This window comes from Cibotium barometz, chromosome 1 (genome assembly GCF_041138505.1).
Source record: "Cibotium barometz isolate CiBa-2024 chromosome 1, ASM4113850v1, whole genome shotgun sequence".
Lineage (NCBI taxonomy): Eukaryota > Viridiplantae > Streptophyta > Polypodiopsida > Cyatheales > Cibotiaceae > Cibotium > Cibotium barometz.
The window spans coordinates 4,937,186-5,009,274 of NC_141046.1; the positions used below are offsets into that span (position 1 = coordinate 4,937,186).

Here is a 72,089-nt window from a genome sequence, read left to right on the forward strand (position 1 = left end):
AGCAAAAGGGATACAGGTGTTATAACCCTGCTACACGTGAGTTGAGGGTAAGCAGGGATGTTGTCTTTGATGAGATGAGCAGTTGGTATGCTGCTGAAAAAGAAGCTATTGGGGCTGATGTGAGTGGAAGTGTGGTTGCACAGAATGCAGGTCAGCAATCACAGTCTTTGAGTGGACCAGGAGAGTCCTCATCTAGTGGGTCTATTGATAGACCATGGAGTGGCAGGCTGCGTCATAATACCAGCCCTGCAAATGTGATTAGTACATCACGTAAAGGAAAAGAGAAAGTGGTTGAGCCCCTTGGTATGCCTGACATTTCTGCAGGGCATTCTCATGTTGATGGAGAGTCTAGTGGCTCAGATATGAGTCTTGATGAGGAGCTTGGGATCCCAGCTATGAGAACACCTGGTGTAAAGAAGGCTATGGAAGCCATGAATGAGAAGCTGCGAAGATCAGGGAGAGTGAAGAACCCTGTGCAGAGATTTACATATGATGGTTATGTGGCACATCATTATGCATATATGGCAAAAGTTGTGCAGGTCGTAGAGCCCACATGCATTGATGAGGCTGTTGGAAATGTGTGTTGGGAGAAAGCTATGGATGAGGAGATGGATGCACTATATGGAAATGAAACTTGGGATTTAGTGCAATTGCCTGAAGGCAAGAAAGCCATTGGATGCAAGTGGGTGTACAAAGTTAAACATAACAGTGATGGAAGCATAAACAGGTACAAGGCTAGATTGGTAGCCAAAGGATATGCGCAGACATATGGGATTGATTATGAGGAAACTTTCAGCCCAGTTGCCAAGATGGCAACAGTGAGAGTTGTGATAGCAGTGGCTGCGTCAAAGCAATGGTCTTTACATCAGATGGATGTAAAGAATGCATTCTTGCATGGGGATTTGCAAGAAGAGGTGTATATGTTGCAGCCACCTGGTTATGAGGATGTGAGTCACCCCGAGCATGTTTGCAGGTTGAAGAAAGCCTTGTATGGCTTAAAGCAAGCACCAAGAGCATGGTCTGACAAGATTTCTGAATATCTTGTCACTATTGGCTTTCATGTAGCCAATGCAGATTTCTCATTGTACGTGAGACATGGTGATAGAGGGGTTGCGCTTGTTGTCATCTATGTAGATGACTTGATCATTACGGGGGACCATGATGCAGAGATCTTTGATGTAAAGATCTTGCTTAGACAGAAGTTTGAGATGAAGGATCTGGGGGAGCTCAGATATTTCTTGGGCATTGAGGTGATTAGGTCACCACATGGTATTGGATTACTGCAGCGACAGTATGGCTTGGACATGTTGTCCAAGTATGGTATGACAGGCTGTAAGCCTATTTCTGTGCCATTGGATCAGAATGGCAAGTTGAGTGCAGATTCAGGAGAGATCTTGGAGGATCCTACTATGTACAGGAGCATAGTAGGAAGTTTGATCTATATGACGATCACCAGACCAGATTTGAGCTATGCTGTTGGGTTGGTGAGTCAGTTTATGCAGGTTCCACGGAAACCGCATTTGGATGCTGTCAGACGCATACTGAGGTATGTGAAGTCTACTTTACATTGTGGACTATTCTATGAGACTGGGACAGAGATATGTACATGGGTACACAGATGCTGATTGGGCTGGTAGTATCTCAGATAGGAGATCTACTAGTGGCTTCATGTTTTCTTTGGGGAGTGCTGCTGTGACTTGGAGCAGCAAGAAGCAACCTACGGTTGCTCTATCGAGTACAGAGGCCGAGTACAGAGGAGCTGCTATGGCAGCATGTGAGGTAGCTTGGTTGAGAAAGCTACTTGCAGATTTGGGTCTATCAGTGGATAGACAAGTTGTCATTTTCTGTGACAACATTAGCAGTATACAGTTGGCCAGGAACCCAGTCTTTCATGCTCGTACGAAGCACATAGAGGTCCACTACCACTTCGTCAGAGAGAAGGTCTTGGCAGGAGACCTTGACCTTGTTTATATCAGCACAGAGGATCAGGTAGCTGACATCTTCACCAAAGCATTGGGTACAGAGAAGCTCCGCAGATTCAGGGCTTCGCTTGGTGTACATGAGATGGAGTTGAGCTCGAGGGGGAGTGTTGAGATATCGAGCTCTAGTGAGGCGGTGGACACTGATGACCCGCCTGGGGGATAGGCCCCACACTTACACCACTGGCATGGTTGGTGAGATCTTGGGTGATATGCGGCCAGTGGGATGACAGGCTATGTGATAGCCATTCTAGAGACTGGCATAGTTATAGCGCCAGCTCATTTAGTCGGGTTCACACTATAGAGAGCCTGTGTATGTATTGGTTGAGTACCTTTCATATTATGTGTACTCTTATCTTTGTATATGGTGTGTTGAGTGTTGAGTAGAGAAGAAGAAGATTTTCAGCCTCTTACCTTGTGTGTTCTCTATTAGGGTTTTGTGAGTGTGTGTGTGTGCTTGCAAGAGCTCAAGCTCTCTTCCCCCCTGCATCTTTTCACTCGAGACATGCGAAGTCGTGGTTGTTGTAAATGTTCTTACGTCTTCGGGTTGTGGCAATTCTAACATATTATCTTCATATTCGATTTCCAATTTGCAGCATGCATCAAGAGTAGCTGGCCGGTCTAGTACCAGGTAATCATGCATTTTATGGTCTCTAACCCCTCTCTGGAAACAAGGCAACAATTGAGCAGTCAACCTTTCCCAAAGTTTGCACCTTGAATTTAAGTGCTTCAGACGAGAGACGTAGTCTCTCATCGACTCATCTTCCATTTGTTTGATGTTATGTGGTTGTGCCACACAGGGCTCCATCTGTCGCCACCATTGCAGGCAAAACTGGGCACAAAAACATTCTTTAACCTTGTGAATTTTACCTTATCCTCAGGCTTAAGGGTTTGGAACCACTGATGAGCTTTTCCCAGCAAGAAGGAATGTATCATGGTCACATCACTGACTGGTCCGCAGGTTTCATATGTGGATTCAAAAATCTCTACATGTTGGATAGGATCCCCGTCCCCAGAGAACTTTTGGACAAATATGGGGTTTCATCTAGGAAGGTCGGGGTTCTAGAGTAGAGCTTAGTTCCCTGACCATCCCCCGACCCATCTCTGCTGCCATATTTAACAAATCTGCACTGCATTAAGATCCATGGTTGGATCATTTCTAGGCCTCTGGGGAATCGCTCCTCCCCCCTTCCTAGACCCCGTCCCCTACCTGTATTGGCTCTTCTAGGTATCTTAGGTTCATGGACTGGTCCATGAACCTGAGATACCAAGGTACCACAACTGGATTGGTCTAGTTGTGGTACCTTGGTGGAATTTCCCATTAGTCGCCTCTGTGCGTCTTTGTGTAATTAAGAGTTCCATGTCTTGTAAAAATGTAGGGTTATTGATCATTAGCTCAATATCCTTCTTGGTTTAGAGACGGTCCTCTACTTCTACAGCCAATTTAGCTAGATTACCCTCTTCTTCTCTGGTTGTAAACCCTTCCTCCATTCTGGATTCCTCGTTTGATGGGTTCCAAGCTTGGAATTTCTCCCTCACTTCTACTTGTAGCAATTTCAGGTTCTTTTCCTCGTGATTGGAGTGGGTTAACACTTCCCGTCTCCTTTCTCTCAGCTCTTGCCCTACGAGTATCAAGCTCTTGTTTCCTTAAGCTCAATTCTCGGAGTTATCATTTTACCTCACTTCGTTGGAGGTCTAATTCCACTTCCTCGGTGGTGGGAAAGAATATTTGACCCATCCTAGCTGCACTTCCCACATCTCGTCTAATTTGAGGGGTGCCAGTATTTGACAGCCTAGAATTCAACGCTTGAAATGGCACTTCTTGTCTTGGACCGAGTCCAGCGCTAGTTGATGGACCCATGCCCGCAGATTGCACTTCTTCATCATAACTAGTTTCGAGACCAAAAAATCCTTGGGCAATATCAATGATCCCACTGGACTTGGTTGGGGAGTGTGGCTTATCTTCTTCCCCAAACCCAGCCTATCTCACCCTCTCTTCCATGGATTCTTCACTACTAGTTTCAGCGATGGTCAGGTTTCTCAAAACACTCAAGTGTGTGCTTGTAGAATGTCCTGATCCCACACTTCTTTGGCAGGAAGTTCCTGGGTGATTTAATGTACTATCGTCAGGCGTAAGATTGTCTCCAATGAGTTTTCCATAACTTAAGTGCATGTATGTATGATTTGATAAGCTATTAATCAACCCAAATTGATTTAATTTCTGATTTTGTTGCTCTGTTCCAGAGGCGTGAAATAGTAGAGAATGTTTCACATCGTGAAACTGCAGGAAATGGTTCACATCGTGAATGGTTTTCTTGCGCTTTCACACGTGCTCAAAAGTTTTCCTCCTTAGGGTTAAATTCCTTCCTTTAGTCAAATTCCCTTTCGTAGCAACCTCTATAGCCTTGGTATTGTCAATCCGTTGGTTTGGCCTACACGAATGTCGTGAAACAGTAAGTGTTTCATGCCATGAATCGCTTCAAAAATGGCTCACGCCGAAAGGTTTACTGCACTTTCACGTACTCAAAATTTTGGCGGATTGCACCGTGTCAGAGATGTCAGAATAAGGGTTTCTATTTTTGGAATGTAATCCCATGATTTCAATGATAATTTTGGCACTGATTACGTGAGTGATTTGCGGCGTGAAACTGCAGAGAAATGGTTCACGACATGAACAACTTTTTCTACACTTTCACATGGAATTTCTCGCGTCGGCAATCTGTGGTTTTGGGTGTATAATACTTATCTAAATGATGAAAATTTGATTGTGCCACTCCTAAGAATTGAAATGCAAGTTTCTGGCTCAATCAATGGTCCTTTATGTTTTTGATTTTTATGAATAAAATTTTAAAAAAAAGAAAACAACACACAACCTGCTCCTTCACGTTGGTGTTTTTAGTGATGCTAACTTCAAAATTATCAAAAGTAACCATTCAATGATGGTAGGTGCTAAACCTACCAACTCCAACATTACCTGCCAACAATGGCTAAGGATGTGCTGAACCCTAAATCTAACATTACATAGTGTGGCCACCAATTCTAACATTACAATGCTATGTTACATGTTGGCCCACCACCAACGATGATTGGTGCTAGTTAAACTCCAATGTTACATGTTGGTTGCTATGCTGTTGAACCTACCAACTTGCATTGCTTTTGCCAAGGTTTCTTACAAGCTTAGTAGGTTGGTCCATCTAATGTGATGGCCAAAGTGTGCGAAAGCTTATCATATGGACACTCTCTTTTCCTCTGTCTGTATTTCTATATCTCTCTCTCACACTTTGTCATGTATACATCAGTTCTTCTCTCTCTAATGCACTAAGACAATGAAAAATATAACTTCATTTCTCAAAGTATTGGGCCTAATTTTTTACATATATGTAGACCAACCATCCTAACAAAGGTCTTGCAATGTCGTGTGGGAGCTCCAAAGCAAGTTATAGAGATACTAGTGTTTTATAATGGGGATCTTCCCTTAGAATTCCTATCAACATTAGGTCAGGTACCTCATTGGATGCAATGGAAGCACGGTATGATGATCACCTACTATGGGCAAAAGACACAACTATAAATGTGTCTTTTAATGGCACCATGAGGATAAATTATTATGTTGGGGAGCTCCAATGCTTGAGTGATACTTGTCCACACATTGTTGGAATAGGGAGGAGGGACGGTGATGCTCTAACCTCTCCGGGGAAACACCTTTGTTTCTTCCATACTCTTTGAGTTTCAGCTCCCATTGCATAGTATTCATTATTGCCTTTGCATTCTGGTAGTGAATTGTGTGGAAAATGAAGGGATAAGGTGTGTGTGGTCGAGAAAAAAGATATGGTTTTGAAGCTGTGAATGTTGTGGTGCAGTAGTTTAGGAAAGGATTCATTGGTTGAGAATTAGTATATGATGTTCAATCATAATTGGTAGGTAATGTTGGAGTTGGTAGGTTCATCACCTTCCATCATTGAAGTTCATCTAGCATGGTTGAGAATGAGCACATAATGTTGGAGTTGGTAGGTTCAGTGCTGACTCATATGATTGTTGCAAAGAATTGCTTTTTGCTTTTTTTAACAAAAAAAATAAGTGAGGGCTGGAGTTGCTAGTTCAACGTTGGGCTCATACCATTATTTGAAAGTATTGCTTTTTGCTTCTTCTTCTTCTTTTTAATAGTGAAAGAGGGCAATAACATCGGCGCTATTGTTATCCATCCCCCCTTTTTTACTAGAAAAACCTTACATGCTCTCTAGGGTTTAACGTTGGCTCATACGATTATTTTTTAAGCATTGCTTTTTGCTTTCTTAAAAAACATGAAGGAGGGCAATAGCAATGGTGCTATTTCTATCCCTCCCCCTTTTTAGTCATATGATTATTTCAAAGCATTGCTTTTTTCTTTTTTTTAAAAGAAATAAGTGAAGGTTAGAGTTGCTAGGTTCAGCATTGGCTCATACGATTATTTTAAAGCATTTCTTTTTGTTTTTTTAAATAAAAAAGTGGAGGAGGGTAATAGTGCCAGCGCTATAGCTTTCCCTCCCCCCTTTTTTACTAAAAAAAACTTTGCACACTCCTCAGGTTCAATGATTGCTCATACGATTATTTTTAAGCATTGCTTTTTGCTTCTTCTTTTTTAATGGAGGAGGAAAATGGCGTCAGCACTATTACTATCCCTCTCCCCTTGTTTACTAAAAAATCGCACACACTCCTCTCTCTCTCTCTCTCTCTCTCTCTCCCCTCCCTCTTTCTCCTCCTCCTCCTCGTTCCTTACACTCTCTCCCTCTATCCCCTCTCCCCCTTCTCTCTCTCTCTCTCTCTCTCTCTCTCTCTCTCTCTCTCTCTCTCTCTCTCTCTCTCTCTCTCTCTCTCTCTTCCTTCCTTACCCTCTCTCCCTAACTCTATGAGGATTTGTGATGTACTATCATGAATTCGCTTAGCACAAATTTGATTACATCATTGATGAAGTGGATCCCTCTATCGCTCGTCGCTAGTTTGAGTGGACACCCAAACCTAGTAATTATATTTTCATAAAGGAATTTGGCTATTGCCCTAGCATCAAACTGTGTGGTATCATGGGCTTCAACCCATTTAGTACATTATTTTGTGGCCACAACAATGATAAATCACACTTGAGTCCCTCTAGATATTAGACTAAACAGTCCAACAGGGCTTGCTCAAGGATATTGATATATTCAAATTCTTGAGGACAATACCTCATGATCCCATTTTGGCCTACTTGTACAATAATTGCCCCGTAATTAGTTGGTAAAGGAGCTATCTTTTTTATAAGGCATCATGTTATATCTCAATTGAGGGGTCTCTTCTGAGGAAAACCACTAACCAGATAATGGGCCATCTCTTTGGCACCTCGGGGCATTAGGTAGTTCATCCTCCACTCTGCCCACGAAGGTTCTTCATTGGGGATGCACAATAAGTGATCGACATGCAAATGCTACAAGCCTTTCTGTATGACTATCATGAAATTAAACTCAAGAAGGATCAGCAACCATTGGGTTATCCTTCACGAAGCACAAGGCCTATTGATGACCAAATAGAGAAGTGCTTGATGGTCTACAAAAAATATGAATTTGTTTGCCAATAGATAATGGAAGTACTTCTTTATAGCATAGACCATTGAAAGTCCTTCCCTTTATGTGGTGGTGTAATTTTGTTTAGCATCATTCAATTGGCTAGCAAAGCTAACAAGGAACTCGATGTTATGCTCGCATGATTATGCCAAAATGTAGCCGATTGTGAAAGTCAAGGCATCTACATGAAAAATAATATCCCAGTTATTAGGAGATCTTAGGATTTTCTAAGGTTTTCTTGAGAGTTTCATAGGCTTTTTGACAGTCATCCATCCACTCAAAGATGAAAAGTAGCCTATATCAGGGTCTTACTATGTTGGTGTATAGGATTATATATCTTCTATAGTATTTAACATGTCCCATGAAATGATGCACACCTTTAAAGTTAGTGGGCAGTGGAAGATTAAGAATCAACTTCACCTTGTTGTGTCATCAATATAGATGCTATGTTTAGAAATAATGTGGCCAAGTATTACTCCATGCCTCACCCAGATCGACATAAGATGATAAGTAGCCTATACAAGGATCTTGCTACATACATGATTATAAATCTTCTATAGTATTTGACATGTCCCATGTAATATTGGACACCCTAGAAGTTAGTGGGTGGTGGAAGCTTTAGAATCAGCTTCACCTTGCTATCATTAGTAGAGATTCCATGTTTAGAAACAATGTGGCCATGTATTACTCCATGCTTGAGAATTGACATTTGAGTGGGTTAAGGAAAATTATATACAATAATCGGCAACTTTCCAATATCTTCCTCAAGCACCAAAGATGTATTTTCCATTTGGAATTGACGCAAAGGTCATCCAATGAAAAACTTAAGGAACTCCCTGATGTTATGAGACTGACAGGTAACACTAAAAGGTAAAACTAGGAAAGATTAGTTATATGTAAAAGGTTGCATATAAATAAGGTTCAAGGGATTTCAAATAGGAAATACCTAAGAAATGGTTAATATGAATTAAAGTTAAAGTAAAAAGAGATGTAGATGGTGCACAATGGAAGCCCAAGGGACACAGGGGTAGTTAAAGAGGCATTGGACAAGGAAAAGGCTATGTCTAGCCAATGAAAGGTCAAGGGGCTGAATTTGGAAGGTCGTGCACCACTTAGGCCTATATAACCATGAGGTAAGGGAATATTTGGGATATGGTTGGGTGGAGAATCAAAGTTCTATTCTTACAAGTCCTCAAGCTATTGATGCAAGGAGCATTACATTGGTATCAGAGCTAAGTACTTTTTTTTTCCATGTTTCCATTGAGCTACTCATTGCTAATTCTAATATGTACTCCTTAATCTCTTCTCTATTCATTTTCATAAGTTAATCCTTAATCTCTTCTCTATTCATTTCCATAATCAAATTTTCAGATTTCAGAGCAAACTTGGTTTGTATACATCTCAGTAGGTTTCTTGCATATTGGTGTCACATTTTCATAGAGCAGATGGCCAAATAAACCTACAGGAGCTCAAGATGATTTTAAACAAGATCTCAAGGACTTGTCAAAATGCAGATAGGTAGAAATGCAGAAAGGCAACAACAACAAGACCTTTTGTCTCAAATAAGGGTGGTGGATGATTTTAAACAAGATCTCAAGGACTTGTCAAAATGCAGACAGGCAGAAATGTTGACCAAGAACTAGAAAGGAAACTAGAATAGAGGGTAGGGCAACAAAAGGTCTTGTTGTTGTTGCCTTTCCACCACCCTTAGGTTCCTATTCCGTGTGTTATAGTAACACATCTCTACAGAGTGATTGTCCCTTCCATAGATGGTGCACACTTGTCATGTGCCTTTTAATTAGCACTCTTCTTTCGTGTACCCTTGATTATTGCACCTCGTGCACTAGACATCTGGTCTGAGTCTGGATCTTGCATGTCCTCCGGCAATCCTGGCTAGGGTGGCCCTTAGTTCTTCCTAAACTTTCTCTGCCTGCTTCCTGCCTTTCTTTTTCTAGGGCTTCTACTCTTCGGGCATCCGACTCCTGACTCTGAGGTATCTTCTCCGAAATTCGATTCTAAGGTTTCTTGCTCTTGTCCTTCTTTTTCTTCTTCTTGAAGTCTTTGCTTGTTTGCTTTAAGACTCCTTCATCTCTTGTAGCTCCTGCCACCACTTGTTCGAAGGTCAAAGATTCCAGGCTATATGAGGATACTACTTTCTAGAGCTTCTCCCTCAGTCCTCTCACAAACCACTCGCTTAGTGTGGCTGGAGTGGGATGGTTAGCTGGTCTAGGTGCATCAGCATTGCTTTGAATTTGGTCGCATAGTTCTCTGTTGGGCCTCTTTTTATGTGTCATCCTTTGCAGCTTTTCTAATACCTCTGTTATAGTCTTGTCTTTCCTGAATCTTTTCAAGAAATCCTTCTTCATCTCTTCAAATATCTGGAAGTGTTCCATACCGTACTAGTAGGCATACTAGCTAGTGGCTTTGCCACCCAATGTTGTGGCAAAATATTCTTTCTTTGCCCCAAAACGGAGCTCTGTTTGCCTAGAACGTGGTTTCAAAAGTGAAGATGTGGGCATCTGGATTCTCCTCACTCTTGCCTTTGAATTTCGAGTACTTGAGGGACATCCAGCCCGCCCCACAACTACCAGTTCTTCCCCTTCCTAAGCTTCCTGCCTGCTCTTGTTTGGTGGTTCCTGTGAGACGAACTTCTTCCTGATTCCTTGGTGGTTCCGAAATCAGTCTCACCCTACTATGGAATCCCATCTAGTTCCTAATTTTCTTCTTCCTGATTCCTTGGTGGTTCCGAAATTAGTCTCTCCTACTATGGAATCCCATCTAGTTCTTAATTTTCTTCTTCATGATTCCTTATTTGTTTTGGAATCACTCTTTCTAGCTATTATGGACTCCCGTTTGCTAATCTTCTTGGTCGACACGGTGGGACGGTGCAGTGGTACTTCCTTTTCTATAGCTTCAAGTTGTCTACGACGGTACCACATTTCCCTATTTGAGCTTCCTTTATTATAATCATTGTGCTATTATAATTCTCTAGTTAGCATTCCTAACACTAGTTAGTGTGTGCCTTCTTTATGGGCTTCTTTTGCCTTTTAAGCTTTTCATGCAAACCAATGCTCTGTTGATACTATAAGTAAAACGTGGCAAGAGGGTGCGGTTGAGCTCCTTTTAAGAAAACACACATACACAAGAGTAAACAAGTACACAAGAGAGATGGATGGCTGAATTTTCTTATATTCTCTTATCTTCTCTACAACCATAACATAAAGATAGGAGTACATACTATAAGGAAAAGTACAAAGGCCGATCCATACTTTGAACCCAACTACATGAGCTGAAATTATAATTATGCCATAGGTGGGTGCAAGATAAGGTGGACCACTTTTTTAAGAGAATGCAGGGGGGACAGGGAGAGCTTGAGTTCCTTGTAAGCAAACACACACACACACACACACACAAGAGAGAGATGGATGGCTAAATTTTCTTATATCTTCTTCTCTTCTCTACAACCATATAACTAAAAAGATAAGAGTACATACTATAAGGGAAAGTACTATCCTACAATAACATACAATGGTCAATCCATAGTGTGAACTCGACTGTATGAGATAGTGCTATAACTATGCCATAACTCTAGTACTCCAAAGAGGCTATCACACAGCTTGTCATCCACTGGGTGGCATATCAACCATAATCTAACCAACCATGCCAGTGGCATAAGTGTAGAAGCTATCACCCAACCAGGTCATTAATGTCAACGACACTAGTTGAGCTTCATACCTCAACACTCCCCTCCAATTCAACTCCACACACTGCACTCTAAGTAATCTCTCAAACCTGTGGAGCTTCTCTATGTCCAATGCCTTTGCGAAGATGACAGCCACCTGATACTCTATGCTAACATGTACCAAATCTACATCACCTACTATAGAACCTTCTCCCTCACAAAGTGATAAACCTCAATGTGCTTAGTTCTAGCATGGTATACCGGGTTATTAGCCAATTATATGCTACTCAGGTTGTCATAATAAATGACAATTGCCTTATCCCACGAGCTCACCCATATCACCAAGTAGCTTCTGAAACCAAGCTCCCTCACAAGCTTCCATAGGAGCACCCCTGTACTCTGCCTCTATACTCGACAAGATAGTTGTTGGCTATTTATTATTGCTCCAACTCATACCAGCACTCCTAAATGAAAACATAAAGTCACTGGTAGACCTCATGTCTGTGACACTACCAACCCACTCAACATCTATATATCTATGTAGTTGTATCTTTGTACCAGCCTCAACGAAAAGTCCATAATCAAATGTGGACTTTATGTACCTGAGAATCCATCTAGCCACATCCAAGTATGGCTTCTTAGGGGCTTGCATAAATTGACTCACAAGTCCAACAACATAGCTCAAGTCTAGCCTAGTAATGGTCATATAGATCAACCTACCCACTCTACATCAAAAGCTCACCTTGTATTTGTGAAAAGCTTTGTGTTTTGCTCCAACGGCACTGAAATAGGCTTACAGCTTGTCATACCATACTTAGACAACATGTCCAAGCCATACTACCTTTGTAATAACAAAATGCCATGAGGTGATCTCACCACCTCTATGCCCAAGAAATACCACAACTCACCCGAATCCTTCATCTCAAATTTCTACTGCAAAAGCCTCCTGACATCATGTATGTCAGCATCACTATCACCAGTGATAATGAAGTCATCCACATAAATGACTAATAGCATATATCTGTCTTTTTCACATAAAGTGAAAAGATATTTGAAATTCAATGGTAAAAACATACTCCTTGATCTTGTTTGATCATGCTTTGGGTACGTGCTTCAAGCCATACAAGGCTTTGGTTAATCTACACACAAAATCTGGTTACGCATCACTCTCATAACCTGGTGGTTGCATCATGTATACTTCTTCTTACAAATCACCATGCAAGTAGGCATTCTTTACATCTATCTGATGTAAAGACCAACCCTTTGCTACAGTCATATCATTGACAGCTCTCACGGTTACCATTCTTGCAACCGGGCTGAATGTCTTCTTATAGTCAATGCCATAGGTCTGCGCATAGCCCTTAGCAACCAATTTGGCTTTATACCCGCTCACTATACAATCTGCGTTATGCTTAATCTTATACACCCACTTACATTTAGTTTCTTTCTTTTCCTTAGGAAAAGGCACTAACTCACATGTTACATTTGCATCCAATGCTACCATATCCTTATTCATGGCATCTTCCCATTTTTTATTTCCAAGTGTCTAGTCAAAACAAGTGGGCTTCAACTTTTGTATTGCTTTAACCATGTAAGCATAATGATGGGATGTATATCTATCATATCTCAACCTATCAACAAAGTACCTAATCCTTGTACACCTACACCTAGATCTTTGCCAGGTGTCCTCAAAATAGCCCTAGTTCTCCTTACACGTGAAGTAACCATAAACAAAATCCAAGCTCCACATCAAGGCTCTGCTCAATGCCACTAGAGTCACCATCCACATGAGTGACTTGGTAACAAATCAGGCACAAAAGTTTGATCTGCCTTATCCTTCCCTTTGCGTGATACATGTGTACCTACATTTGTCCTCAACCTTCCTGACCATGTACTAACACTAGATCCACTACCAGAGGACTCTCTAGGCCCACTAAGCACCACTCTACATATAGTGCACCATCAGTACTTCTTACATATGCATCTTATGTTGCCTTTATTGTTGGTGCATACCAGCTACTCATCTCATCAAAGACAACATCTCTACTTATTCGCATCTCATGAGTGGTAGGGTTATAACACCTATAACCTTTCTACTCCAAAGCATAACAAATGAAGATGTATTTCTCTGCCTTTAGATCCAACTTTGTTCTCATTTCATCGAGAACATGCACATGTGTAATACACCCAAACACTTTCAAGTGAGACACATTCGGTTTTATGCCTATAAATTTCTATTTAAGTATCATACCATGAACAGCTACAGTGGGGGTCATGTTCATAATGTACATAGTTGCTACTACTTCTGCCCCAAATTAATGTGGCATATTCTTTTCAGAAATCAAGGCATGTGCCATTTCTACAATGTGCCTATTTTTTCTTTTTGCAATACCATTCTATTGTAGAGTGTACCTACATGTAAACTATCTCTTGATTCCCTGTTTTCTCTAGAAATCACTATACTCATTGGAGAAATATTCTTCCCCGCCGCCATCTGATCTCAGGCATTTTATTTGTATGCCTTTTTTCTTTTTTCTTCTCAACCAAGACTTTAAATCTCTGAAAGTACTTAAATACCTCATTTTTCTCCTTCATGAAATAAACCCACACTTTCCTAGTGTGATCATTAATGAATGCAACATAATACCTGCACTGCAATTGTTGCAGTCTTGCTCGGTCCCCATACATCTGAATGTGTAACATCTAATGGCCTTACACTAACATGCATTTCATGTGGGAAAGCATGTTTGGCCTACTTACCAAGTTGGCATGCTTCACATATTTTATGCATACCATCAACCTTAAACTTTGGGAAACCAATTTCCTTAGCATTGTGTTGGTCTAGAACATATGCACCAGGTTCTACCAACATATGTAACTACTAGAGTGTTAACATTCTATATATGTCCTATCATTGTGTCAGTGACACTGATTGAAAGCTAATACATGACTTTCCTTGCACCTTGGTTCCAATCATTGAATGACTTTATATATGCTGGAGTGTCATTCTCTTCAGACAAATCTAGAGGCTCCTCATTGTCTCCTTCGACATTGTCCCAAAATCCTTTACCCATAAAGAAATTGATCATTCTAAACTTCAAGGCATGAAAGTTGTTCGTGTCCAGTTTCTCATTGATAATCTAATTGATTCCGTTAGACATGTTTGCCTAAAAACAGTCAAAAACCTGCAAACAGATCATTTCTGTATGCAACCTGTAACACAACAGTATCTTCTGTGACTGTTGGCAGCGGTACTTTAGCACAACCTCTATGTCACCAGATGTGACCAGAGTACATGTGCATACACCCAAGATCAATACCAAGATCAATAATACATGTTTAAATACTATCTGCACTCCCAAAATACACTACTACACTACTACAATAAAAAGATTTTGACCACCATAGATAGTTCTCAACTAAAACTTTCCGAAACGGTCAAAACACCTTACACAATGACCGAACAGAGACTGAAACATGCACAAAATACAAATCTAGCCACAAAATGTTAGTACACAGTATTGAGCGCCTTCCAGGCACCTCCAAGTCTGCAAAGATAGCTCCTCAATTGGAGATGCATAGCTCATTGATAGACATGCTTTTCTTCTCCAAAATATGTAGCTCTTGTTTTAGCTACAATTATCTTGCCTTTGTGTTGGTCTGGAACATCTATACCAGTTTCTGTCATGCAACTAATAGAGTGTTGGCATTCTATATGTGTCCTATCATTGTGTTAGTGACACTCATTGAAAGCCAACACATGGCTTTCCTTGCACCCTAGTTTCAGTCCTTTTATTTTTTTATATCTACTGGTGTGGCATTCTCTTCAAATGTTTGAGGAGGCACCTCATTGTCTCCTTTGATATAGTCCCAAAATCTTTCACCCATCAAGAAATTGGTTGTTCTGAACTTCCAAGCATGGAAATTGTTCTTGTCTAGTTTCTCATTGACAATCTGATTAAGTCCATAAGACATGTTTGCCTATACAACAATTAAAAATCTACAAACAAATAATTTCTATATGCAAACTGTAACACAACAATATCTTCTGTGACTGTTGCAACGGTACTTCAGCACAATTTGTATGTCACCAGATGTGACCAAAGTACATATACATACATACACCCAAGATCAACAATACATGTGGAAACACTGTCTACACTCCCAAGATGCATTATTGCACCAATAACCAGATTTCGACTAGAGACAGTTCTCTACCGGAACTTCTTGAAACTATCAAAAACACCTTGCAATGACCGAATGGAGACCAAAATGCGCCTAACATGCAAATCTAGCTACAAAACTTTAGTACAAAAAAGTACTAAGCACCTTGTAAGCACTTCTAAACCTACGAAGACGCTCCTCAATCTGAGATATGTAGCTCCCAGAGCTACGCAAGGAGTGTCGTACCTATACAAGAAGGGGAGGAGATAATAAGGCTCTTACCCATGTACCGCTTCCTTGCTTACTTATTCTTGCCTCTTGCTTGCCTCCTTATCTTCTCACACGAGGAGGTCTGATACCATAAAGAGAATATGGGGGAAAGGGAGAGCTTGAGTTCCTTTGCAAGAGCACACACATACACAAGAGAGCAAGACACAAGAGAGAGACAGATTGATTTTTTTTCTATCTTCTTCTCTTCTCTACAACCATATAACTAAAAGGATAAGAGTAAATACTATAAGGGAAAGTACTCTCTTACAATAACATACAATGGTCGGTCCATAGTGTGAACTCGACTATATGAGCTTACGCTAAAACTATGCCATAACTCTAGTACTCCAAAGTGGCTGCCAGACAGCCTATCATCAACCACTGGCAGCATATCAACTATAATCTCACTAACTATGCCAATGGCATAAGTGCGAAAGCTATCACCCAGGCGGGTCATCAATGTTTGCATCACTAGTTGAGCTCAATATCTCAACTATTTTTCTACCCAAGACATCACCACTAATGGTACTTTTGCACATATGTTTTCAATTACAAACATGATCCCAATGTGGAGTTTCCTATCATGCTATATATCATTGAATAGAGCTTGAAGAGGAGATTTTAGATATATAATCTTTGATAACTTTTGATTTGTTTTGAAAAAAATTTACAACACGTCCATTTTACCCCTTCTAGTGGTCCTCTAGTAAAAAAGTGGTCCAACTTATCATGTACCCACCCCATACCTCTAGTAAATCAAAATAACTTTCACACTGCCTGGAGACTATTGACGACATATCACCCATAATCTCACCAACCATGCCAGTGGTGTAAGTGCAAAGTTATTATCCTTGTATGTCACCCATATCTGCACTAGTTGAGCTTGATATCTCAACACACCAAGTCTTCAAGAGGTGGCCTTATCCATTTTCACTTTCATCAAGGTTGACCCAAATATGATGCCATACCATTAACAACAAAGGAAGAACGTGACAAATAGACTACTAGCACACTCATATCAAGAAGTTGCATTAGTGGTCTTATAACAAGACCTAATGACACTTGTTTTAGCATAGGCTAAGATAAACTGTTATCTTGAACACCAAGCCCCCAAGAGGTGGCCTTATAGAGGAAGAACATGACAGACATGCTATTAGCACACCCACATTGAGAAGTTATATTTGTGGCTCTGCAATAAGCTCTCCACTGTCAAACCTATTAAAAGACTAAGGTCATGTAAAAGGGTAGGATAAGGGTGTGTGTGTAAATGGACTTATGGTCCACTAGCTCACCTATTTAAAGGTGAAGCTAGAAGGCATTAGTGTGTGCGCAAAGGCCAAGTTGTATTCATAAGCAACTTAATAAACAAGATGTGTTCTTGTATTTTGTGAGTCTCTCTCCTCCACATATCTTGATCTAGCATGAGCACCACGTTTTCTTAACATGGTATCAGAGCTTGGGTAGGTTAGGTCACATTTTGGTTGGTGTAGACTGAGTTATCCACATTTCACTTTTTGTGGAGAAGAACCCCCAGCCAGTGGAGGCCTTCCAGCTGCTTGTGGAGAATATATCTTGTCTTGAGTCCAACTAAGAAGTTGTAGAAGACCCCCGGGCGTTCATCTTCGTACTGCCAATTGCTGGTTTTCTTCTCTCTGTCGTGCCATTGCACCCTGAGCAGGCCGGCGCACTTTTTCTGCATCGCTGCTGTTGTACAGCTTATTCGCCATGTGTAGGCGATTGTGGGCAATCTGAGCTTGGGGCTTTTAAAGCCCATGACCTAAGGGCCTACTACCTGAAGTTTTAGCCCCAATGGCTGTGTGTAACGACTGTGGGAGGCAAAAGACTAGGCAACTATACTGATTTTCTCCATGAAAGCTTGCTCAAGATCTTGATAATAGTGTTCATAAACACTAATAGTGTTGATTAACACTAATGATGCTACTAATCCAACAAAGGGGAGCCATTTCATAGTGTTTCTAAACACTAAGTGTGTTCTTAAACACTAATGGTGAATCTAATCACCAATACAAGTGTTATTTGATGTTAAAAATGTGCTCTTAAGCACTAATAGTGTTGCTAAACACTAATGGTGATCTTAATCACCAAAGAAAGTGTTCCTTGATACTAATGAAGCTCTCTCCATCAGAATTAGTGGTTGGGCACAAATCCTAAGTCCTAAACCATAAGCTTCACCATCTTAATCTCCTTTTTTATGCAACATCCTTGGCTTGATTAAGGGTTGTTGCACTCTCATAAGCCTTTCTTCTCTTTCTACTTGAGCCAAAACATCATAAATTTTTTAGTTTTCTTCTTCATAAATCAGCCCATTACTCTCTTGTAATCTCCCTTCAATACCCAATGTCAAATGAAAACACCCAAATTAAGAAGTTCTCAGGAGAGGGCTTCCACAGTTGGCAAGTTCTTGTTAAGTACAAGATGATGTCCAAAGGTTTTTGGCCATTCATCTCTGGCACTAAGGTTATTGATCGCACTAAGGCTGAAGCCATCATCATGCTTCATCTTGATGAGGCATTTATTCACCATGCGGACCAGTTTCCGACTGCAAAGGAGAAATGGGATGAGCTTGACAAGCTCTATGAAGCTCGTGGTAAGAATTCCAAGATCTCACTTAAAATTGAATTTTTTTAGCTTGGAGCTTAAAGAGGGAGACGGCATTGGAGCCTTTATCTCTCACACTTGAAGGACCTTATAGCTCAACTTGCATCAGTGAATGCGAGAATGGATGAAGATGATGCAGTGGCTGTTTTGCTAAAAGCAGTCAAGAAGGTGTACCTCACCTTAGTCACCATCCTGAAGAACATACCTAATCCCACCCTTGAAGGAGTCATTCAGTCTTGTCTTGATGAAGAAAAGAGGCCAAAGGGAGGAGCTGAATCTTCAAATGCATCGACTCCATTGAATATCGAACAAGCTTTGTCACATCAAGTGAGCAAAGTAAGGTGTACCCATTGCAAAAAGGTAGGTCATTTTGCAAATAATTGTTGGATCAAATATCCCAACAAGATGAAATGTAACAAGTGTAAACAAACGGGACATACCACTTCTAAATGTCCTAACAAAGAGTCAGAGGCTAACTTTGTATCAACCTCTTGAGCACTTATTTTAAATCTCAATGTAACAACACCTATATTCCTAACCTTGTACGCCTAATGTTATAAAGGCAACCTATGTCCAATACCACCTATTCCAATTCTTTTATAGTTGATATTGAGGGAGGGTATTAAAAGACTAAGGTCATGTAAAAGGGTAGGAGAAGGGTGTGTGTGTGAATGGACTTATGGTCCACTAGCTCACCTATTTAAAGGTGAAGCTAGAAGGCATTAGTGTGTGAGCAAAGGCCAAGTTGTAAGCAACTTAATAAACAAGATGTGTTCTTGTATTTTGTGAGTCTCTCTCCTCCACATATCTTGATCTAGCATGAACACCACGTTTTTGTAACAAAACCACCAAAGCAAAAAGATGCAACACAAATGGAGAAACTCTCTTTAACCACCATAAGATGTGAGAAGAGTACAGTATTGCACCAGTAGAAGTTCAAACCGACCCTGTGTGTACGCTAATGCAAGCACATGATTTGGACTATTGTTGATAGATTTAGCAAACATGTATATTCTCTTCCTTGTAAAAATACTCTTCCTACACATCAAGCTGCACACTTGTTTGTTAAACAGATTTTCACACGTCCTAGTTTACCACAAGTGATTGTTTCTGATAGAGATTCTAAGTTTTGCTGTAATTTTTGGACTACATTGTTTATCCTAAATTTAATGGTCAAACTAAAGTGGCAAATAGTACAATATTGAAAATACTTCGTGCATATATGTTTCATCACAACCTAAACAATGAGATAAGTATATTCATATTTTGCAATTAACACACCACATTCATCCACTAGAAAAGCATCTTCCTAGTGTAAGCTTCACCAAATGGAAAAAAAGAATACCTACCACAATTTTTCTTACTTCAATGAGTCCAAGCCAATTACAACAACGAAGATGTGATTACACATGAAAAAGTTCAATGACAAATACCACGCCAATCTCTCCCTTCTACTTCTGTAAGGCACGTAGTAGGAGCTTACCTTATGTAAGACTAACACTAGATCATATAAAGTGACCTTACTCTGTGCTTAACGCCAAATAATAGAGGTCTATAACTTCATGCATATAGTTGCTTAGGCTAGAAAGAGTGTCATGAAGCCATGAGTCGCAAGTGTTAACATTAGCCACCTATATATAAGGTAATTTTAACATTAAGCAATATACAATCATTCCCCCCCTTACAATAGAATACTTGTGAACTCTCCTCCTCTGTACTCTCTTGCTTGTGTTCTCTTGGTCCTTGCTTGCTTGAAGGATACATGCTTGGATGGGAATGGTATTGGCTTCTCTCCCTCTCTTACCACCTCTTGTGAGTGAGCTCCAAAGTGTAGGAATCCTCATCAAAGTGATTCAAGCTCTTCCTCCACACCCCATAGCTGTGGAGCTCTCCAATGTGACAACCGAGTGAAGATCCGGACAACGGGCTACCGCACCCACATTGAGAAGTTGCATTTAAGGCTCTTCGGCAAAGTTCCCAATGGCACATTTTGGCAAAGACTAGGTAAGCCACTAAACTGAACATTTACGGTAGCACACCGTTGGCAATGAAGGAGAAAAGTACTGGTCCTTGGTACTCCCAAAAAACTTCTCTCCAAATCATGGACATCTTGTACGGAAGTACATCAGCAAGGACCATTTAAAAAGACCATAATTAAGCCAATCACATGATTCTTCAGCAAAAACCAAAAGAAATGGGTGGGGCCATTCAGTAAACTCGACCTTCTGCCCCTCTGGAATAGGTGATAAGATTGCTTAGTATATGAGGGGTGCTCAGGAATTGGCCCCTTTAATATCATACAGAAAACACAATGCCATCTAATAGTGGACTCACAAGATACTTGCTACCTGTTTAACCTCTTCTTCTTTGTCTTCTGACCAGTAATGAGCTGACCAAAAAGAATTATCTACATCAAGAGCAAGACCAATCTCTGATCTTCTGCTTGGTGTTTTTAGCTCAGCGTAAATTTCATCCATCTCTGAAAAGCAATCATCCTTCTCAGGAAAGTCAGGCACCTGGCCAATGGTTTCAATTAAGCTTTCCCCAAGATGTTCTACGGAGCTGCTATCCAGGTTCAATCCTTCTGGAGTTACAGAATCAACACAAAAGTCTCCCAAGAAGCCACCAGTGGCATGCATACCCGACAGCAGAGAGTACGCAGCAGAACATTGTTGATTCAACTGAAACATCCGTTTTGCTATTCGCTTCCCTCGTCCAACATCACCATGAGCTTTACATGCACCAAGCAAGGTCATCCACACTGCTGTAACAGGTTGCACTGGAATTTTAGTAATAAGGTCCTCCGCGCTATCTAGCTGCCCTGACCTACCAAAAAGATCAATCAAGCAGCTATAATGACTAGCAGTTGGTGTGATGTCAAACTCTTGCTTCATTGATGAGAAAAAGTTACATCCTTCATCCACCAAACCAGCATGGCTACAAGCAGAGAGTATGCTTACAAAGCTAATATGACTGGGTTTAACACGCTCCTTCTGCATAAGTCGAAAGAGTTGGAAGGCCTCTTTGGCATGCCCATGCTGTGCATATGCTACAATCATGGCAGTCCATGAGACCACATCGTGCTGATGCATTTTGTCGAACACATTTTGGGCATCCTCCACACGCCCAGACTTACTATACATGTTAACAACAGCACTTCCCACGATGACATCCAACTCTAATCCCTTATCAATCGCACATGCATATACCATCTCACCTTCTGCCAAGGCTGACAAGCTGGCACATGCAGAGAGTGCATGAACAAAACTGATTTTATCAAATTCAATGCCTTCCTGCTGCATCTGCTGAAAGAGCTGAAAAATCTCACAGACATGCATATAGCTACCATACACACCGATCATGGTATTCCAAGAAACCAGGTTCCGCTCAAGCATTCTGTTAAATGCACTCTGTGCTTCCCTTAAGGTCCCACAGTTACCATACATGTTGATAAGAGCGTTACCTATGACAGGAATCGCCTCAAATCCCATTTGGATGATAAGATCATGCATCATCTTACCTTCTTCCATAGCTTCAGGAGAAATGCATGCTTCGAGCATTGAAAGGACAGTGACTTCACTAGGTTTTACATCTTCCAGTTTCATTTGCTCAAAATACTTTAGCGCTTCCTTGGAATGCCCATGAAGCGCATGTGCTGCAATGATGCTATTCCATGTAATAAGATTCCGCTCATGCATCGTATCAAACATTCTTTGTGCTTCCTCGACTCTCCCGCACTTGCCATACATGTTTATAAGAGCACTACCCACTACAACATCTGCTTCCAGTTTGCTGTCAACAATGTAACCATGGATCTTCTCACCCTGCCAGAGGAGACCCATATCTGCACATGCTGACAGTACACAACTGAAGCTGATGTTATTTGGCTTAACATCTTCCAAATGCATCAACTGAAAAATTTCTAAAAACTCCTTGCCATGCCCATGCTGGCCATGAGCTCCAATTAAAGCATTCCACGTGACCACGCTCTTTTCATGAATGTTCTTAAAGGCCTTCCGTGCTGCTTCCAGATCACCACATCTACCATACATACTGACAAGGGAACTCCCTACAACATCGTGCACATCAAACAGGTTTTCTTTGACTTGAACATGAATCATCTTACCTTCGCCTAGAACTGCTGGGTTTCCAAAGGCAGAGAGAAGGCTAGCAAAAGTAACTTCATTAGGTTGCACACCTTCCAACTGCATCTGACAAAACAGTCCAAGTGCCTCCTGTGTATGTCCAACTTTTGCATGTGCTGCAATCAAGCAAGACCATGAAAGCACATTTCGATTCTGCAACCTGTTGAAGTTCCTGTGTGCATCCACCACGTTGCCACATTTTCCATACATGTCGACAAGAGCACAACCGACCACTTCACCTGAATCAAGTCCTACCTGAACACCGCAAGCATGGATAATCTTACCCTCAATTAAATCAACTGGGCTTATACATAGACGAAGGACTGTGATGAATGAAATGCTATCTGGTTTTACACCTTCTAGCTGCATCTGTTCAAAATGTTGACAAGCTTGCTTCCTAAGTCCATGATGAACAAATATTGCAATCATGGCATTCCAGGTGACCACATTGCGCTGAGGTAACACACTGAACATCCTGCATGCATCCTCAGCACTGCCACACTTACCATACATATTGACAAGGGCACTTCCAAGAACAACATCTGACAGGCCTCCTATCTCTACAATCATTGCATGAATTCTCTTCCCCTCCAAGAGGGATTCTGGAATAAAGCATGCATTGAGCAAGGTGATATACGTCACAGTGCTTGTTTTCACGCCTTCAATGTGCATCTGTTGTAAAATTTCAAAGGCTTTGTCATGATCAAGCTCAGCAAATGCCTTAATCATGGTAGTCCATGAGATGACATTCCGATCGGCCATCATTCTAAACACTGCATGTGCATCAATGGTACTTCCACATTTGGCATATGCAGTGATAAGGGCATTTGCAACAGAGACGTCAGATTCACATCCATAGTGAACAATGAGGGTGCAAATCAGATTGCATTCTGCAACAAAGTCCGGGAGGTTGCAAGCATTGAGGACCGTGATAAAGGTGACTTCATTAGGGTATACAGGCTCAAGTTGCATGTGCTGGAACACACTAAGGGCATCTATGCAACGGCCATTTTTGGCATAGATGCCTATCATGGATGTCCAAGAAACCACATTTCCATGGACAATCTGATCAAAAACGGCCCTGGCATCGTGCACGCTACGGCACTTTCCATACATGTTGAGGATACAGTTTGCCATGGAAAGCTCTGTGTGGTGGCCCTTTGCTCTGATGAGGGCATGGAGGCGCCTGCCCTCTGCAAGGGCTTTCAAATGCCCACACGTTTGCAAGAGACGAGAGCAGGTCTGTGGGTCTACCTGACTGTGCTGTTGATCTAGCCATCGCCGGAGGTTTTCCAACTGCGGCAGTTCCTCAGCTTGGACAGAAAGGCTCCTGCTTCTGATCAGAAACACGCAGAAATGAAGATTCAAACGTATAGAAAATGGTGGTAAGCGTGCATTAGAAGCTAGTGACAGATTTACCGATAGGTAGATGGTGGTGCGATCTTAAAGCTTAGCCGAAATCGGACATTTCGTACGACCGCTTTGCAGTGCATGAAGCATGGAGCGCGCAGTCATTTGGAAAAGAACGTTCGTCTTTGTTCCCAGTCCTGAGTCGAGGTTGCCTTTGGAAAAATATATTTGTAGTATATTAACACTGAAAATATTTACATCGTAGAGTCCTTTTACCACAAAGCTCTTGAACCTCCATCCTACTCCAAGTCATATTTACTACAGTTCCATCCTACTCCAAGTCATATTTACTACAGTTCAGTAATCTTCAAAGCATGACCCATATTTCATCCTCCCAAACAAAACAAGATTGACTTCCAGGACACATGGTAGCCTAACTACATACAGGCTATCATCATAGGCTTAGTGGTGAAACCTTTGGGTGGGATCTTTTCCAATACATATTTGCATGACCAAACCTTCACCATAAGTCTAGTACCCAAGGGATTTTCCACAAATGCTACAAAAGTATACACAGGATGTTTCTCCTTGAGATACCACCTCTTGGTCCTAGGTCCAAACTTGGGCATTCTGATCTTCCCTTCCTTAGTTAGACAAGCCTGCATGCAATCTTCTGTTAGGGAATCCTAGCATATACCAAGGTTAACTGTATTGCAGATCATCTAATTCCATTAAGGAGAGATTGTATTGCCTGAAGTGTATTAACATCATTCAACTTATTAACATAATATGCAGATCTGCACAAATGAACACATTTATACATTATTTCAATGACATTCAAACCAGTTTCCCCACCATTATGAAACACTAAGTTATTCCCAGATATCCAAATCTCCCATAAGAAACCATATCTTATAATATTGAACAACCAGTTAGTAACCTCTTCAGATTCCACCCCCTTCCCAAGAAGACCCAGTCTCCCCAAACTCCCTGTACTCCCAAACATATAACTACCCATTTCCCTATCCTGGCCCAAAATCCCCTGATGGCAGGGCACCCCTAGAATGTACGCTTCCCATCTTCCAAGGCTGACCTACACGTTGGGCAACAACCTGAAGTAAAGTTCCTCTGAAGAAGTTTGGATCCAACTAGTAGAGCAACCAAGCACACTCTCCACAGAAAAACCTGAAATTTCAAGGGCAAGTTAGATTCCCAGATGAGCTTCCATCTCTTTCTCCAAGTTCCAGCTTTCCAATTTACTTTCCAAGCTTTGTTGCAATATTCCACGTTCAAATCCGTTTTTCTCAATTCTAAGTATAAGGCTTTGGCTGAACCTTTATCCAGCTTAACCCCATTAAACCACATCCAGTCTCTAAGCTAGCAAGAGTCATCAAATGCTGTTCAATGGTTTTGAACCCTTAAGCCAAAAGATAAGATCAATTTCACTCGGCTCAAGAATGTGTTTGTGCCAAGCTTTGCCCGAAGTGGAGAGAGAGATGGAGTCCTGTGGCACAATTGCATAACATCAAAGAGAAAGAAATTGAGTCGATGCGAGACTATGTGTCCCGGCTAAAGCACTTGAATTCAAAATGTAAACTACGGGAGAGGCTAACTGATGATCAGTTATTGCCATGTTTTCGAAGGGGAGTCCGAGATCTCAAAATGCATGATTATCTAGTATTAGCGACCGGCTACTCTGGATGCATGTTGTAAGTTGGCAATCAAATATGAAGACAATAAATATGCTAAAATTGCCACAACTTGAAGATGTCAAAATATCTTCGGCAGCAATGACTTTGTGAGTTTCGAGTCACCAAGAAACAGGAACTCGGAGAGCAAGCAAGTTGGGAAACATGACTATGGACGAACTTAGTAATGCCATACTGGACAAATTGAAGGTGAAGGATGGAAGAGAAACATCTGGGCATGGGCATACCCATCTTCACCCTCGTAGAGATTTGGTTTGGTATTCTATGTGCAGATTTAATCACACTATCACTAAATGCCTACAGTTAAGAGCAAGGCCATTACTCTATTGTGTTCATGGTGTAAAATTAGGGAATCATGACATCTCCATGTGCAGGTATCTGAGGTTCCAAACTGTAGCACAGCTGCTGCAGGCACCTAGAACACCATTGGTTGTCCCAGCACCACCCGTGCAAATTACTGCAACTGTTGCAGGATAGCCAAACCCTTCCTATTTACCTAGGGAGATGTTTCGAATACAAGACACTTCACCTTTGCCGGCCGCCACTTGTTCTACTACCACAGGCTAAAATCAACCAAGTACTGATTGAGGAGCCATCAAAGGATATTGAAATGGTGCATGAGGTAGAAATCAATGGTGATTACTATGAGGAAGATGCAGAGATTGCACCAGAATTTTATGTCTTACAAAATAACACGCTAGTACTTGTGTTTCAAACCACTCCACAGTGGAAAGGTAAGGACATAAACACAAATATGAGGAGGGGGGCATTACAATGTTTTGGTTGTAATAGACCTCATCGAATAGCTAAATGTCCTAACAAGAATGTGGTTCATACGCATCAAACTCAACAATTGACTGCACCACCTAATGACATGCCATTACTTACTTGTACTAAATGTGGGATTGATCATTCGATCAAAGATTGCCCATACCGCGCAAGTGGTTCTGCTTCCACTTCTAACCAAGCCACCATCCGGACCATAAGTGTGCAACCTAGAATGACACAAGCTGGCTGCACCTTATCAATCAATTGCTAGAGAACTATACAAGCTAGGTAGTAAGGACAATGTCTTAAGGAGATATGTGTAGGAAGACGAATTTGACACAATATTAGATGAAGCATACTTAGGGATAGCTAGAGGACATTTCGCTGGGGAAATTACAGCTCGCAAGGTGCTTCAAGCAAGACTATGATGGCCTACATTATTCAGGGATGCCATGGAGTTTGTTAAAAGGTGCAAAGAGTGTTAGCAATTTGCTATTCTGTAACAAAGGGACAAGATGCCACTTACCCCTGTTATTGTAAGAAAACCTTTTGAGAAATGGAGAATTGATTTTGTTGGACCTATTAGTCCAGTTGCACATCCACACAAGCCCGATATGTGATCGTGGCCACATACTATTTTACGAAATGGGCAGAGGCCAAAACCTCTAAGCAAGTTGATGCACGAACAACAGCTAAATTCTTAGATATGAACAAATCATTTCGAGATTCAGCTACCCATTAGAATTAGTCAATGATCGTGGTTCACTTTTGATTAATGAGGTGATTGATCACTTACTTGCTAGATTCCTTGTAGTCCACCGGAAGTCATCCCCTTATTATCCACAGGCTAATGGTCAAGCGGAGAGTACAAACAAGATTTTGTATACTATCTTGATGAAAACATTAGAAGAAAGTCAAACAGATTGGGAACATAAGCTAATGGCAGCTTTATGGGCATATCGAACATCGTATAAGGTAGTAGCGACGAGATATACTCCCTTCCGTCTAGCTTATGGTGTTGAAATAGTAAAGCCTATGGAGTACCTAGTTCCAAGTCTGAGAATTACAGTGCAAGAACGATTGACTGAGAATGCATTAGCTGAAAGGCTAGTTGACTTAGAGAAACTTGATGAAACCCAACTAATTGCATCACATGGTCTTATGGTTGAAAAATTACGAAGCAAAAGTTGGTTTGACAATAACTTGAAACAAAAGGAACTAGAAACAGGGGGGATCTTGTCCTCATGTATGGTGTGGGAAGCACCAAAAAAAAGAAACTCAAGTACAGAGGATTAGGATTTTTTCAAGTGTCCGAAATCACACCTCAAGGATCGATTAGAATTGAAACAATTGAGGGCGTACAAATGAAGGTTTACGTCAATGGAAGCAAGCTTTTAAAATATTTTGGACCACTGACCCAAGAGATGCTCATGCAAGAGCATCTTTTAAAACAACGGAAGGAGCTAGCAAAAGAAAAAAATTAAGCAAGATCAAGAAGAAGCTAAGGCAAGAGAGGCCAAGGCCAAACGGATACTCCAAAAGAGAGTATTTCATGTAAACATGGCTTCACTAATCCTCCTTGATGAGGATGAACTGGATATTGAGCCAGCACGGCTCAGGGTGAAAGTCTCTATACTATGACTTAAAGTCATACAACAAGAATTGTATTAATAGATACGAGATCAAGTCATAATCTGATCAATGTCATTATCGTGCCCTTATGGAGCCCAATAAACAAATGGAAGCAAGCTATGATTGATGGTATGGAAACACCAAGGATGGTAACAGCAACTCATGTACCAGAGAAGGCATCAACCCCACAATCCGTACACAAAAAACAACCAAAGTCACCAGGTACTCAGTAGTGGGTGCCTAAGGATCAACTTGGAAACCAGCTATACAATGATGCAAAGGAAGTAATTAAGGAATCAAGGAAAAAAGTTCAAACTACAGACAAGGGACAGAGATGGCCTTCAAATGTTAGCCGCCGACAGTATTCCAAACGAAGCTGCAATCCACAAGGCACTCGTAAGCAATAGATTCGAAAGGAATTGCTAGTGACACAAGGCTATTACCAGAGCAATACAACAATATGGGTGCCAAAATCCCACCTAAAGTCCATCGTTTGAAAATATCTTCAGAAACAAATAAAGGGATAGTAAGAGCAACCATATCCAATTCCCAGCTTAAAAAAATGCTAGGAATGCAAAAACGTTGGTGTGGAGAAAGAAACCAATTCAACAGGATGAACTAAAGATAGCACTCCAGCCACTTGCACCCACCACAATAGAGGAGTTGGGCAATGATATTGAGAAGAAAAAAGAAAAGGTGCAACAAATGGCGACAGATACAAATCCCAATCAATAAGATTCAGTAGAGGCACTCTTCAGTCGGATGGAGGGAAAGATCAAGCACTCTCACACGGAGTTAAAATGATTGCAACAACAAGAAATGCCCAGCAGTGCTAAAGTACCACCTTAGTTCCCATGGCAATAAACAAAAGGAAGTACAAGGGTATCCACTACTTAAAAGTGGATACAAGGTAAAAATGGTTTAAAACGAAACAAAATCATTCACTTCATTCAACCAACTTTTGATTGCATAATTGAATGTTTGAGCATAAAAGGAATATAGGGTATCAACCTTGCACGCACTCGATACAAAACAGTTCACGTCGTGAACTGGTTCCAAATAGTTCACGCCATGAAATAGTCCAAACAGTTCACGCTGTGAAATGGATACTCCATTAAGGCAGCCACCCAACCTGACAACCGCGCCATAAATCAAAATTATTTCCTTTTTTGTGCATTTTGTGTTCGTCATTCTGCATCATGTGATATCCTTGAGCTTGCATCTCCACACCCTTGATTTTCGACTGATCATATGCCTGCACAATCGACATATCCGAGTTAAGGTGGGAGCTTGTGCCTTGCCTTCACGTTTTCTTTCCATTTTTTCGTTTCTTTCCTTCTTGAACATATTGCATGATAGGAAAGTCATACAAGTACACAAGTTTATTTAATTACATGTGTGTGTTTTCTTCCCTTGTCTGCATAAACCTACATTCTCATCATTTCACAAAACCCCACAATCACATTTGCAACTCGCACCTTGCAAACTCTCACATTTCTACATTTTCACAAAGTCTGATTGTTGCTGCATATGAATGTTTTGTTCCTTTGCCATACACACGACATAAACCTACACTCACCAATTAACTCTCAAAAATACCCCAAAAAAGGGTACATGCACTAACAAACTCACGGGTTTACACCCTACAGTCTCACGGTTCCAAATTGACTCACGGGTTTCACACCCTGCACTTTCATAGTTTTACCCATCTCATGGCTTTAACCTACCTCATGGAAAAATAGTCTCATGGGTTTACACCTTGCAGTCTCATGGTTCCAAACTGACTCATGGGTTTCACACCCTGCACTTTCATGGTTTTAGCCCATCTCACGGCTTTAACCTATCTCACGAAAAAACTAATTCACGAGTTAAACCATCTCATGGTTTTACCCATCTAACGGTTTTGACCCATCTCACGGTTCTAGCCTATCTCATAGCTTTAACCTATCTCACAAAAAAATAGTCTCACGAGTTTACACCATGCAGTCTCACAGTTCCAAATTGACTCACGGGTTTCACACCTTGCGCTTTCACGGTTTTAGCCCATCTCACAGCTTTAATCTATCTCATGGAAAAACTAATTCATGGGTTAAACCAGTTAAGTCTGTTATAGTTTCCCTTCTATCTGGTTTATTCAAATGAAGGTTAGATCAGTCTTGACTTTGTTAGAAAAAAAATTTCGTTAAGAAATTCAAAATGGTGAAATTGTTGAAATATACAAGTGAATAGGGTGTGTGCTGCTGGAACAAGCCCTTGGTTAGAGGCTGTAAAAGAGAATCTGTAAATGTGAGAGAACCTATGAAAAGGTGAGAAGAATCTACTGGGAGAGAATAAAGGGTAGCATGAGAAGATTTAGGAAGTGTGGAGATATTCTGGGAGAGGTGGAGAGAATCAAGCAAAAGAGGTGGAGTGAATCAAGGAGAAATCAGTGGGATTTGATGCTTGGATGTAAACTCTATAAATTGAGGCATTGGCCTAATGAGAATTTGCTAGTTTTTTATTATCCATGCCTACATTAAGCTATTTGTTACTTACTCTTTAATCACATCTTAATTATTTGCTAATCACTTTGTTAATGATGTTGATTCTAGTATTTGATCCACCATAGCTCATCACATTGCTGTAATTTTAACATGGTATCAGAGCCAAGCCTAGAATCCATCAAGTTTAAGAGCCCATTATCTAGTTAATTAGGATTAGTAGATAATTAGAAAATAATCAAAAATTTTAGTTATTTTCAACTAACCTCTGTACCCCCAGCTCGTGGAGGAGCTCCCTCTCCTTGTAGGCTTAACCATTGCCCATGCCCTTTTAGGTACTCATAGTAGACTCAAGGGCCTACACACAGTCCAAAGGAATTGAAGCAATTCAGCGCAGAACGCTGGCAGCAGCACGATTTGCAGGCGCCGTTTTTCAGAAGGGAATTTGATATTTCTACTTCCACAGATCAAATGGGTCTAATTCCTCTTAGTCCCAGGTGTTTTCAAGCATGCTCTACAAGCTAGTGGTGAAGTCAGAAATTGATTTGATCAAGTCTACAGCGAGATCCAAGCTCTTCATCAAATCTGCAGGTGACTTTGGTAAAACAGAGATTAAGCATTCAATGTTTGGTCAAATCTTGTGTTTCTTAGCTTAATCCTCTACTAGACTAATTGCTATTGATGGCCTTGAAAGGATTTGAGCTCATTTGAACTCTAAGGCCTTAGATCTGGGCTCCCCGCATACTCTATTTTTTGCACACAAAACAGAGGATTAATTTGCTAATCAGTGATTAATCAATGCTAATCACTGTATTTTGGTATAATTGAGGGTTTAAATTAACCATTAGGTATCTGATACAGATCCCTATAACTTTAGATTGCAATTTGGAGTTGGTTTGATACTCCAACCATTCCGTACAAATTGGTTACCCTTGATTTAATGTAATTTCTGGTAAAATTTTACTGATAAATTTGTGGTAATCATCATTTTGCATTTAACCCTTGGTTAATGCCTGCAAATCACACTCAAATTCAAGATTATTCACAGCCAGAGTTGCATTTGGGAATGTGCATAAGAATGAATGCTATATGCATTATGTATTGGGCACATTACATCAATGTAAAAATGGGATCAAACACTGCCCTTGTCCTCCAGAATAAGGCAAGAGGTAAGACCTCCCGCATAGATTTGGGTTTGCATTGCATAATGATACAAGATAAACATCAAAAGCCCAAAAGAACTATCAACAAAACATTTAAACATGTTGCTCACATGGAGCAAGAAGACCTGATGGACAAGCTTATGGCCCCAGCAATGAAAGAAGAAGAACATCTCTTTCCAAGAGGAAGATCCACACCAAGAAGATCTAGAAGACATGGACACGAGAAGAGAAGCTGCCACAACAAGAAGACTGAAAGAAGAGGAAGACATGGATGCATGGAGAGAAGCTGCCACGACAAGAAGACTGAAGACAAGAGAAGATGTGAGGCTCCAAAGAGTGAGGAGCCATGTGAAAATCTCTGAGAGAGAGAGAGAGAGAGAGAGAGAGAGAGAGAGAGAGAGAGAGAGAGAGAGAGAGAGAGAGAGAGAGAGACCCCACAACCCAATGTAACCTGCCCCAACAAAGTAAAACCACCTTTGAGCCACCGATGATGTAGGCCACATGGTAGATGTATGTGTGAGCACTTTAGTCAAGGTCGCGGGCACTTGTAGTAGCCTTGGACACATAGAGAGAGAGTGTGTCAAGGACTATGAGTTTAGGGACTTGAGGCACTGGTCGCGGACTATCAAGTAAGAGAGAAACTTGGTATAGGGTCCAGGTGTGCTAAGTTAACTTGAGGGGAGGTGTGCTAGACACTGGTCGCCGCGGACTATCAAGTAAGAGGGAAACTTGGTATAGGGTCCAAGCATGAGAAGATTTAGGAAGTGTGGAGATATTTTGGGAGAGGTGGAGAGAATCAAGCAAAAGAGGTGGAGTGAATCAAGGAATCAGTGGGATTCGATGCTTGGATGTAAACTCTATAAATTGAGGCATTGGCCTAATGAGAATTTGCTGGTTTTTTATTATCCATGCCTACATTAAGCTATTTGTTAATTACTCACTAATCATGTCTTAATTATTTGTTAATTACTTTGTTAATGATGTTGATTCTAGTATTTGATCCACCATAGCTCATCACATTGCTGTAATTTTAACAGGAATTGTCCTCGCTTTCCGGGCATGGAAAATTTTCCCGGTTTCGGTTTTTGGAATGACCGCCAGCTTAGTCTCGTGCCCGGACATTCGAGGGCAAGGCCCCGAGTGGGAAACCCTGCCCCGCACAAGAGGGAGCTACTTTCGCTGCTACCATCCGAGAATCCAGTACGCAGAGGGGGCAGTGGGATCTCACAGTTGGTATCAAAGCACTGTTGTAAATTTACGTAACAACAGGCAGAAATTGCTTAAAAATTTTAAAGTAAATCTGGGAAATAATGTTTTCACTTGTTAATATTATGTTGAAGGATCTTCAAAAATTGAAAACTCATAAATTGATTTGAAAATTTATAGATGGATACCTCGAATCTATTTGGCATTCCTGAACTCTCCCAGAGTCAGGATATGATAGCCTTTGCATTCGACCACCTCATCAGCTCTGCTAACGACTCGAGTAAGCAGAGTGAGACTCGCACGTCATTTTGAGAGTCTTTACTTTCCTGATCCTCTTGAGCGACGTCGGTATATGTGGTTCTGTGTTGGAGGACGATGTATTAATGTCAGTACCAATCAGTGTCAGAGGCTTAGGCAAAATATTTCCTTGGCCATGATTCTGATAAGGCTAGGGCTTGTTCAGCATGTTCAACTCTTTGATCATTCACCCAGGAACTTCAGAACTTCATGCCGATTTTTAAGGCTTCTTAGCCATGTTATCCCTAGAGATAGAATTATAGCACCTCTTTGTGTAATAAATCGTGTGTACCATGGCATGTCTCCTTTGCAGTTTAGCTTCTTTATGCGAATACGATTGAGGCAGTGATTTTTGGGAGCCATGATGCTCTATGTATATATCGAAAACTTTTGATAATAAATGATGTTTTGTAAAAAAATTCCAAATTATTTTCATGATTGTGAATATGGTTAATCTTATTTCATGAAGTATGATGAAATAATTATCTGTTTAAAGAATAAACCGTAAAATTTAAATAATCATAAATCTGTTGTCAAAGTTAAGTTGACGAAAATCTCGTTTTGTCAGAATCATGAGGCGCGCGGCCCGTGCAAGGCAACCAGATCCTCTAACTGATGACAAAGAGTTAGATCCGGATGTTCGAAAAGCCCTGCACAGATCCCAACCTGGTCCCTTCAAGGGTGAAGGGGAACAGTTAGGTGAAGTAGTGAAAAAGTGGATTAAAGCAATGGAGGAATACTTTGATGTGACTGGCTACAATGAGAGAAGCAAGATGGCTCTCGCCAGGTTAAAGATTGTGGAAACGGCCAGGGTCGCTTGGATGAGCTCAGAAGTGAGAACTGGTGTTTTGGATGCCAGGGTTTTGGTCACCAGCTGAAAGACTGCCCGACTCCTGCCATGTCAAGGGGACAGGGAAGCCAAGGACCGAGAGTGCAAAGACCAACCCCTTTCTATCAGTTAAATCAAGGGCCATCTCGCCCAAATCAGGGAAATCCCAGAAGAACTCCAGCTCATCCCCGTCTGCCTCTATCCAGAGTAGCCTCAAAACTCCTTCCCAGAACTGGGGCAACCAAAGAGAAAGAGTTCAGCCTCAGACTGCAGCAGCAGCCAGAGCAGTCACAATTGCAGTAGTGGAAGAGGAAAGAGGACAGATTACCAAGGGCCAAACCGTCAATTCTCCGTCATTCATACTTCAGCTGAGTATCAAGGTAAGCCTTTTAAGCTTTTGATTGATTCAGGCAGTACTCATTCTTTCATTTCCCCTGGATGTTTGCATAAGCTAGTCTTAGATCAGAAATCAGGGAAACCTATGCAAGTTGAATTGGCAAGTGGGAAGACAGATCGTATTCAGTTCAATCTAGATGGGAATTTAACTAACTGTTAGTTCAGAGTTATACCTTTGGGAGTTTTCGAGACGAGATCCTTGGAATGGATTGGCTCCACAAAAATCAAGCTGACATTCACTGTCACAATGGAACCATTTCCTTCCGTGATCTTCACGGAAACAAAGTTCAAGGAACCGGAATTTCAGGATCCCTTAGTCAGTTAGTAAAAGCTTCTAAGTTACTAAAAGGACTTAGAAAGAAGCAGCGCATTTATCTTGTCAATGAATCCGGTAGACTCAAAGTTAAAAGCTAAAGAACCTGAATGGTTAATTGAAATGATGATTTATTCCCAGCAGAATTAACAGAGATGCCCCCGATTCGGGAAGTAGATCATGTCATAGAATTGACCCCCGGAGCTCAGCTAGTAGCCTTACGCACGTACAAAATGCCAGTTCCTGAAGCCATCGAACTTAAGGAACAGCTTAGACAACTGTTGAAACAAGGGTTTGTAAGACCCAATGTTTCACCTTGGGGTGCGCCAGTTCTCTTTCAGAAAAAGAAAGATGGAACGCTAAGACTATGTGTGGACTACAGAGGTCTCAATCAGCTGACAATTAAGAATAAGTATCCTATCCCCAGAATTGATGAGCTTCTAGATAGGCTAAGTGGAGCCCAGATCTTCACAAAGATAGATCTCAAATCAGGGTATTATCAGATCACGATTAATGAGCAAGATATCCCGAAGACAGCCATCAATACTCGGTATGGGCATTATGAATTCATTGTCATGCCGTTTGGATTGACAAATGCCCCAGCTACATTCAATCGCTTAATGTAGGACATTCTCAGAGAATACTTGGATGATTTTGTTCTTGTTTTCTTTGATGATATTCTGATCTACTCAAAGAATGCAGCTGACCATGAAGCTCATGTCAGAAAAGTTCTTGAGATTTTAAGGAAGCACCAACTCTTTGCAAAAAAGAGCAAATGCACTTTCGCTGCCGACCATGTTGAATACTTGGGCTTTCTGGTATCCAAAGATGGAATTTCTCCAGACTCCACAAAAGTCCAAGCAGTCATAGATTGGCCTGAACCAAAGATAGTGAAAGCAGTCAGAGGATTCTTGGGATTGACTGGTTGGTATAGAATTTTTATACCAAAGTATGCTCTCATAGCTTCCCCCCTGACTAATCTTCTCAAGAAGAATATCCTGTTTCAATGGTCTGCCAGGTACCAGAGTGCTTTTGATAAGCTGAAGACCGCCTTGGTAACCAATCCCGTTCTGAAGCTGCGAGATTTCTCTCTACCCTTTGAGGTAGTAAACTGATGCCAGTGGCTTTGCCTTGGGAGGTGCACTCATGCAAGAAGGTCATGCAGTGGCCTATGAATCCCGAAAACCCAGAACGCATGAGAGGAATAATGCTGTCCACGACCTGGAACTACTTTCAGTAGTATATGCCCTGAAGTTGTGGCATATACTACTTTCAGTAGTATATGCCCTGAAGTTGTGGAGACATTACCTATTAGTTATTGAAACGCTACAAAGAACAGTGTGTTGTGTGGTTATGGAGAGCACTTACAGAAAATAGTAGTGGTCGGGAAGGTCAATGAGAAGACCATATTAGGGAGTTTGGGAAAATCCCAATTCCCATTTTGCAAGATCAAAAAATGGGGGTATGGTAAACCCTTTTAAGATTTTATCAAAATCCCCTCATGTGAATATTATTGGAAAGCTCTAGTTCCTAAATGCACATTCCCTGACAACTTTGGAATTGGTATGCTCAAGATACACCAAAAAGTAGATTGAAAATAAAATTCCCAAAGTAATGGGATTTCCCCAAACTCCCTAATATGGTCTGAAGGTAAATTGTGGTCAATGTGTGCTTGAAGGTCAATGGAGACTTGCACTGTTGGAGTGAGGAAGATTACGTAGCTTGCTATAGAAAATGATATACTCCTTAGTTCTTCTCAAAGGATTTTCTAAGATTTAATACCAATTGTTTCTTTTAGAGTTAGGGCTTGTGAAGGCGGTGTAGAAATAGATGAGAGAGAGAGAACACAAGAGTCAAACTCAACCTCCCATTGGTAGAATCTACTTATACTTCTTGATGTAAGGGTAATTTAGAGACATACCTCTTAAGTTAATAACTCAATTTCCCATTGATGGAAGCTACTCATACTTGTATCCTTGCTCCATTGTGGTCCTTAATCCATCGTGTATATAAAGCAATGCCTAAAGGATAGGCTATAACAGCATTATCACTCTCTGTACACCACTATCACACTGACTCAATAGAGAGTGCCTACAGAAAATAGTTATGGTCAAGGAAGGTCAATGGAGAAATTATGGTCGATGTGTGCCGTTAGACTCCTCATTCTTTTGCACCATCATCAGCCTTGCATGATAAATCTTCAGCCTTAAACCGTTCACCCTTGAGGCATGTGGCATACCATCCAAATCAGCCAACTGGTATGTGCCGTTTTCAAAACAGTCCATGACTCTGAAGGGACCTTCCCACTTGATTTGAAACTTCTTTTGAAAGGTTTTGTCAAGCTTACTATTATATTGAAGATCAATGGAGATTTTCCTTGTTGGAGTGAGGAAGATTACATAGCTTGTTGTAGACAATGATGAGACAATGATATATTCCTTAGTTCTTCTTAGAGGATTTTCTAAGCTTTGATACCAATTGTTGCTTTCAGAGTCAAGCTTTATGAAGGCGGTGCAAAACTAGATGAGAGAGAGAGAACACAAGAATCTAACTCAACCTCCCATTGGTGGAAGCTACTCATACTTGTTTATGTAAGGGTCATTTAGAGACTTACCTCTTAAGTTAATGACTCAATTTCCCATTGGTGGAAGCTAGTCATACTTGCATCCTTGCTCCATTATGGTACTCGATCCATCATGTATGGAGAGCAATGCCTAAAGGAAAGGCTATAAGGGCACTACCACTCTCAATACACCACTATCACACTAACTCAGTAGAGGAAAGATAAAGACACACTCTATCATACAAGCATGCAGGCAACTCCACTTTTAACTCACACATTTCCACACTATCTTAAGAGGAAAGCATTAGATATGAGAATACAAGAAAGAAGAGAGAAGAGTAAGCTAGAATTTAGATAATAGGATTGTTTCCTTTCTCACACAAGAATGGAAGTAATCCCAAAAAAATCTAGCATTCAAACAAACGTTTATTCTCTCACATGGCTGTGAATGAGAGAGTACCATGGCCTCTTTACGCGAGCGCATGCCCCATGCATGCATGTAGCAACGTGATGGTGGGCGATTGGGATCATCCAGAGGAGGCTGGAGAGGGGGGATGGGAAGAATGGGATTCAGATGTGAAGAGATAAACAGAGAAAGGGAGGATAATGGAGAAGATAGGGTCACAAGGAAGCGGCAGCATGACTAGATTTCTGACCGACTGAACTCGCACCCACGTCTAGAGAACCTGCGTAGGAATAAGGTATGCATTAATGACAAATTATTTTGTTCTTCATTAGTAACACAATCCTAGTTTGCTATGGGAAACTGCCTAGCAAAGCTGAGTTGGGGAGATGGCTTCAAGCGGAAGTCTTTCACGAGACAGAGCATTATCTCAGGTGTACTACCTAGGAAAAGGGTTTTTCAATGTGTTATTTATTAAAGGACAGATGGTCATGACTTGTTTGCAAAAGCACCGCTATTTATGGGATCGAAGTTGATTCATGCCATGCCTTTTGATCTAACGTTTTGATGTCAATTGGAGTTTCTAGGAATTGTGTCCAGTCTAGGTGGATATATTAGGTCTCCCCCCTGGTTGAGACCGCGGCCTTGAAGGAGTTGGCTAGTGCACTTGGCCCGGTTTTGTTTGTACCTAATGATGAAGACAATAGCCACCACACTCAAACAAAATCTATGTATCATAGAATACAATGGTTGAAACCCCAAAGCCTTTTGATCTAATTTTTTGATGTCAACTGGAGTCTCTGGGAATCCTGTCCAGTCTAACGTTTTGATGCCATGCCTTTTGATCTAACGTTTTGATGTCAAGTGGAGTCTCTAGGAATCGTGTCCAGTCTAGGTGGATATAATAGGTCTCCCCCCCGGTTGAGACCGGCCTTGAAGGAGTTGGCTAGTGCACTTGGCTCGGTTTTGTTTGTACCTAATGATGAAGACAATAGCCACCACTCAAACAAAATCTATGTATCATAGAATACAATGGTCGAAACCCCAACGCTTCTTAAAATGGAAACTTTGGCCATATTGTTAGAAAATCTAGAGTGGTTAATAACATGAAAACAAATGGGGAAGAGAACAAGGAAGAGGGGTCATTTGGGGGATGGAAGGGGGAAACTTCAAGAGTACATGTTGACAAAGGGGACAAAGGAAAGGAGAAGATGAGTATGGAAGGAAAGGATTCTGAGAAACTTGGGTGGAGCAGGGCTAGGGACAGAGGGCTAGGGACAGATCTAAGGAGAAAAATAACGTTAGACAAATAAAAGGGGAAGCCAAAAATAATAAACTCAGAGTTGGAGGGAAAGGGGTATAAGAAGGCAAGTCTATGGAAGGGCTCAGCCCTCCTATATACTATGATCCCTTTACCTCTATGGGGGGATAGCAATGAAACTTCACCCATGGGGAGGTTCAACTAGCAAGTGGATACTACTTGGAGGGAGCTTCAAACAGGGTACTGAGAGCCAAGGACAGAAACAAGAGGAGGAGAGGGACTGGAGGTGGTAGAGATGGTTCTTGCTACTACTTTTGAATGAATAAGGTAAACAAGTTCAGAGGATGCACTTGGAATGTTAAAGGTTTGAAGGATAAAAGGAAAAATAAAACTTTTTAGGGGATGGTGAAGGACTGGGATGAATGTGGTTGAGAAACAATTAGATAGATGTAGGGGAATCACACTAATGATGGGACAAGAAAAAAAATGGGATAACTTGGGATTGACTGATGGATGGAAATTAGGACCTTGGTGTTTTGACTTGGGATACACCTACTTCAACCTAGGGACATCCTCTAGAATAGAAAGAGTTTTTTTAAGTCATCAAGCCTCTTGGGTACCTCACATAGTATCTCTCAAAGTAGAAACCTCCTCTCTCTTGTCTGACCATATGCATCTAATGTGGGATTGGCAAATAACTAGAGAATGGGGGGATGGTGAACTCAAAAACTTCCCAGTGAGAAAGCTGGGGGTAAACAATAGCTTATTGCAAGATGATCTATTCATGCTTCTCACCAAAGAGGCTATTAACAGGTTCAAGAGTGAGGAAGGGATAGGGGGAATTTGCAAATGAAATGTAGGGCATTATCAGAAGGGTAGGAAAACTAAGAGCTCATCAGAAGAGATAAAAGGCAATATTGGGGGAATCTGCTTAACATTTTACAAAAGAAGAGGCAACTGAATGGTCTGTCCAAGATGGAGACTAGATGGTTGTTCCTTATGCTTCTAGATCCACATTAAATTGTCAAGTTGATGGACAGGGAGATTGATATAGAGGAACGTTGGGATGCCCTTAAAAAATTGGGCAAGGAGAAATCACCACGTTACGGGATATCAGTTGAATTCTTTATAGCCTTCTAGGACCCTTTGAAAGACTGGATATGGGATACTTGTAAGAAGGCTTTCTCCATAGAGGAGAGTTAGATAATGACTTGAGAGAAGGGATGATAAAGTTTATTCCAAAACAGCCTACACCCACTTTAACCACTCATTGATATATAAGATCCTGGCAAAGGTCATAGCTTTGGGTAAGGATATAGATGAGAGGATAGGAGGCAGGAGTGTGTAATACTCCTGTTGGACCTAAAGAAGGCCTATGATAGAATACATTGGTCATTTGTGGCAAGAGTGATGGAGAAGATGGGATTTGGTTTTACAAGATTTCTTCATGCATCTATACTCTTCTTCACAGCTAGAGCACATTCTAAGTTACTATTAAATGGGAGACTAGTTGGGGGTTTTGAAATCAGAAGATCTCTAAGGCAAGGATGTCCTCTAGCTGCCTTATTGTTTGCTAGGGCATCTTTTTTTGATAATAGCGTTAGAAGATGCTAGTTAAAAAGGGTCAATCTCTGGACTAAAACTTAAGAATGGGGAACAATTAATTATTCAATGCTTTGCTAATGACTCCGTGCTATTCTTGAGAGCTGACAATGAAAATGTGAGAAATGCTCTTCAATGGGTACAGTTGTTTGCCAAATCATTTGGCTCTAAGTGTAATATTCATAAATCCAAAACTATAAGCTTGATTGAGGAGGACAACTTTGATATGGAAAGATGGGGCTATGATGTCATAAAAAAGGAAGGATCATTAGACGCCTAGGGGTCCCTATGGGGGTGGGAGTGAGTAACAAGGACCTGATAGATTGGACAGTTGAGAGATTCTGTATTAAGCTTAGGAAATGCGAAGGGGTCAGGGTACCTTTTCATGATAGGGTTGCCATAGTAAATACAATACTTAATGCTTATATCATGTTTATTTGCCCTGTGATAGAGCTTAAAAAAGGTCAGTGGAAAACAATTATTGCTCCTATCAAGGACTTTCTATGAAGGAATGGTAACAATGGGAAAAAGGCTCTCTCTTGGTTGTCTTGTTCTTCCCAAAAACCTAGGAGGTATGGGAATATTACATCTACCCACCCATACAAAGGCCAGAGTGTTAGTTAGCCTCCCTAAATTTCTTAAGCAAGAAAGAATTTGGGCTAAGATGCTGAGAGAAGAGATAGAGGATGGCGAAGTCCATCAAATGGTCTAATCTAAATTGGAAGGAGAAATTATTATCCTTTTCTCCCTTAAAAGTGAGGAACTCTTCCTTCTATAAATTCCTTTGTTCCATTTGGGAAAATTTGGACTCAAATTGGGCCCTTTAAGGATTTATACACATTCTCTCTCTACAAAAATGGGCTCATGGTGAAATGTTTATAAATCAACTCAAAAGTGAGCGGAGTTTGAGCATATGGAATCTACTCTCTGAGACTTTTTCAATGATATATAGCATGATGGGCAATTTTGCATATTCAATAAATCTCCAAATTTCATGGATGACATGGCACGTTAACGTCATCAGCAAATTTGGGACTTCTTGAATATGCAAAATTGCCCGTCATGCTATATATGATTGGAAAGGTCTCGAAGAGTAGATTCCAAATGTCTAAACTCCACTCACTTTTGAGTTTATTTATAAAATTTTTTCTCTGAGCCCATTTTGTAAAGAGAGAATGTGTGTAAATCCTTAAAGGGCCCAATTTGAGTCCAAATTTTTCCTAATGCAATTGGAAAGAACCAGTGGGCCTAATTAACTGGAATGGGTGTACTAGAATCACTAGAAATTCTTTATTAAATCTGAATATCAAGTGGACCCATAAGTTTAAGCCCCCTCTAGCCCTTCTTGATACAAAGGTCTCCAAAAGATTGAATAATAGAGGTCTAAGGAAATTAGGGGACATCTGGGATTTTTCTCAAGCAGGATCGAAAGAGCTTTAACAGATTATGAGAGAGATTAGACTACAACAAAGTGAGGTGAAGATCTTGAGTTCCATTCTAGCTGAGGTTGAAAAAAACTGGCATTCTACAACATTTAATGAAGATTCTTGGTTTGAGGGTTTAAGGGGGTTAAACTTGATAGAATAAATAGTAAGACATGGTATGAAGAGATGTGTAAAGGGGAAATGAATGTTAAATATTGCAATAAATTGTAGGATCTGAACACTTGGAGGAATTTTATATGGGAAGCCCTGATTCCAGTGTGAAAGCTCAAATCTTTCTGTGGAGAGTGTATGTTTGTTGGCTTTAGCAGCCACGCCCTCAAAGGAGGAGGAGGGAGGACAGCAAGTGGAAGGATCCCATGTACCCGAGGGGCAGGAAGAATCTACAGATGCAATACAGTAAATGTATTGGTAATGAGGACATGGAGCAGAGCTCAAATCACTCCGCCTGGGCTGGGAGGTCAACAAAGAGCAGCACTATATGCACGCTGCCCACCATATTCAATGGACAATCCCGTCTGGAGAGGAGGAAGATGCAAACCATGAGTAGCAGGATGATCGTCCATACGCGCACCACCTGTCATGAATCCTAGTGGAATTCAAAGCTTACCTCCGTCGTGAGAGGGACGACGAACAAGAGCTTTAATGCCTTCATGACAGTACACAAGGACCTAGGAACGTGGCAAAGGGTAAGACTGCTCGCAGTGTAGCAACCCGGCCGCTGTTGATGAAGAGCACCCATCAGTAATCCGTTCTTTTTCCTCCTTAGAGACGACATTCTCAGCGGCCAGTTAACTGAGCCCAACAGGGTCAGGGTCTTTTCGACACCATTCCCATGCTGTTTCTCTCTTCCTCGCGAGTTTTTTGCACTCTGCTTTCTCTAACTGTGCCACAATGGGCACAGTTAGTAGACGCGAGGGAGGCTCAACAATAGTTTCAATTTGCCCGCAGCTAGATTGGTGGTGGCTCTGGAGCTAGATTGGTGGTGGCAAGGAGGGAACTGGGGAGCTAGATTGGTCGTGGCAAGGAGGGAACTGGGTGAGTTGATGGAACAATTGCAATTGAAGAGGCAAAGGGAATCTTTGTCTGAAGCTGAGGTCAACCAATATGCTCAGGTTTGGGAAAGAAGATGACAGGCTCTGGCCAGGGACGGGGAAAGTGAGGATAGGTGGAGAGCCTTCAATAATAGCTTGAAACCAGCTAGGTACCGGCGAGATGAGAGGGGTTAGGAGATTGGAGATATCAAACAAATATCTCAAAAATGGGTGGAGTTTCTAGGGGCTACCTTGAGTCTGAAAGAAAACACTTCTCAAAGGAGGTTCCAAGCAGAAGGGATCATGCTAGATATGATCAATAGGGGGTGCAATCTGACAGAGCTAAGTGGTTGAAGAGAGATGTGGAGTTGGAAGTGTTGGATAGTCCGATAGAATCTGGGTAAGGATAAATCCTCCGGATGGGATGGTTTGACTGTGGGTTTTTTTGTTGCCTTTTGTTGCAAAAAGGAGGCATTTGCCCCATAGGTATGATGGACAAAGACTTGAAAGAGGGGATTGTGAAGTTAATTCCCAAACAAGCAGCTTGTCACAAGTTTAACCATTGGAGCACTAGTATCACCTTACTCACAGTTATATACAAGATCTTGGCCAAGGTCATTGCCCTAAGGATTAGCCCTATTCTGCAACAAGAGGTGATATCCAAGAGGCAATATGGGTTTCTAAAAGAAAGATCTATCCATGACAACATTTTTGCTACTTTGATTGAGCAAAGAAGTGGCTTAGAGAACAGGACAGAATTGTGTGCTTCTTCAATTGGATTTGGAAAAAGCTTATGATAGGGTGCACTAGTCCTTCCTGGCTAGAACTGTGGAGAATCTAGGATTTGGAAGAAGAATGACCACTGTCATTTACACTCTCATTGCAGGGGCTCAATCTAAGTTATTGTTGAATGGGAAACTAGTAGGGGGGTTTGAGATTAACAGGTCAGTAAGGCAGGGATGTCATTTGGCTCCATTGTTACTTGCCATTGTATCACCTCCTTTGATAGTGGCTCTAAAAGATGCATGTTTGAGAAAGGTTTGGTGATAGGTTTGAGAATGAGAAATGGAGAGCAATTGGTTGTGCAATGCTTTGCAGATGATTCATATTCTTAAAGGCTAATAATGACAATGTAAGGCATGCCTTGCAAACGATACAGTGGTTTGGTGATGCTTTTGGGTCCAGATGTAACATCCATAAATCAGAATTATTAGCTTGATTGAAGATGATGATTTTGACATGAAAAGGTGGGGGTGTAGGGACATATTGTTAGGTATTTGGGGATTCCTCTGGAGGTGGAGGTAGTAAAGATGTAGCTAACTAGAAAATAGAGAGGTTTTTGGACAAGATGGAGAAATGGGAAGGGATTGGGGTGTCGTTTTATGAGAGGGTGGCTATTGTTAATTCAGTTTTGAATGCATATGTCATGTTTTTATACCATGTGGTTGATTTCAAAAAATGTCACTGGAAGAGGATTTAGGCTCCAACTAAGAAGTTTATCTAGAAAAGTACTAGGAATGGTAGGAGATATCTAGCTTGTCTTTCTTGGGAGAAAGTTAGCCTACCCAAAGACTTGGGAGGACTAGGAATCTTGCATCTACCCACTTATGCCAAAGCCAGGGTGGCAACTAGTTTACCTAGTAAATGTATGATTGTTGCAGGAGGAAATCTACCCAAAGACTTGGGAGGACTAGGAATCTTGCATCTACCCACTTATGCCAAAGCCAGGGTGGCAACTAGTTTACCTAGTAAATGTATGATTGTTGCAGGAGGAAATCTAGACCAGAATGGTAAGAGAGGTGATAGAGGAATCCAATGACCAGTGCAAGGGAAAGTGGACAGGATTATATTGAAAAGCAAATCTATTCTCACATGCTCCATTGAGAATTCTGAGCTCCCCCTTTTGCAAATTCCTTTGTCTCAATTGGAAGGAGGGGCTTGATGAAGTGGGAAGGATGTACAAGGGTCACAGGGAATTCTTTGTTTAGCCTAGGGATATGGTGGTCACACAAATTTACCCCCCCTTTAGCCTAGCTGGATGTAATAATAACTAGGAGATTGAATAATAAGGGGTTAAGATGGATTGGTGTTAAAACCCTAAGATCTCTCTAGATAATCAACATGCATAAATAAGGGGTTAAGATGGATTGGTGTTAAAACCCTAAGATCTCTCTAGATAATCAACATGCATAAATCAGGCATAAACTCTACCACCCAACCACCCCCGGGCCCAAGGGTAGCACACATGAAATATAATGGAGTACCACATACCTTAACCTTGGTGTCCCATACCACCAAGAGGTATGACTCCAATACAACAGCACTTAGCTCTATAGTGAAATGGCAAGATTGTAGATACAATCCTCTACACAAGAGAACATCCCTTGAGTGTGCCCCATGCCCCTATTATATAGGAGGGCCCTCAAGTGACTCTTGACTCTCCATTTCCCATGTGTGACCCTTGGATGCTTGACCCTAACCTTAACCCTTAAGGTTAGTCCTAACCCATACTCCACTAGAGCTTGTTTCCATGCTCCCATGCTCACAAGCCTAATGTGGGTTAGCCTCCTAGTATATGCACATATAATGTGCACATAATATACTTCCCCTCTCTCAAAACATTGCACTCTTGCAATGAAAAGAAGGAAATCTGCGCTGAACATTCTCAACTGACTCCCAAGTCGAATCCTCTATTTCCCTATCTTTCCACAAAATTTTAACCTCAGGGATTAGTCGACTACGAAGTTTTCTTTCCCTGAATTTAAGTACCTTTTCAGGTTCGTGTGGAACATAAGATAAATCTTCGACTTCAATGAGTTCTTGAACTGTGTTATCCTCACCTCCCAGTTTCTCTTTCAATCTAGTGACATGAAAGACTGGATGAACTCTAACATGTGGAGGCAGTTTTAGTTCATACGCAACCATGCCAATTCGATGTATAACTCGAAATGGACCACAATATCTAGGAGATAATTTCGAGCATTTTCTCGTTGATGATAAAGTCTGAGAGTCTTTAGATAACTTTTAAATAAACCAATGCTCCTGGTTCAAAAGACCGAGATGAGCGTCCTCTATCAGCATAAAATCGTGCTCTATCCTGAGCACTCCTGATAGAATCCCGAGCTTCGATCAGCATTTCCTGCATATCACGCAAGAAATCCCTCGATGCATCAAGCTCAATGTCCTTAAAACCAACATCAATAGGTACCCTGGGTTGATACCCATACATAAGCATGAACGGACTAAAACCTGTAGCCGTATGTTTAGAAATGTTATAGGCAAATTCCATCAGTGGAAGATACTTTTCCCAATTTGATGGTTTTCCAAAGACATATGCACGAAGCATATCCTCTACAACCTGATTCACCCGCTCTGTTTGCCGGATGATCAAAGGAACTCATACTTAAAGTTGTTTCCGATTTCCTGAAAACTTCCTGCCAAAAATTAGCCATGAACTTAGAGTCCCGATCGCATCACAATATGAGAAGGTAGACCATATAGTCTAAACAGTTGCTCGACAAATTGGTAAGCTAATTCCGAAGCTTTAACTATTGTTTTTGTGGGTAAAAACCTAGCCATCTTTGTCAATCTATCCATGACTACCCAAATGGCATCGTGACCCCTACTGGTATGTGGAAGTCCCGTAATGAAATCCATGGAAATACTTTCCCACTTTCTAGACGAAATATCCAAAGGATGTAATAACCCAGCAAATTTAAGGCTGACATCGGACCACATAACTCTGAATAAAATCTTTCATTTTTGGCCAATAAAATGTAACTAAAGCCAAGGTACGCTGTATGCCAGGATGTCCTGCCGATGGTGCGTCATGGCACTCAAATAGGATCCTTAACTTAATTTCCGACACATCCGGCATGCAAACCTTATCATTTCGGAATAAAAGACCATTTTGAAGAAAAAATTGGCTGGCTTTTCCTTTCACCAAGTTTTGATCTACTTCAGAGTTGGACCCTGATTTTGCCAAATTCTAATATTTTCCAAAGAAAATATATGTGCTGCATTTTTCCTTGAGTGAATTGTACAAGTTAGAAGTAATCTCAGTGAAGCAAAGTTCATTAACTTCACCAATTCGACTCAATGCATCAGCAATGCGATTTAATCTACCCTTCCTGTATTTAATCATAAAATCGAAATCCTACATCAACTCAGCCCATCTGGATTTTCTACCTTTTAAGTCCAGTTGATCACAAATATACTGTAAAGATTCATGATCTGTCAAGACCATAAACTGAGACCCGTAAAGATACTCTCCATGCCTTTAAAGCATAAATGATTGCATACAACTCTTTCTCCTAAACTGGGTATCTAGTTTGTGCATCATTGAGTTTCTTACTCTCGAAGGCCATAGGCTTCCCATCTTGGAATAAAGTTGCGCCTACTGCGAAATCACTAGCATCAATCTCAACAATGTAAGGTCTGCTAGGATCTGGCAAAGCTAACACAGGAGCATCTCGAACTTTATTTTTCAAAATTTCAAAAGCCTCCTATAACTTATCATTCCAACCAATTGGAGAATTGAACTTTTTATTTTTACCTTTAAGAAGATTGGTAAAAGGTACAATCAACTTCGAATAATCTTTAACAAATTTTTGAAGAAATACCACAAAACCTAAGAAAGATCTTAGTTGTTTGACTGTACGCGAAACTGGCCATTCCAAAACCTTTTGGATCCGATCCAAATCTATACTCAAGCCATCCCGAGAGATCTTATGTCCTAAGTATAACAATTCCTTTTTAAAGAATTCACACTTAGATAATTTATAATACAGTTTTTTCTTCTTGAGCCTTCCTAGAACCTCGTTAAGATGACTCTCATGCTCATCCAAAGTTTTGTTGTATATCAAAATATCATCTAAGAAAACTACCACACATTTTCCTAACAGATCTCGAAATATATCATTCATCATCTGTTGGAAAGTTGCTGGTGCATTAGTGAGACCAAAGGGTAACACTAAAAATTCATAACGGCCATATCTTGTCCTAAAAGCAGTTTTAGGAACATCTTTCTTTGCTATACGGATCTGATGATAACCGGTTCGCAAGTCAAGCTTTGTAAAATACTTAGCTCCATGCAACCTATCAATAAGATCATCTGATCTAGGTAATGGGTATCTATTTTTAATTGTAACCTTGTTAAGACGTTTATAATCAATACACATTCTCCAAGTACCTTGGTCCTTTTTCTTAGCCAGGAGAATTGGTGCACCCCAAGGAGACTTACTTGGTCTAATTTCACCCATCCTCAAATATTCAACTAGTCTTTTGGCTACCTCATCCTCCTCAGATTGGCTAAGCCGATACGGAGGAATACTAACACGTTCTGCCCCTGGTACTAGCTCTATTTTATGGTCCACCTCTCCATGAGGCAATTCATCTCACGAAATACATCCTGAAATTCACTTTTAATGGAACTTAACACTTTACTTTCCCAAACATCTAAAGAAACAGTGTGCATCAAAATGAATACACGAAGACACTGGATCCATAACCAATTGGAAAAGTTCATAGTTAAAAATAACTTCCATTAATTCCAACTCATTGATAAAAGTTCCTTGGGTACAACAATGTTTCCTTTAAGAGTTACAAGGCTTCCATTGTGATAGAAAGACATCAAATGTTTGACCCAATCAATAGAAAAATTCTTATTTTTGCTATGAAACCATTCCATTCCCAAAATTATATCCACATGACCCAAGCTCATGACATGGAAATCAAGCCTATCTGAGTACAATTGGATGTCTAATGGTAGTTTTGACACCTTCTTATCCCAAAATTGGACTTGTCCTCCAGCCATCCTGACCTTGTACATGTGATCATTCTGCATGGTTTCCAGCTTCATCTTCTGTACCACAATATTGTCAATAAAATTATGGTACTACGAGGATCAAACAAAATATGAACCTGATGTCCATTCGTTGATCCATAAACACGAAATAATTTGTTTGGACCATAAACGTCTTGACTGAAAGTACAATTTGAACATTGGGTTCCTTCAAGATGCGAAATATTGACTTCAGAGAATTTACTTCAAGTTCTATAATGTGTACAGATTTCTTTGGAATAAACTTTTTCGGTGCTGCCTTTTGACCAGGCGCCGAAGTTGTTGTAGCTTCATTCAAAGGACAAAATTTCTTTGTATGCCCTTTCTCTTTGTACTTAAAGCATGTGAGTTTTTCCTTACTCACAAACTTTGGTTTTTTAGTGGCATTGTCACCATTTTTTGGTTTTGGTGTGAAAACCAGTTTCTTTTTTTGTCCACTATTTGAATAAGTGAACGTGGGTTTCTTTTCACTTGACGTTGGTTTTGATGAATTGGCGCCAACCATTGTCTTATGAAAAACCTGAGTAGCCTGAATAGCATCCTCAGCCGTTTTAACTTTGTACTTCTTCACCTCATATTGATAATCACGAGATAAACCATTGATGAAAATACCACACAAAGTATGATCATCAGACTTGGCTTTAGCAAAAGCCAACTGTCTAAACTTTTGCACATAGTTATCAAAAGACTGATTAGCCGTGCTATTTTTAACTAACTTGGCAATAACTTCAAATTCATCCTCTGGTTGGACAAATTCCTTCTTGAATGCAACTTCAAATCCTAGCCAAGTAGTGGGAATAGAATCTTCTTTCAGATTCTTCCACCAAGTCAAAGCTTTCCCCTTTAATAAACCTTGTGCCATTTGCAGTTTCTACACATCAGTGAAAGGGTGAAAAGAAAAGTGTGTATTCCACCTGTTAAGCCAAGCATCCACACATTCTTGTGTCTTCTCCTTCTTCTCTCCGCCATACACCTTTGGTGCAAAAGACGGAGCAATTGCTTTGGTAGCTGTAGATGAGGTGGCTAGAAGAGCTTTCTGCAGAGTTAAAATCTGCACCTTAAGTGATTCCATCTCATCATGGCACTTTGTTATCGTAGCTTCGAGACGTTGTGTCACCTCCAAAAATTCGCTCTTTGCTACCGCCGCCTCTTCTTCTTCATGGAACTTAAGATCTTCCCTTCTAGAGTTGGGATGATCACTCATGTCATTGACATTGTCATTTAACGGAAAAGTCAATATGAGCCATGGTAAATGAGTTCTCTATGAATCTGGATTAAACTTTTCTTCACCTTTCTCTTGACCCCTTGACCAAAAGTTCTAGCAAATTAATTCACTAGAAACAACTGCACATAAGAAAAATGCTTCAATTAGCATTTGGTGGCTAGACATTGGCTAAAAAATCATGAAAACATCGTCTAGAATTAATCCAAACGAATAAAGTATTAATACAAGGCATGCTCGCATTAATAATATCTAAATCTCTAATAGAGAAGAGAAGGAGAGGGTGGAGAGAGAAGGTCGAGAGAAGAGTGAAGAGAGAATTATCTCTCTTCCTCTCTCAATTCGGTGCACAAGCGTCGGGGGGGGGGGGGGGGGGGGAGGGGGGGAGGGGAAGCCGCCGGTGAAAAACAATCCCCCCCCTTAAAAAATTTCCAAAAGCTTTAAATTAAAGCTTATTAATATTGTTTTTTTAAATGAGTTTTGTTATTTACAAAAAAAAGTTTTTGAAATTGTTTTAGAAAGCTTGGAAAAAGCCTAAAAATTAGAGAAAATTTGAAATCTGAGAAAAAAAATCTCTGAAAATTTTTTATTTTTTTTCTTGGTGCCTTTTGGCTTTTCATCTTTCGGAAAACCTTTTAGCTTTCTGCTTTTCCGAAATCTTTTGACCTTTCGAATTCCAAAAAATCTACTACATCACCTGTTAGAACCTTCTCCCTCACAAAGTGATAGTGCATCTCAATGTGCTTCGTTCTAGCATGGTATATACTGGGTTACTAGCCAATTGTATGCTACTCATATTGTCACAATAAATGACAACTTTTCTATCCATGGGCTCACCCATATAAACAAGTAGCTTCTGAAACCAAGCTACTTCACAAGTTGCCATAGCAACACCCCTGTACTTTGCCTTTGTGCTCGACACGGTAATTGTCAGTAGCTTCTTACTACTCCAACTCACAGCAACACTCCCAAATGAGAACATAAATCCAGTGGTAGATCTCCTGTCTACAACACTACTCCCAATCAGCATCTGTGTACCCATGTAGCTATATCTCTATACTAGCCTCATAGAAAAGTCCATAATCAAATGTGGACTTTCTATACATGAGAATCTATCTAGCCGCATCCAAGTGTGGCTTCCTAGGGGTCTGCATAAACTGACTCAAAAGTCCAACATCGTAGCTCAAGTCTGGCCTAATAATGGTCATGTAGATCAAGCTACCCACTATGTGCCTGTATGTAGTGGGATCCTTCAAAAGCTCACTTGTATTTGTGGAAAGCTTTGTGTTCTGCTCTAATGGCACTAAAATAGGCTTACAGCCTGTCATACCATACTTGGACAACATGTCCAAGCCATATTACCTCTGCAATAACAAAATGACATGAGGTGATCTCACCACCTCTATATCCAAGAAATACCACAGCTCACCCAAATCGTTCATCTCAAACTTTTGCTTCAAAAGCTTCCTGACATCATATATGTCAACATTACTATCACCAGTGATAGTTAAGTCATCCACATAGATGACTAATAGCATGATCCTTATGTTTGTCTTTTTGACGTAAAGTGAAAAATCTACATTGGATATCTGAAATCCAATGGTAACAAGATACTCCTCGATCTTGTTTGACCATGCTCTAGGTGCCTCTTCAAGCCATACAAGGCTTTGTGTAACCTACACACAAAATCTGGGTGTGCATCACTCTCATAACTTGATGGCTGCATCATGTAAACTGCTTCTTTGCAAATCACCATGCAAGAAGGCTCATCCATCTGATGTAAAGACCAACCCTTTGCTGCAGCCATAGCAATGACAGCTCTCACGGTTGCCATTCTTGCAATCGGGTTGAATGTCTCTTCATAGTCAATGCCATAAGTCTGTGCATAGCCTTTGGCCACCCCCTGTACTTGCTCACTGAACCATCAGCATTATGCTTGACTTTATACACCCACTTACATCCAATTGCCTTCTTTTCCTTAGGCAAAGGCAATAACTCCCATGTTGCATTTGAATCCAATGCTACCATCTCCTCATTCATGGCATCTTCACATTTCTTATTTCTAAGTGCCTACTCAAAACAAGTGGGCTCCAATTCCTGTATTGCTTTAACCATGTAAGCATAATGATGGGCTATATATCTATCATATCTCAACCTGTCAACAAGGTACCTAACCCTCGTAGACCTGCGTACACTTAGATCACTACCAGATGTCCTCAAAATAGCTCTCGTTCTCCTTACACCAGGAGTAACCACATATGGAATGCCAAGCTCCTCATCAAGGCTGTGCTCCCTCACAGAGCCGCTAGAGTCACCATCCACATATGAGTGACCTACTGAACAAATCAGGCACAAAGGATTGATCTACCTTTTCCTTCCCTTTGCGTGATACATGTGTAGAGATGGTTAACAAAGAAACCAGAATGTAAATAGCATAGAATGCTATTATTATGGCAAACCAGGGCACATAGCAAAGGATTGCTATAAAAAGCAGAATGACATTAAAAGTGTAAAGTTGCAGCAAGCCAACTATGCATCATCTAGTAAACAGGGAGGTGATGACAAAAGCATTAGGAAAATTCTGGACTCAAAAGAGGGCTGTTTCAATAATAATATAATAATAGACACATAGATTGAGTGACATGAAATCTAGCAACGATATTCACCGGTGGTGGGACCTCTGTACAAACCCACCTAAAATGTGGAGAAACTCTTATCTTCATGAAATATTAAAAAAACTATCACCTTGTCTTAAAATATTTTAAACCATTTTTTTGTCAGCACCTAACACAATAAAAGAATGTTTTCCATATTCCTGTGTTAGACGTGGAGCACTAAAAAATTCTTTCCACCACCCCTAGAACTAATGATTTTGAATGCTTGGAATAGATAGATACCCAATCTCCTAGTTATTCCCTCAACTTGGTTCCACTTTTAAAACTCGAAGCATCTTTGACGCCCAAAAGGGCACACCGTCCCTCATTTCTTCTTCCCTCCTTGATCCACAAAAGTGGTTAGCTCAGTCATCCACTTTCTGCTACTTCTTCTTTCTCTCATACGTCTGTTAATCTCTTATGGCAACCGAAAGTGGACTGAAACGAGCAAGGAGCAATATCTCATCTGTTGTGTTGTATAACATAAAAGACGAGAACGAAGAATGGATTCCCCAAGTATACAGGAGAAGTACTCTTGGGTCACTATGCAGCCAGGAAAACGTGGCCACTACTGAGTGAAGGGAAAGGCATCTGAAGACTTGGCCAAACATTGGAAAGGAAGGATCCTTGACTTCAAGATGGCACTAGGAGGAAAAAATGTCAAAGAAGTGTTGATCCAGCATGTATTCATGCAAAAAGAGATCAACGTGGGACCATTTGACCGACACCCTGGAGCGAGCGACCATTCGAAGGGTTAGTGTGCCCAAACAAGATGATGGTTATAGCTGTGGGTGGAGGGTTGCTCTCAATGCATTGTTGCTGCTCTACGGAGCATTTTTTAGCTCACTTCAGAGGATGTAAGCATTTTTCAGCTCCCATACGCATGTGTACTCTTGTTTATCTTCTTGTATATTGTCATGTTGATCTTATGCCTTGATGAACTGTGATGGCAGTTTCCATCCATGTCTCGTTACGTGGACCTAGACGTCCAAACGTTTAGGGAGGAAACGATTGCGAAAATGATCGAGGTTGCAGAAGCAATGCCTCCAGACAGCCCAATGGACTTTATCCCGCCCAATCCACGAGGGGGGATAGGCTCCCTTGAGCCTCTTAGATGGGCTCCGTACTTGGGAGAAGAGCCATGGCTCCATCCTGAAGCCCAAGCCTATGGGTTCCAGTGATATATAGTTTTTTCCTTATCGATGTGTTGTTGGATTGCTTCTTCCTACAAATGTACTCCACTTTGTAGTAACATGCTATTTGTAAATATGCAACTACACATGTACATTTATATTTTTTAACACATATTTAGTGTTAAAAAATACGCAACTACACATGCAACTACACATGTACATTTATATTTTTTAACACATATTTAGTGTTATTGGAGAGAGAACATCAATTGTAAATGCACTTTTAATTTGAAAATCAGAGGATCAAATTTGCTACTGTGTTTCTTCACTTCTTGTTTTCTTACTTTAGGCCTTTTTGTGTACATAAAAATTCAATTGGGGAATTTTTGCCTTCAATACAATGTTTTAAACAATAAAGCATTACAAAAGCAATGTTCTGAATAGATAAGTTGATTGCATATGAAAAATACATTGTCACCGTATACATATACATGGTCACATCATATATCTTCTAGTGCCTCCAATTCATGTGGGGCTGCAACATCCTTACAAATGATCTGATGCTCTCTTCTTCTACTTACCTTTCGACCATCGAGCTTGAAGCAAAATTGATCTGGAGGATTCTGAATAGCTACTTCTAATTCCTTCCTAACATATTCGAGAGTCCAATTCTCTTCCACTTCCAATGTCAATGATGGGTGACCCTGTCGAATCATAACTATATCTATCAAGCAAGAGTGGCAGACATCTCTTGTATCTTAGTCCATGCTTTCCGAGTTGTTGTTAATCCATCGCCAGCTTCTATAAGTAAATGACATGCACAGATGTTGCCTGGCAATATAGTATCTAATTCTAAAATATCATTAGGATAATTCCTCGAGTATAATCAAATAAGCTTTGTAATTGTTTCACAAAAAGACATTTGAATGTTATAACACTCACCGAAATGCAATGTCGGAGGTGTTCAATCGACATTCGATCAAATCATCTCCCTTTGATGATTTCACTCTCCAATCTTTGTCAAACAAATGATCAAGCCAGGCTTCATCTATATCTTTACACATAAAAGTTGTTCTAGTTTTTCTCAATTGTTTACAATTAGAAAATAAATCAACAAAGCATGCAATTGGAACAAACAAACTTAAGTGGACATTTCTTGCACCAATGCTAGGCTTCATAGCACATTTAATATCATTAAACATTTTGGTCCTGTATGACTCTATCACTTCTGTATCAAGCAATGGCCACTCAGGACTATCAAGTGTAGGCAAAGGAATACGTTCCAACTTTCCATGTCCACTCGATTGAGTGGGCAAGGTATAAAATGAGTCATAGAAATATGTTTTACTTCTTGCGAGATCACTCGGTGCGCACGACCTTCATATTGAAGTTCCCCCACCTCACCATATTGAAGTTCCCCCACCTCACCATGTACATTCAAGAATCCCGTCAAGCATTATGCAGGCTCCCACTCCTGGGGATTGGATGGGTACAAATCTGTGCAAGGCAGAAAAATGTATATCAATCACCTTATTTTTTGCAACATTGGAATACAAAACACAAGCACTTACAATGTGGTCTGTGTCTTGAAAGCCCTTGCTCAGGCTCTCATAAGCGGCCATTAGTTTCCTAACACCACTGCAAACAAAGACCAATCAATATCCTGATCAATCCGGACTTCTAACTTAAACAATAATATGTATCGTAATGATTTTAACTCACAGCAAAACATTGCCATGGACACCAGATGTCGAATTTGTAAGATAAATAACATTGTCTTGCACATCGACTAGAACAAGACTCCAATGGGCACTGCATCACATCCAAATAGATTCCTATTAGTTTCAAGCCAGATGAAAAACAAGTCCGAAATTTCAAAAACTTTCCCCCCCACTTTTTGGGAATGAAAAGTATAAAAAGGCATCTTTTAGAGAATCTTTTGACCACCTTTAATCACCCAACATTTTTGTATACATGGCATCACATGATTGGCCCTTTTCCTTAATAACTTTTTAATCACATGGCATCTTAAAGGGACCCTATAGACCTCAACCTTCCCCTAATGGATGCAGGCGCGGACCTCCATTTGACGGTGTAGTTTCCGGTCTCGACCATGCATGGGATGGAGAACAACTCGTCCACGCTTGAGAAGGAGCCCAATTTTTTATGAATGGTGATTGTTGGAGCATAGGAGAGATCAGGTAGTGCAGAGAATCCAGATTTCGAGTCTGGAGGAATTGATCCAGATCCGGATTTCAAATGGCTAGAAGTTTGAATTTCAAAGTTTCCCGCCAAAATTGAATTTAAAATTGAGTGGGCAAAACCATATCATGTCTGAAAGCACAATAATCCTCCTCGCATTATGGTGAATTAATGATACCAATGTGAGGTGGATTATCGTAAATCCTTTGCCCTTTGATCTTGCGTTATAGTGAATTGACCATAACGCGAGACCAAGGGCCAGTCAAAGCAAAACAATCCTCCTCGCATTATAGTGAATCGATTTACTACAACGGGAGGAGGATTATCATGAATCTCTTACCATTCCATCTTGCATTTTGGTGATTCGATTCACCATAACACATGGAGCCGTATTAAGATTCTAATGGCCCGTCGTCTGCTTTAAGGTGAATCAAATCACCATAAAGCAAGATTCAATGGCAGAGGGCAAACAGTCGAAGAATAAACAAAACAATCAAGGAATATACAAAAAACTCACAAAACAATCAAGTAATACACAAAAACTCACATTTCATGTGTAGGAATGGATGGAGACTGTCGTGTAGGAGGTGGAATATCGGTTCAGTAGTGTGGGGGTAGTCGGAAGTTGGAAGGAGGCAAACAGGAGGACGGACAAGGCGAAATCGATAAGAGAACGAAAAGGTGGCATGATTAACGACTTTGATTAGTCTTTATAGCGTGTACACGTGTTAGGTACATGGCGGACTGCCACGTGGCATTCATGGAATGGCGGGTGAAAAGGCGACGCTGACGTGTTGCATAGCATTAAAAACGGTTTTTAATTGCCTCTTTTGGATACCCATCCGGTCGTATTCTCATTTATCTCCCCACCAACAGCCTTCATCTCCATCAACGACTATCTCCTCCAACCTCCTTCATCAATCATCCTCCTTCATCATCCTATATCAAACGACAAAGACAAACCTCCAACCTCCTTCATCTCCATCAAAGATAACGACAACCTCCTTCATCTCCATCTCTTGCGACCAACGTCAATTCGTTTTCCTGGTATTTTTATCTCTTTTGTGCTTCCTTCTCCTTTTGTTATTTTGTTTTCCTTCTCCTTTTGTTATTTCGTTCTCTTGGTTTCATTCTTGCAGAACTCCTTGCTTTGTTTTTTCATGATAGAAACGTTATGGTGAATTGAAAACCTATGACTCCTCGCATTATGGTGAATTGACTCACCACAATGCGAGGAAGACTATTTTAATTCATTTGGCACCTCCTCTCTCAATATGGGTACATGAGAAGTATCTTTATTTGTAATTCACCAAAACGTGAGAGGCGGTGCCAAAGGATGCAAAAGTCCTCATGTAGCAGTGAATCGATTCACCATAACGCGAGCGAAGGTCCCATAGGAAGCACAATATGCCTCCTCGCATTATGGTGAATCGATTCACTATAACGCGAGAAGAGGTCCTTGACGAAGCTACAATTTTATTTGCGTTAGGAAAAATAGATTCACTACAACGCGAGGAGGAATACCTAGCTTCCTCTGGCATCTCCTCTCGCATTATGTTGAATCCATTCACCACACAGAGATTTGGTGTTTAAGACCGACTGTCTCTTGATTCATTTCTTGAACTAATAATTTCCATGTCTTATCTACACCCTTGAATTTATCCATGGCGCAAGTTCAAGTCGAGTTTGATGTGGATGAAGAGATTAAAGAAACACCTGCAACTCTGTTGTATGACTTCCTCTACAAATGTGGACGTCATGATTTGCACCCTTCGATTTCGTTGATGTTCAATTGCGATTTTTCTCTGGAAGGTACACTTTCTAGCCATCCCGAATACTTGAAGAGGCAAAGCAAGAGTTTGATGAGCTCACAAATGAACAGTGATGATTGATGGGAAAAACTACATTCATTTTAATCTCAAGGTGTTGCCCGGAGAAGAAGCAGAGGTTAAACAGGGATTGGCACAAGGTACCATGTGATAAGAAGAGAGCTTTTCCATACCCTTTTCACAAAAGAAAATGCCGCTTGATGGAATACTCTTATGCCTTCTTATGCTTCTTGCACATGAACGTGCAATTAACAGCAAATGAAGAATGTACAGAGCCGCATGCGACAAATGAAAGTGAAGACACGGTTTCTCGTCAGGCTAGTCCCACCGTTGAGGATGTTGCTGAAGAGGAGGACACTCCTCATGTGATTGAGGAGTTCAATGTTGAAGAAGAGAGGAAGCTCAGTGCGGCGGTTAATATTGAGGCACTGAGAGAACAAAACACTGACGTAGGCCAGCCTGTGATTGAATCATATGAGTTCTCTCCCATTCCAACGCCATTTCTCCCCTCCTACCAAGCAGCAGGAGATTCAGAGTATATATTGCTGACAGACATACAACATGTATTTAACTTAAGGGAGGAACATTGCGTAGCCTTCATAGCCCAAAATCTGGAGGTTGATGACAATTTTGTAGATGATGATGGGATAGATAAGTACTTACTAGTGGATAGCCATGTGAAAGACACCAAGTTCCTATCTGCTAGCAACACTAAAGATGATCTATGTTGATGCCCTTAAATATGAAGAAAAAGATGCCACAGAAAGAGCTACAAGAAGCAAGGGAAAGACTGAATATTACCAACATGGGAGAGTTTAGGGATGTGCCAAGTAAGATAGCGAAAACCGTTCCTAGTTCGAGCACTAATTTATGGCAAGACGCCTTGCTTGAAGCAGATGAGAACCAAGAGGTTATTTTCTTTTGTTGTGTTTTCGTACTTTTGTTGTGGATTTGGCTTTATCAACTTTGTCCTGGATTGTTTGGTGATGTTGTTTCTGGGCTAATGCTCCTTTATTTTTTCAGTTGTTGGAAATATATGAAGACACATTCCTCAAACGTGCTTCAGGCAAGCGTATGGCGGGATTGAGCCACGATTCGACACTAGGAACATATATACATCACCTAAAATTCCCTCAAATTGTAATATTTCACGCTAGCTTCTCCAAAGACAATGCAAGTTTTCCTCTGATGGCGATAAAGACTCTATCCAGGTATCTAGGTGGCTATCACTTAAGGCTGAATGCAAACAAGGCAATACTTCTGGAGCGGCAAGCAGTTGTTCGATTTTTGGGGGAGGGACCAGGAGTATATTCATTGAGATGTAAATATTATTTAACATATGCTGCTTACGGCTTGGCATGTGGAATCACAGATCCTAATCTGTTGAGTGATTGCGGGAAGAAGCATCTTCTTAGAACAGCAAGGCCAATGGTCCCTGTTGTGTCATTGATAGAGGAAGAAGAAGATGTTGTAGAAACTTCATCAATGTAATAAAGTAGGAACTTTATTCAATAGGGTTAATAATGGGACAAGTCCATGTATAAAAGAGGGGACTTGGACCATGGTTGTAACTTTTGATGATCATTTTTTAGAAATGGAAACTTATGTTTCTTGGAGCTCATGGCTTCTCTCTTGGCTTGTGGAAGGCGATTTCCATTCTCTTGGTGAGAGACTAAACACACTTAGGCATCATGTTTACATGGTGATTACTCATATTTTTCATGCATTACATCCCTTCATGGCAATGGTGAAAGGAATTGATTCCACATGAGCTTGGCCAATTCATAGATCACATTTTGGGAGATTTTCTTCATTATGTCTCATTTGGCATGCCATTGATGGAATAGCAAGCTTATGCAATGTTTTTGGAGTCCCTCATGCTCATCTTGATGCCATATGGACACTATGGATGCTATACATAGCCATGCCAATGCTATGTTTTACACATGGGCATAAGAGAGCATAAGTTTTGGAAGCATGCATTTGTCAATATGATGTGAAAGGGATTGTTGGAATGTAATTGCAAATGCCTTGATTGTGGTTAACAAATGCTTATGCAAATGCCATGGTGAGGGCATTGTGAATTGTTGGTTTGTGTTGGAGCTTTTGGATGATGGATTGAGGCATGAGTCCATGCTTTATTGATGAGTTCTAAATTGTAAAAGGGCATGAGTCATGCTCAATACTTGTAAGCCAACAAACTTGTTCTATCATTTGATATTATCCACATCATTTTGTACCTACACTCACCATTGCTACCACTTCAAGTTTTTATAGAATCTAGCAATGTGTGAGGGTACCTTGGCATTGGTTGGAGAGGCCAAGGGGAGAATGGCTTGAACTCTTTGTGCCGTGATTGCCATGGTAAAGCGGTACAAAGGGGGATTAGGTACACCGGTGTGAAGAAATGGCCTCAACCTTCACCTTGGAGGAAAACTCGGTGAAGGGGTGAGAAGAGCTTGGCCGGGAGATCGGCAAGCTTCAATGCGCATCCTCAACAATCCTCACCATCGACTTTGTGGATGCATTTGGGCAATGGGGCCCCTTTTCCGTCATATTGTGTGGATATTGCAAATGCTTTGATGGACAAAGAGTGCATATGATCTTTCATGACATTGTGGGATACAAAGAGTATTGCATTGTGATTTGAGAAGTTGCATTTTCATTTGAGATTTGGTTCCAATTACAAAGGAGACTCTGGCGGAATTTTTCCAACAAGGGAGCCAAACAAGCTTATTGATTGGAGATTTACCCCATGGATACACTTGAAGAGTTATTCACAACTACCAAGGGGAGAAACACCAATCATTTGTAGCCGGATTGAGCTTTGGGACCGAATTTTGGGAATTTCTGGGATTTTACAAAACCCTAATTCAATCCTAGGGTTTTTGGGATTAGGTCCGAGTGATTACACGACTCTATTGTACTCCTTGAGAGTTTTCAAATGAGCCATAGAACCCCTTAATCGGATATCACAATCTCGGTCAAAGTAGTCATGTTGACTTTCTGGTCAAAGTCAAACAGAATATACTTCCACTTTGACTGAATCAAAATGCTTTTAGGGGTAGGTTCTATCTTCCGTTAGCTTTCTATAGAGCCGTCAAAATCCTAATTCCGACATATATTTTGCGTTTTAGAGCCAAATTACTACTTTCAGCTGTCCCGCACAAACCCTAAAACAGAGAGTACTTGCCTACACCTAATTCTTACTGTGTTCATTTGGGAGGATAGTAGACACCATTACCTACCCATAGAACCTTCTTTTGTCCAATTCTGACATCATTTGGGCATTCTACCAACATCTTGCATTTCTTCACTATGCCGAAGGGAAGACCACGCAAGGGTGGGGATGTTGTGCAAGAAATGATCATTGGTGATGAGGACATGGAAGGTAATATGGATGCAAGGGATGCATTCATCAATGAAGACAATGGGGGCAATGTACATAATCAAATTTCTCAAGGGACACAAGCGGCGGTTAACCATGACACCCTCATGCAAATGCTTGTACAACGGTTGGAGACCTTAGACTCCAAGCTTGATTCTCATTTTGAAACATTATCCTCACAGATTGGTGTGATGGAGGACAAGTTTGGGAAGTCTCAAGCAGAAGAAAAGCATGGGAATTATGGTGACTATGAGCAAAGAAAAGGCAAGGGCATCTTGAATGAGGATTCCATGAAGGCCGTACAAGAGGATCCATTGGGAGCATCCACTCGGGGATTCATGGTGGATGCACGGAGACCTCTTGTCAAGGACATGTTTCCTCCTTCTTTTCATTCGGGTTTGTCTCACCTCAATGCATCAAAGGGTCCTACCTTTTCTAGGGCAATGCATTCAAGGGAAGAGGATGAGGTGTTTGTGAATGATGAGGAGATTGCACTCGATTGGAATCAAATGTCCTTTGCCCAAAGACAAAGGGATGCTCACGAGAAGTGGATGGAATTGTCGAATATCATCAAGAGGGATTACAAAGACTTTGCACAATTTATGGAGTCATACTCGAAGATGCAAAGATTCAAGCCCTCTACCCAACATGATAACCCATCCCACATATCTTCCAAGGATGTCAAAGACAAAATCTCACTATCAAAGTTCAAAGGTGACGGGTCATCTCCGCAAGAGTTGGAGGAGTGGGCTACCAAGCTTGACACCTATTTCCAACTTTACCCAAAAAGTGAGCGTGATATGGTACAATTTTCCTCCTTACATCTTGAAGATTATGCTCATCAATGGTGGAGGCACTTGGTCAAACAAGGGAACACGCCATCAACTTGGGAAGGATTGAAGCGGGAGATGAACTTGGCCTTCATTTCACCCTTAGTGCTCGACCGATACCATGAAGAATGGTATGAGCTTTCTCAAAAGGGGATGATGGTGAGAGGTTACATCAAGAGATTTTTGAAGCTTTCAATGTACGTGGAAGGCTTGAGTGAAGACATGAAGATGAAAAAGTTTGTGCATGGGCTTGAACACTTCATCAAGGCGGATGTGTCGGCTCAAAGGCCTAGCTCTCTCAAAGAAGCTATGAGGTTAGCCGAACTCTATGAGCCAAAGTACAAGAGGTCTCAGCCCATGACCTTCACCAAAGACACACTCAAACGAACCACTACTTCTTACAATTTTGGGAAAGGTCCTACCTCTACATTACCATCCTCTAATCCAAGAACTCCTACATCATTTGGGGGTGGACAGCCAAAGAATGGGATACATCAATTTGATGCCAAAAAGAGTAGTGACTTCATGAAGAAGAAGCCCTTTCAACCCTTCAAGAAGACTCAAAGAATGGATGATCCAAAGATTGAGGAGTTGAGAAGCAAAGGGCTATGTTTCAAGTGCAAAGAGAGGTGGTCACCCGGGCATGTGTGCAAATCAAAGAAGATTGTGGCCACTATGATCCTCATGGATGAGGAAGAGAACAAGGATGACTCTCATGACATTGAGGAATGGGAGGATTGCAATGAAGAAGCACATGAGGAGTCACTTGAAGACCATTCTTTCATCACGGAGGATGGTGAGTTTCCGTTTGATCCGGGAGGTGGAGTTAAGGAAAGCCTTGTGGACGGAGACATGCCTATCAATGCAGAAATTTCAGCTTGCATATGCTCTATCTCACAAGAGTTGTTGGCGGGTTGCAAGAACCCAAGCACACTAAGGTTGGTGGGGACCATCAATGGGAGGGTTGCACATATTCTTGTGGATTCCGGGAGCACTCATAGCTTCATCAACTCTAAATCCATCAACTCTCTCAAACTCAACACAAAGAAGACACCTACAACGTTCCAAGTGGCAAATGGGGAAAGTGAGAAGACTAGCTTGGTTTGCCCTTCTACAAAAGTGGTTTTATCCTCTTCATACACTTGGGAAGGTGATTTGGTGGTTTTGGATATGGGTCCCATCGACATTATCATGGGGTGTGATTGGTTGGCTTCACTTGGTGACATTCACATGAACCTTCAACAAGGTTTCATGAGCTTTCTACATCATGGGCAACAAGTGGTACTTGCTGCAAATGCACCTAAGAAGCTCTCTTTGATCACTCCAAGGCGACTCAAGAAAGAGATTAAGGCTTTTGGCACTATCTATGTGTTACATGTTACCCAAGAGGGGATGGAAGGCAGTGGACAGCACATAGATGAGGAAATGGCAACTCTTCTTAAGGAGTATGAAGATATTTTGCAAGTGCCAAAGAGTCTACCACCTAAGAGGTTTATGGGATCTTTGCCTCAAGAGATGGAAGAGCTTCCACCCATGAATGAAGAAGGTGAGATCATTTATGAGCCGGAGAGGGTTATTGGCAAGAGGACAAGAGAGTTGAGGAATCAGAATATTGATGAATACCTTGTCAAATGGAAGCAATTACCCATGGATGAGGCTACTTGGCAATCATTGGAGTATGTCCAACAACATGGCTTACTTGTGGATGACTTTCCGTGACCAAGTGGTATGGTTTACTTGAGCAAATTGGGTAATATGAGGAGAAGTATACATGCTGTAATTTCTGGACAGCTTTGGGAAGGTCTACTATTGGGCCTATTTTTCTACTCCAACAAGCTTCATGGTGTATCCTAATGAAAGATTATGATGTGGGCTACATATGGCTGAGTGTACATATCATTTTCAGCCCAATATATGGAGTCTAAATGAAGGATTTTCAAGGGTCTTCATCGACTAGAAGGGCTGTCATAACAGTCCCACTCATACACTTTGGGCTTGAAGCTTTGTGGACTTGTATACATCCGGATTTTCATTGTATATGTGCTTTGGATGTACTTGAGAACTCTTAACCACTTCCCATTGATTACATTAGAGTCTCATACTTTGAGATTGTACATGTTATTGATATTGAGGACAAAATCTTTGGGAAGGAATGGTTTGTAATAAAGTAGGAACTTTATTCAATAGGGTTAATAATGGGACAAGTCCATGTATAAAAGAGGGGACTTGGACCATGGTTGTAACTTTTGATGATCATTTTTTAGAAATGGAAACTTATGTTTCTTGGAGCTCATGGCTTCTCTCTTGGCTTGTGGAAGGCTATTTCCATTCTCTTGGTGAGAGACTAAACACACTTAGGCATCATGTTTACATGGTGATTACTCATATTTTTCATGCATTACATCCCTTCATTCCAATCAAAAAGGGCTCGGCTGGGGGATGTCTCTGTTCCACAACAATAGATTTAGATTGTTCCAGTTGTTAAGAAGTTTCTTCAAATTTCTCGATACTCTTCTTGCTTACCATTAAAAACTATGAAATGTATATATATTGAAAACATTTGTATGGGACATAGGTGAAAGCTCTTGTTCTTTTAAAATCTTTTGAAGTTACATCATTGTTTTATAATATGTATTTCAATGATCAATTTTCTTCCACACTCTATCATGTCTTTGTCATTGTCTTAGCCATTCAACATGATTCTGCCTCCCCTGTGAGGAGACATATATTGATCGTCTCCGTTCAGCCTGCATCTCTCTTATTGCACATGACACAACTGATTTAGACCGACGATTGATCTTCACACGAGCCCTCACTTGAATCCGCCTATACCACCACTGACATAGTTGCTTCATGGGATTACTTTTCTTCACTCCTCCTTCATGTTGAGTGGCCCTTTGATAGGCACAACGTGCTTGCCAATGAGATCTTTCCATGCCTTGGGTAGACCAAATCCCAAGGCTTCCACACTCTTCCGCAAAAAAGGGTCCATGTGCATGCAAAATGTGCTACAAATGCTCAACAACAACAAGACATTTAGTATCGTACAATATATTTTGAACAACAATAAAAACTCAAAGCTGTAGGTATTCAAGTAATAACCATGTATTGTGTCAAGTTTGTCGCACCCCATGCCTTTTCATAGCTAGTGTAGAACTCTGTCACAACTACCTCAAATTTCTCAACATCCCCATCTTCAAACCTAGCTTTTTGCAACAAAGGTGCTAGGCGATCAAGTGCCAACCACGCTTTGGCCTTTGCCACCCTTGCTTGTCCTGAAGAGCCTCGATCAGGTACAGCTACATGAAGCTTTCTCCACACCTCAAAATCTGTACCCAGGTAATCTCTCTGGGTATGATTAGATAAGAACTTTCTGGCTTTTGCACCTCCAAAACATGGTTTGCTAGGAACATTTCCTGTCTTCCCTGATCTTTTCAAGTCCTTCTCAATCTTCACTTGACCACAATGTAAACCTGCATCTGAAAGCACTTGCTCTATTTTTTTAATAGTTCTTTCACTCTCTAATGTTGGTTTCATAATCCATGCAAATTCGATGTACATGTAGACTAGTTTCTCAATTAGTCTAACCAGCGCATGCAAAACACAAATATGAACTCTGATCAAAGGGATAGCAAGAATTGGATCCCAATTAGGATCCACTCCTGGAGCATCACGATTTGGGGCTTGACGCCTATTACTGTTTGCATTTAGGCATTTCCATTCTCTCTCTTTTCCTCCTTTGGAGACACCTCGTTCGGCCATGCAATACAGGCAACAAGGATACTTGGCCATTGCTCCTTGGGAAATACCAAACATGCATTTCAAGGTTTTAAGATCTGCAGCCATAGGTGCCATTCAACCTCATAGTCACCATATCCTTCTACATAAAGCTTTTCGCCATTCGACTGCTGCTGGGACAGTGGAAGGAAGCTCAGTCTAGTTAAAGTACCACTTTAGAATTTCATGGGTCTCTGTTGGAACCTATTAAGAAGAGGCCAGTTAAATTGTCTACAACATGTAATGGATAGCAACATAGTATACTTTTTTAAAAAATGGATAGCACCTCACCTCAAATGCAGCCAGCCACCAAATCTCATTTTCGGATTGTACACTAAAGTGCCTCTCATCAGCATTACTGATACTTGCATCCAAAGCTCTATTCATTAAAGTCAAGTTAACCCTTTCCAGCTTTTGTCCTTTGATCACCTCACTCTCATCAAGTTTTAAAATAAATTTTAGCCTTCCATTGCACTCATGAACACTGATGTCATAAAATTTCACCATAGCCATTTGTAATTTCCGAACATCCATAATGAAATTGTTGAACTCTGTAAGCTCTATGATTTTCTGTTCCCCGCTCTTTTTAGTCACTGTCAATGTACTAGATACGCGACAAGGCTCTCTAACAAGTTCGACCATTCCCAAGTTGAGAATATTTCGAGCTTTGTTCACGTGAAATGGTTTTGGAATGGGAATTACTGTTTTTTTCCCAAGCTTAGAATTAAAACCTTCTTTAACTTTATTAAACAACATCCTGTAAGACTTTGTGCTTATGCCAGCCATGTCACATATACCTTGTGCATCTGCAGGAGTGAATGCTTCACTCACCTTCTGTAAGGATTGCTTTGCTATGTCTAATCGAAGTCTTGCAAACTTAGGATGATGTATTGCTGACTCCACGATGTCTTTTGTCAAAACTTTGCCAAATATATCAGAACCTTGCTCTTTTGGACCCACAACATCTGTGACCATCCTGAAGCAACAACGATAGCTATGACAGTCTATCATTCATCTAACTATACCACCCCCACACCCAATCCCCCATCTCCAAAAAAGGAACTAAAGATGAAAATGAAAAGTGAGTGCTCAAAGAAATTATAGATCCCATAATACCTACAAGCTTTTACAGGACGCTTTCATTGGCCACCTCCAACATTGAGTTCTTCCAATGGTTTGAACTGTCTCTTGCGTAATCGAGCACCCAATGGCGTGTCTTTCAAATATTGTAATTTTTTGTTGAACTTTACAAGTTGTTTTCTAAGGTGTGCATTCTCACTCTCCAAAGTGAAATTATTGATTTCTCGAACTGCCAAAATTTCATTCTTCTCTTTAATAGTGGCCTGTATCTTACGAATAGTCTGCTTGCACATGATCAATCTCTTTTTGTAACCCAGAACAAACTTTTGCTTTGTCCTCATATGAAGCTTGCAAAGCTGTTATGATTGATGCCAAGTAAAAATTCACACCTTCAAGCATTTTTATTCTGGCATCTCTATCACTCAAATGTCTTTCAAAGTTACATTGAATGATACTTTGACATTGGCCAAACAATATTTTACAATATCCAAGCAATCCATTTTCACCCTCACACAAAAACTTGAAGAAACGTGTCAACCCAAAGAATGATGAAGATTGAGAGGAGGTTGGATCTGGTGGGTAAATACTACCATCCAACCATAGGTCCATATTTTTCTTTCCTTCATTTCGAACCTCAATAATGTGGGCTTTGCATGCTGGCCTAGACCAAGTTCTCTTACAGCAGGGAGCATAATCGGCTTCTACTTGGAAGTGGATGTCCACCTTTTTCTTCTTTTGTTTCACAAGTTCCATTGCATTGTTTTGTGCTTTAACAATACCAAAAAGCATCATGAACTCACACTTTAACCAAAAGAAACCAAAGATATTACACTTATCTTCCGTGAAGAAGATTGCATTGTTCTGTGCTTTAACAATACCAAAAAGCATCATGAACTCACACTTTAACCAAAAGAAACCAAAGATATTACACTTATCTCCCGTGAAGAAGATTGCTTCATTAAAACCAAAAGACAACATCACTAAATAATACCTCCTTGTCCATCAAACAAACTTGTTGGTATCCTGGATGCACCAAAATGTACACAATACTTGTAAGCAAAACCCTCACTTGAAAAAGGTAAGAAATGGGACTGTTATTCATGCACAAGCAGGTATGGCGCATGAAGAACAAATTCTTTTCCATCCTTTTTCAAAACTTGCCGCCTCAGTCTCTCCTCAAACCTTGATGTATGATGAATCAATGTTCCATTGCCACGAACTTGGAGGTAGGCAGGCACTCATGAGATGGAGAGGAAGATTGTGGCGTGAGAAAGACGCGGGAGGCTATGAGCTTCCAAAATGGAAGGAATGTGAATGAGAAGAAGAGAAAATCAAAAACTTCCCGCTCAAAACAATTCGGATTTGGAGTGGTTGTGGTTGTGGTTGTGGAGTCGGAAAGACAATGAGGGAGACAATGCAAGATGATGGGTTGCAGGGACAAAGTTTGGTTCAAGTTTGGTAAGCAAAGTTGGCTTGGTTCCATTCAAAAGTGTAATGAAGAAAGAGAGTGGTGACTTTTTTCAATAAAATGAGGCACCATAGTGGGAATAAAAAACTATACTTAAGAGGCATTGTTTTGAATTAAAAAACACCCCACATGTCAGTTAATGGAACAAAGAACTCAAAAATGACACACCTATCCTCCAATATTATATGTGGGTTTATTGGCTTGCTTTGTCCACATCACCATCCCAAGGGATCTGTTACAAGGCCCCTTTTTTAGTCCAAATTTTTCCTAATGTGAGCAGCTATTTGTGATGCAGCACATGCTCAGTTCCATAACAGGGATGTGTCACGATCTCAAGATACATGGTATGTGGATTTTGGTGTCTCTAACCACATGACCAGTTAGGCTGAGTGATTTAGAGACATGCACAAAATGAAAAAACTAGGCTATGTAGAAACATGTGATGATATTGTGTATCCCATTGCGCATGTTGGTAAAGTGTCATTGTCTATGCAAGATGGCAAAATGAAGTACTTGGCAGATGTCCTTCATGTTCCTAATACTACAAAGAACCTAGTTTCTATTGGACAGATGGTTGAGCAAGGTCTGCAAGTGAGGTTTAATCCTCAAGGATGTTTTGTGGAAGACTTCAAAAATCAGTGTCGCTTGGTTGTAAAGGATAACAGAAATGACAGGATGTTTACTTTAGATATGAACATGTCTGAAGTAAAAGCAGCCATGTTTTCGCATGGAACAGGTATCATTTTGCAAATATTGACATATATCACAAGCGCATTGGTCATGTGAATGTACAACAACTGAAGTCTATGCAGGCCCAAAATATTGTTGCAGGTTTGCCAAAGTTTAAGGTTGATGGTATGCACAAAGTATGTGAAGCATGCTAGCTTTAGTAAGTAGGCCAAATATGCTTTCTCACATGAAAAACATGTTAGTGCAAGGGCATTAGATGTCATACATTCAGATGTATGGGGACCAACCAGGACTGTAAAAATTGTAAGTTTCAGGTACTACGTTACATTCATTGATGGCCACACTAGGAAAGTGTGGGTTTACTTTATGAAGGACAAAAGTGAGGTGTTTGCTCACTTTCATAGATTTAAAGCCTTGGTCGAGAAGGAAAAAGGCATGCAAATAAAATACGTGAGATCAGATGGTGGGGGAGAATATTTCTCCAATGAGTTCAGCGATTTCCTGAGGAAGCAGGGAATCAAGAGATAGTTTACATGCATGTACACTCCGCAACAGAATGGTGTTGCAAAAAGAAAAAATAGGCACATTGCAGAAGTGGCACGTGCCTTGATGGGCTGAAAAGAATATGCCACATTATGTTTGGGCAGAAGCAGTAGCAACTGTTATGTACATTATGAATAGGACACCCATTACAGTTGTTCATGGTATGACGCCTGAACATAAGTTTATAAGCATAAGACTAAATTTGTCTCACTTGAAAGTTTTTGGGTGCATTACATATGTGCAAGTTCCTGATGAAGTGAGAACAAAGTTGGATCCAAAGGCAGAGAAATGCATCTTTATTGGTTACACTATGAAGCAAAAAGGTTATAGATGTTATAACCCTACCACTCATGAGATGGAAGTAAGTAGAGATGTTGTTTTTGACGAGATGAGTAGCTGGTATGCACAACAGTGAAGGCAACGAAAGATGCAGATGTAGGAAGTGCTGATCTTGCACTACATGTAGAGAAGCAATCACAGGTGCTTAGTGGACCTGGAGAGTCCTCTAGCAGTGGATTCAATGTTAGCCCATGGTAGCAAGTCATCATCTTCCACCAATACATTAATAGACACAAGGGATTCAACAATGCCCTTGATCTTTAAATCATATTCATTGATTGACATGCTTTTCTTTTCCACAGTATGTAGCTCTTGCTTTAGCTACAGTTTCCTTGTCTTTGTGTTGGTCTGGAACATCTGCACACCAGATTCTCCCACGCAATTGCTGGAGTGTTGGCATCCTATATGTGTCCTATCATCGTGTTTGTGACACTAATTTAAAGCTAATACATAACTTTCCTTGCACCCTGGTTCCAATCCTTGAATGTCTTTATGTTTACTGGAGTGGCATTCTCTTAAGAGGCAACTCAAGAGGCTCCTCATTGTCTCCTTTAACATAGTCCCAAAATTCTTTACCCATAAGGAAATTGGTCATTCTGTACTCCCAGGCATGGAAGTTGTTCTTGTCTAGCTTCTTATTGACAATCTAATTGATTTTGTCACCAGACATGTTTTCCTTCAACAATCAAAAAACTGCAACAGACAATTTCTGTATGCAACCTGTAACATAGCAATATCTTCTGTGACTACTGCAAACGGTACTTCAGTACAGCCTATAGGTTACCCCATCTGACCAAAGTACATGTACATACACCCAATGTTAACAATACATGTGCAAACACTGTCTGCACTCCCAAAACGCACTGCTGCACTGCAATAACCAATTTTGACTAGAGACAATTCTCAACCAGAACTTCCCGAAGTTGTCAAAAATACCTTATAGTAATAGAACAGAGACCGAGACGTGACCGAAACGCGATTATGGCCGAAAAACTTGAGTAAATACAAAGTATTGTGTACCACATAGGAACCTCCAAGCCTATGAAGACAGCTCCTTAATCGGAGATGTGTAGCTCCCGGAGCTACTGAGGAGGGATGTTGTACCTAAACCAAGAAGGGAAAGAGATGGTGATGCTCTTACTCGTGTATCGCTTCCTTGATTGCTTGTTCTTGCCTCCTCAACTCTCACACGAACCGGAGCTCTGATACCATAAAGAGAATGTGGGGGGGAGAGAGATAGCTTGAGTTCCTTGCAATTAAGTTAAGAAACATGGACCAAGGCTAGGCTTAACCTAAGGTGGATTAAAGAAAATGCTAAGCATGATTAAGATAACATGAGAAAGAGTAAAAAATAACTAAAAGGAGATGAACAAAAAATGCAACCAAATGGACTTCGTGATATTGCGATGAGTTGATTGTGTTTACATTGTTTGAAATCTATTCACCTTGCCATCTAGCAGGCCCAGCTTTGATGCCATGTTGAGAAACATGGACGAAGGCTAGGCTTAAGCTAAGGTGAATTAAAGCAAATGCTAAACATGATTAAGATAACATGAGCAAGAGTAAAGAATAACTAAAAAGAGATGAGCAAAAAAATGCAACCAAATGGACTTGATATTGCTTGAGATGAGTTGATTGTGTTTACATTGCTTGAAGGTGCCCCTTTTATATGAGGTGGCTACTAAGTTGCTTGAGAGCTCATGTGGGATAAATTAGCTTTGATGATGTGGCAACTTGCTAGATGGCCGTGCGACGTGTACCTTACTCATTCCCAATCTCTTCCTTGTGCTCTTTAGCACCACATTTAACTAAAAGATAAGAGTACATACATAAAGGAAAAGCACTCTCCTACAACAACATTCAAAGTGATCGCTATATAAGCTGGCGCTATAACTATGCCATAACTTTAGTATTCCAAAATGGAACCGACTATATGAGCTGGCGCTATAACTATGCCATAACTTAAGTACTCCAAAGTGGCTGTCACACAGCCTGTCATCCACGGCGGCATATTGACCATAATCTCACCAACCATGCCAGTGGCATAAATGCAAAAGCTGTCACCCAGGCGAGTCATCAATGTCTGTGTAGCACTAGTTGAGCTAGATATCTCAACATCAAGTGGGGTGGAAAGAGTTGGGACAGATAAGGGAGGAGTTTGGGATACATCAGAGGGACTTTCAACTGACAAGACAAGCCTTGGAGAAGGTGG

At 40.8% G+C, this 72,089-nt stretch overlaps 1 protein-coding gene across 2 annotated transcripts; it reads right to left on the reverse strand.

The window, feature by feature from the left end:
* Nucleotides 1-20,335: 20,335 nt before the first annotated feature.
* Nucleotides 20,336-24,033, reverse strand: LOC147641537 (pentatricopeptide repeat-containing protein At5g27110-like). Of its 2 annotated transcripts, none has more exons than XM_086787224.1 (2): nucleotides 23,852-24,033; nucleotides 20,336-23,768 (listed from the first exon to the last, which is right to left on the reverse strand). In XM_086787224.1, the coding sequence occupies exons 1-2, from the start codon at nucleotides 23,923-23,925 to the stop codon at nucleotides 20,618-20,620; spliced, it is 3,225 nt and encodes a 1,074-aa protein (XP_086643350.1). In that variant the 5' UTR covers nucleotides 23,926-24,033; the 3' UTR covers nucleotides 20,336-20,617. The 2 variants fall into 2 exon arrangements, with proteins under 2 accessions (XP_086643350.1, XP_086643392.1); XM_086787266.1 differs by having other exon boundaries at nucleotides 20,336-23,762; nucleotides 23,852-24,008.
* Between the last annotated feature and the right edge of the window lie 48,056 nt (nucleotides 24,034-72,089).

Excerpts from the sequence above, each read along its gene's own strand:
- LOC147641537 (XM_086787224.1), bottom strand. The coding sequence starts at position 23,925 with ATGCACTGCAAAGCGGTCGTACGAAATGTCCGATTTCGGCTAAGCTTT. Across the intron at positions 23,769-23,851 it reads GCACCACCATCTACCTATCG|AAGCAGGAGCCTTTCTGTCC; the intron begins GTAAATCTGTCA and ends GTTTCTGATCAG.